Source organism: Anomaloglossus baeobatrachus, chromosome 7 (assembly GCF_048569485.1).
Source record: "Anomaloglossus baeobatrachus isolate aAnoBae1 chromosome 7, aAnoBae1.hap1, whole genome shotgun sequence".
NCBI lineage: Eukaryota > Metazoa > Chordata > Amphibia > Anura > Aromobatidae > Anomaloglossus > Anomaloglossus baeobatrachus.
In genome coordinates this window covers 305,039,751-305,111,839 of record NC_134359.1, presented here as the reverse complement: position 1 = coordinate 305,111,839, position 72,089 = coordinate 305,039,751, and the positions used below count along the sequence as shown (strand labels likewise).

Sequence of the window (72,089 nt, the reverse complement as noted above, 5' to 3'; positions counted from 1 at the left end):
ATTGGACAAATAAACCAAACCCAAACAAAATATTTGTATTTTCAATATTTTGTTGCGAATCCTTTGGAGGCAATCACTGCCTTAAGTCTGGAACCCATGGACATCACCAAACGCTGGGTTTCCTCCTTCTTAATGCTTTGCCAGGCCTTTACAGCCGCAGCCTTCAGGTCTTGCTGGTTTGTGGGTCTTTCCGTCTTAAGTCTGGATTTGAGCAAGTGAAATGCATGCTCAATTGGGTTAAGATCTGGTGATTGACTTGGCCATTGCAGAATGTTCCACTTTTTTGCACTCATGAACTCCTGGGTAGCTTTGGCTGTATGCTTTGGGTCATTGTCCATCTGTACTATGAAGCTATCCAATCAACTTTGCGGCATTTGGCTGAATCTGGGCTGAAAGTATATCCCGGTACACTTCAGAATTCATCCGGCTACTCTTGTCTGCTGGTATGTCATCAATAAACACAAGTGACCCAGTGCCATTGAAAGCCATGCATGCCCATGCCATCACGTTGCCTCCACCATGTTTTACAGAGGATGTGGTGTGCCTTGGATCATGTGCCGTTCCCTTTCTTCTCCACACTTTTTTCTTCCCATCATTCTGGTACAGGTTGATCTTTGTCTCATCTGTCCATAGAATACTTTTCCAGAACTGAGCTGGCTTCATGAGGTGTTTTTCAGCAAATTTAACTCTGGCCTGTCTATTTTTGGAATTGATGAATGGTTTGCATCTAGATGTGAACCCTTTGTATTTACTTTCATGGAGTCTTCTCTTTACTGGTGACTTAGAGACAGATACACCTACTTCACTGACAGTGTTCTGGACTTCAGTTGATGTTGTGAACGGGTTCTTCTTCACCAAAGAAAGTATGCGGCGATCATCCACCACTGTTGTCATCCGTGGACGCCCAGGCCTTTTTGAGTTGAGTTTGAGTTTTTGAGTCAATTCCTTTTTTCTCAGAATGTACCCGACTGTTGATTTTGCTACTCCAAGCATGTCTGCTATCTCTCTGATGGATTTTTTCTTTTTTTTCAGCCTCAGGATGTTCTGCTTCACCTCAATTGAGAGTTCCTTAGACCACATGTTGTCTGGTCACAGCAACAGCTTCCAAATGCAAAACCACACACCTGTAATCAACCCCAGACCTTTTAAGTACTTCATTGATTACAGGTTAACGAGGGAGACGCCTTCAGAGTTAATTGCAGCCCTTAGAGTCCCTTGTCCAATTACTTTTGGTCCCTTGAAAAAGAGGAGGCTATGCATTACAGAGCTATGATTCCTAAACCCTTTCTCCGATTTGGATGTGAAAACTCTCATATTGCAGCTGGGAGTGTGCACTTTCAGCCCATATTATATATAGAATTGTATTTCTGAATATGTTTTTGTAAACAGCTAAAATAAAACTTGTGTCACTGTCCAAATATTTCTGGACCTAACTGTATTACTTGAAAATTCAATTTGCAGCAAAGTTATTTTCTATCAATTCAATGTCTCCTGCTCTGCTCTGGTGGTTGTACAGACATTGCATAAACTACATAAGATGTAAAAAAACAGAAGAAAACTGATACTTACCTGACCGGTCACCCACGCTCATTTCTTGCCTTCATGCCTCTTCTTTCGAATGTTGCAAGCTTCATCTCTAGTATCTTCTCTTGGGACTTCCAGCCAAGAGAAGGCCTCAGATATCTCTCTGCACAGTGCCAGCAAGGTGGATATTGGGATACAAAAATATGAAACTGCTATAACATGATACATCGAGACCTTCAAGGCCCGAATCAGTGAAGACACCCGAGATAATGCACAATGAGTACAAAAGTGTCCTATTGATGAGTGATAACTTATTTCCATTGGACGACCCTTTAATGTCTTGTCTATTTCACTATTTTACCTAAGAAATTTTGACTTATTTCATGAACTGTAGTGAAAACACAAAAATTAATAAAATATTAATAAAAAGTAAAGCTCAGTGCAGTTGCTTTGATTTACTGTGATTTATTAAATGTACGATAAACTGAAAATTCTCAAATTCTTTTAGAATTCAATAAATTATAAGATAAAGTCTAATGTCTTCTGGTATATTATGCACCGGTCAACCAGTCTGCCATTACCATGAGCACAAACCAATGCCAATGGAGGATCCAAAAATATGGATTCGTACTTTATGACAACATTAATAATATGTAACGATCACCCACCCAGTATTTGCACATAAAGTGATGTTTGTGAAGAGAATTCTGATTCTGTGTCTGTGGTTTAAGTCTCCAACCTGGACTACTGCAACCTCCTGCTCTGCGGCTTCCCTTCTAATAGTCTCGCATCCCTACAATCTATTCTAAACTATGCTGCCCGACTAATCCACCTCTCCCCTCGCTACTCCCCGACCTCTCCTCTCTGCCAATCCCTTCACTGGATTCCCATAGCCCAACGACTCCAATTCAAAACATTAACCATGACCTACAAAGCCATCCACAACCTGTCTCCTCCCTAAATCTAAGACCTAGTCTCCCGTCATTTACCTTCATGTAACCTTCGATCCTCACAAGATCTCCTTCTCCACTCCTTTCTCATCTCTTCCCACCATGACATCTTGTATCACACAGGTAGAAGAAAAGACCGGGTTTATGCCGCGCTGAAAACCACTGATGCGTGTAAATTAAAAGATTTCCTTTTTATTGGATAGTTCCTACGCGTTTCAGAGACATCCGTCTCCTTCCTCAGGAAAAGAAATCATATGATTTCTTTTCCTGAGGAAGGAGACGGATGTCTCTGAAACGCGTAGGAACTATCCAATAAAAAGGAAATCTTTTAATTTACACGCATCAGTGGTTTTCAGCGCGGCATAAACCCGGTCTTTTCTTCTACCTGTGTGATACAAAATTCCTCTCCCGGGGCTGCAGCTAAACCACCAGGCACTCACAGGCTATCATAAGGGGTTGTGACTGGCACAACCTCACCAGGTGAGTGCTTCTTTGTCTTGTTTGTCCACCCTCATACCGGGTAAGACCCTATTGCGCTTTTTTCCCCTTTACAGTTTTACAAGCACCATGACATCTAAAATTTCTCCCGTGCCTCCTCCATACTCTGGAATACTCTGCCACAAGGGAAGGAGTCTTGCGGGGATAATTTGCATATTCCCAGTGCCTTCTGGGATAAGTGAAGAGTCACCGCGAGCTCAAGGAGAACCGGGTTTTGGCCGTTACAGCCGGAAGGAAGACTTCTGAAAACCGCGTGCCTACCAGCGCGCGAATTTTAGCCTGTCTTCTTCATTGTGAGCGTGAGTGAGCAAAGTGTGAGCAAAAGTAAGTGTGAGTAGAATTGTTTGTATTTAGTTGTTTAATTACTTAACATTTGTTTAGTGCTATCCCCATTAGAAAATGTGCTCCACTATTGCTAATGCGATCCAGTGTACATCTTGTCTCATGTATGCAGTCCTTGAAAAGCTGTTCGAGGGTGCATACTGTTGTTCGAGATGTGCGCAAGTTGCACAGTTGGAAGCCCAGATACTGGATCTAAATGAGCAGCTGGCAACTCTGAGATGCATTAGCAATATGGAAAGGAGTCTGCTGCTCACTGAGCAGCAGCTTTCTGGGTCAGATGTGGGGGAGGCTCGTAGTAGGGAGCGGCAGGACGGTGAGGTAGGTAGCTGGGTGACAGTTAGAAAGGGGGGTAAAGGGAAAAGTGCTAGGAAGGCTAGTCCTGAACTGACACACCCCAATAGGTTTGCAAACTTGGCAGATGAGGGGGATGTCATTACAGGGGTAGCATTGCTGCAGCAAGGCATGACCTCTGAACGCCAGAAGAGTGTCTGCTCCAGTAAGGGGGGGAATAGGAGTGCAGGGCAGGCAAGACAGGTACTGGTAGTGGGGGACTCAATTATTAGGGGGACAGATAGGGCAATCTGTCACAAAGACAGGGATCGCCGAACAGTGTGTTGTCTTCCTGGCGCTCGAGTTCGGCACATCGCTGATCGGGTTGACAGATTACTGGGAGGGGCTGGGGAGGACCCAGCGGTCATTGTACACATTGGCACAAATGACAAAGTTAGAGGTAGGTGGAAGGTCCTTAAAGATGATTTCAGGGAATTAGGTTGTAAGCTTAAAGCATGGACCTCAAAGGTGGTATTTTCGGAAATACTACCTGTGCCACGAGCCACACCAGAGAGGCAAAGAGAGATCAGGGAGGTTAACAGGTGGCTCAGGAATTGGTGTAGGAAAGAGGGTTTTGGGTTCCTGGAGAATTGGGCCGACTTTTCAGTTGGCTACAGATTCTATGCTAGGGATGGGCTTCATCTTAATGGGAAGGTGCAGCTCTGCTGGGGTAGAAAATGGCTAGAAGGTTGGAGGAGTGTTTAAACTAGGAATGGGGTGCGAGGGTATTCACTTTATAGAAGGGGAATGTAGTGCAGATAGTGACCAGGGCACAAGTAATGAAATTGGGGGTGGTACGGGGGGAAGGGTTAGGACAGTTAATACAGTAAGCAGGAATACAGGTACAGAGTCATACGTAACGTGCATGTACACTAATGCCCGAAGCCTCACAAATAAGGTGGAGGAATTAGAATTAATATTGTTGGAAGAAAATTATGATATAGTGGGGATATCAGAGACATGGCTGGATGAGAGCTATGACTGGGCTGTTAATTTACAGGGTTATAGCCTATTCAGGAATGACCGTACAAATAAGCGAGGGGGAGGTGTGTGTCTATATGTAAAATCATCCTTACAACCCATCCTGCGTGACAACATATGTGAGGGTACTGAGAATGTAGAGTCCCTATGGGTGGAGATAAGGGGGGGGAGAATGAATAATAAAATACTGATAGGAGTGTGTTATAAGATGCCGAATATTATGGAAGAGGTTGAGAATCTCCTCATAAAGCAAATTGATAAAGCAGCGAGTCTCGGAGAGGTAATTATTATGGGGGACTTTAACTATCCTGATATAAATTGGGGAACAGAAACTTGCAGTTCCAGCAAAGGAAATAGATTTTTGATAACAATGAAAGATAATTACCTTTCACAAATGGTACAGGACCCCACAAGAGGGGGAGCACTACTAGACCTTGTACTAACCAATAGGCCAGACCGCATATCAAATATACAAGTTGGGGGTTACTTGGGTAATAGTGATCACAAAATAATAAGTTTTCATGTATTCTTTAGTAAGATGTCTAGTAGAGGGGCTACAAGGACACTAAACTTCAGGAAAGCAAATTTTAAACGGTTGAGAGATGATGTTAGTGCAATAAACTGGGATGATGTACTAAGTAATAAAAGTACACAAAGCAAATGGGAGACTTTTATGAGCATCCTGAATAGGGCTTGTGCAGAAAATATACCCTATGGGAACAAACATGCTAGAAATAGGAGGAAACCCCTATGGCTAAATAGAGCTGTAAGGGAAGCAATAAAAGAAAAACAGAAAGCCTTAAAAGAATTAAAGAGGGTAGGTAGTGATGAGGCATTATATAATTATAGAAAATTAAATAAAATATGTAAAAAGCAAATTAAGTTAGCTAAGTTTGAGACAGAGAGACTCATTGCGAGAGAAAGTAAAAATAATCCTAAAATATTCTTTAACTACATAAACAGTAAAAACTGAAAAGCGATAGTGTTGGCCCCCTTAAAAATAGTCTTGGTGAAATGGTGGAAGGGGATGAGGGTAAGGCCAACCTGCTGAATAACTTTTTTTCTACGGTTTTTATACAAGAAAATGCCATGGCAGATGACATGACCAGTGATACAATAAATTCACCCTTGAATATTACCTGCTTAACCCAGCAGGAAGTACGCCGCCGCCTCGAAATCACTAAGGGTGACAAATCTCCGGGCCCGGATGGCTACACCCCAGAGTACTACAGGAATTGAGTTCTGTGATAGATAGACCATTATTTTTAATCTTCTCAGATTCCTTAATAACAGGGTCGGTACCGCAGGACTGGCGCATAGCAAATGTGGTGCCAATATTCAAAAAGGGGACAAAAACTGAGCCGGGAAATTATAGGCCGGTAAGTTTAACCTCTATGGTTGGTAAAATCCTTGAGGGTTTCTTGAGAGATGCTATACTGGAGTATCTCAAGAAAAATAACCTTATGACAGAGTATCAACATGGGTTTATGAGGGATCGATCCTGTCAAACTAATTTGATCAGCTTCTATGAAGAGGTAAGTTCAAGTCTGGACCAGGGAAATGCAGTGGATGTTGTGTATATGGACTTTTCAAAAGCTTTTGATACGGTGCCACACAAAAGGTTGGTACATAAAATGAGAATAATGGGGATAGGGGAAAATATGTGTAACTGGGTTAAAAACTGGCTCAGTGATAGGAAACAAAGGGTGGTTATTAATGGTACGTACTCGGACTGGGTCTCAGTTCATAGTGGGGTACCACAGGGGTCAGTATTGGGCCCGCTTCTTTTCAACATACTTATAAATGACCTTGTTGGGGGCATGCGGAGTAGAATTTCAATATTTGCAGATGATACTAAACTCTGCAGGGTAATCAATACAGAGGAGGATAATTTTATATTACAGGGAGATTTATGTAAATTGGAGGATTGGGCTGAGAAGTGGCAATTGAAGTTTAATGTAGATAAATGTAAGGTCATGCACTTGGGTAGAGGAAATAACATTTATGATTATGTACTTAATTGTAGAACACTGGGTAAAACAGACACAGAAAAAGACTTGGGTGTATGGGGGGATGGTAAACTTCACTTTAGTGGCCAGTGTCAGGCAGCTGCTGCCAGGGCTAATAAAATAATGGGATGTATTAAAAGAGGTATAAGTGTTCATGAAAAAAATATAGTTCTACCTCTGTACAAGTCACTAGTGCGACCGCACTTATATACTGTGTACAATTCTGCTCACCGATATATAAGAAGGACATAGCTGAACTGGAGAGGGTGCAGAGAAGACCACCAAGATTATTAGAGGAATGGGGGGGCTGCAATACCAAGACAGGAAAAACGAAGGCTTAGGGGGGATCTAATCACAATGTATAAATATATGAGGGGACAGTACAGAGACCTTTCCAAAGATCTCTTTACACCTAGGCCTGCGACTGGAACACGGGGGCATCCGCTACGTCTTGAGGAAAGAAGGTTTAATCATAATCACAGACGAGGATTCTTTACTGTACGAGCAGTGAGACTATGGAGCTCTCTGCCGCATGATGTTGTAATGAGTGATTCACTACTAACATTTAAGCAGAGCCTGGATGCCTTTCTTGAAAAATGTAATATTACCAGTTATGTATATTAGATTTTATGACAGGGTATTGATCCAGGGAAATAGTCTGATTGCCGGATGTGGACGAAGGAAGGAAATGTTTTCCCCATTGGAACTTGTATGCCACATTGTTTTTTTTTTTGCATTCCTCTGGATCAACATGTTAGGCTACGGGTTGAACTAGATGGACTTAGAGTCTCCCTTCAACCTTAAAAACTATGATACAACATATCAGATTCTCGCCTACCTTGACAAGCTTCAAAAGGAACCTGAAGACCCACCTCTTCCGACAAGCCTACAACCTGCCATAACCCTCAGTATGATACAGCACTGCATGACCAGCTCTACCCTCACCTACTGTATCCTCACCTATCCCTTGTAGACTGTGAGCCCTCGCGGGCAGGGACCTCTCTCCTCCTGTACCTGTCTGAGTCTTGCTTTGTTTATAATGATTGTACTTGTCCCTACTATGTGTACCCCTTTCACATGTAAAGTGCCATGGAATAAATGGCGCTATAATAATAATAATAATACTAGTAATAATAACAATACCCCACCAGGAGGAAGACAATACTAATAAGCAAGAGATTGGTGGAAGATAGGAGAATCTCCCGGAGGTAATGGCCAGTATATTACATACCAGTAAACTTTTTTTCATCTCAAACATAGACGTACTTGTCCCGAGTCTAAAAATTGTGGCTCAGATACAACACAGGCGCCTAATACATCAACCATAAAAAAATAATTGTGATTTTAAGATCTGAATAGTAAAAGCTTTTACATCTTATTAGATATTTTCAAAGAACAGAACAAAAATAATTATCAAGTCATCAAATTAGTAGGTTTTAAATGATTCTCCAAGAATGAGGCAAAATAGTGTCTGTGATATAATTCAAACTACAGCCCATCCTAGTCACACATCAGTACAGGCTGTAGATTGAGGAATTATAGCTCCCGAGACCTGGGTTTCAACTTATGAGCTATATCACATATACTTCAGTCAGCTACTAACTTTGACATGCAAAAAAAAAAATGTTTTAACCTATGTTAAGACGAGGAGATCTACAGTTTCATCTTCCTCCATCAGTCTGACAGCTTTATAATAGTGCATGGAGACTGACTGTTCCCAACTGAAAAACAATTAAACGTTTAGGAGGATGAACTTGGACATAATCCTATTATGCTCAGTGAGGAAGAGATATATTCATCACACGACAGCTCTGCTTTCTAATGACTGAAGTATGTGTGATACAGTTCTAGTGAGTTGAATCCCAGGTCTCGGGATCTCTATATTTTCAGCCTGCTGCCCAAACTGACATTGCACTTTGAATGATATCAGGGACACCATTTTATTTCATTCTTGGAGAAACCCCTTTAAGCAAACATATTCAGAGGACTCTTGCCCAACAGCCATGATCATGACCTGTGCTCGTTAGACTCGAATCCCAAGAATCTCATCCTAAGTGACAGCATCCTCGCATCCTTCTTCTGATTAGTAGGCTGTCACAACGTTCCGTATGCTTCAATGGTGATATCGCACCAGGCGTATGAAGGCTCTACCTGACATTCACAGTTGTTATCAATTTTTTATTAATAAAAAGAAAATGAATGAAACTTCACTGATTGCATTTCATAATTGCATAATGTCTTTCCTGAATGTGACAGCCATCATCACATTACATAGGAGCCACTGAGACTGCTGTATACAATACATAGGAGACACAGAGACTGCTGCTTATACATCACATAGGAGACACTGAGACTGCTGTATGTACATCACATAGGAACCACTGAGACTGCTGTATACATTACATAGGGAACACTGAGGCTGCTGTATACATAACATAGGAGACACTGAGACTGCTGTATTAATCACATAGGAGACACTGAGACTGCTGTATACATTACATAGCAGACACTGAGACTGCTGTATACATCAGATAAGAGACACTGATACTGCTGTATATAATCACATAGGAGACACTAATAATAATAATAATAATAATAATAAAGTTTATATAGCACCAACATATTCCGCAGCACTTTACAATCCGGTGGGCGGTTGTATAGACCAATACAAAACAAAATAGTACATAATTCAACAGCTACAGTAGGAATGAGGGCCCTGCTCGAAAGCTTACAATTTACTAGCACTGCTATATAAATGTCATCTAGAATACACTGAGATTCTGCTGTATACATTACAGAGGACATACTGAGAATTCTGCATACATCCCATAGGATACACTGAGATTGCTGTATATCTACTATATAAAGCTGAGTATATGTATGTATGTATGTATGTATGTATGCATGTCCGCTAAAGGATTTCGCACCATCACATGTACAATTGCGAAATTTTGCACAGACACCCCATTTGAGTGAGGGAACGTCATAGACTATGTTTTGAGGGGAAATTTTAACTCCGCGCTTTACAGTTATTCACCAAAAACCTGTCTCCATTAAAGTCAATGGAGCTGGGAGCCACAGTGCAGCCAGAACTTCATAAGAATGCGCAGCCACGCCCTTAAATGGAATGTTGGCGTATCACAATGCAGCCAGGGACAGAGACACAGACAAACAGGGACAGAGACAGGGAAAGAGACAGACAGTGAAAGAGACAGAGAGACACAGACAAACAGAGACAGAGACAGATACACATAGACAGGGAAAGAGACAGACACAGACAGACAGGGAAAGAGACAGACAGACAGGGAAAGAGACAGATAGGGAAGAGACAGAGACAGAAAGGGAAAGAGAGACAAACAAAGAGATAGACAAAGAGACAGACAGACACAGGCAGACAAAGAGACAGACAGACAAAGAGACAGACAGACTAAGAGACAGACAGGGAAAGAGGCAGACAGAGACAGACAGGGAAAGAGATAGAGAGACAAAGGGAAATAGATAGAGAGACAGAGACAGACAACGAAAGAGACAGATAGGGAAAGATGCAGACAGACAGAGAAACAGACAGACACAGATAGACACAGACAAGGAGCCAGACACAGACAAAGAGACAGATATGGAAAGAGACAGGCAGGGAAAGAGATAGACAGGCAGAGACAGACAGACAAATAAACAGACACAGACAAGGAGACAGACACAGACAAAGAGACAGACAGGGAAAGAGACAGACAGGGAAAGAGACAGACAGACAGGGAAAGAGATAGAGAGACAAGGAAACAGATAGAGAAACAGACAGGGAAGGAGATAGACAGAGACAGACAAAGAGACAGACAGACTGGGAAAGAGACAGATAGAGAAAGAGAGAGAGACAGACATAGAGAGAGAGACAGAACGTGAGACAGACGGAGATTGGGAGAGAGACAGAGACAGTACTATTCTGGGCAATGCTGGGTACGACAGCTAGTATATTATATAGGAAACACTTAGACTGCTGTATATACATCACATAGAAGACACAGAGGTTGCTGTTTATACATCACATAGGAGACATTGAGACTGCTGTATGTACATCACATATGATACACTAAAATTGCTGCATAAACTTCAAATAGAATACACTGAACACTGAGACTGCTGTATATACATCACATAGAAGACATAGGGGACACTGAGACTCTACATACATCACATAGGGTATAGTGAAATTGCTGTATATATATCATATATTATACACTGAGATATCCTACTGTATATACATCACATAGGATACACTGAGATTGTTGCATGCATCACTTAGGAGACACTGAAACTGTTATATATACGGTACAGAGGACACAATGATGCTCTGCTCAAAATACTTTACAGAGGATACACTGAGAATTATGCATACATCCCATAGAAGACTCTGAGACTCCTGTACACATAACTTAAGATACACTGAGACTCTACTGTAAATACATGAGATAGTTTATACTGAGATTCTGCTTTATATATCATTTAGGAGACACTGAGACTGCTGTGTATACACAAGATAAAATATACTAATACTCTGTTGTATAACTCACATAGGATACGCCGAGACTGGTGTATATATCATATAGGAGACATTGAGACTGCTGTAAACATCATGGAGGATACACTGAGACTGCTGTATATATATCATATAGGACACACTGGAGACTTTGCACATGGGATTCACAATTACAGGCATTGTGAATTTAAGGGCAGCTGTTCTTTGTAACTGATGATGCCACTTGATGCCCTTATTCTGGACTGATCAGAGTAAGTGTCATATGATGGGACTCTGCCTTTGATGACTGATGAGGTCCGTACACTTGACGTATTTGATGGTCAAACGACTGGCAGAAAGCTATCTCCCAACTTCACCATACACATGAATTCTTCACATGATTTCAACTGATACTACAAATGATTGAATCAATTTATGACAAATAAAAATCACTTTGATTGTTACTAAAAAATGGATTTACCAGAATCCAAATTAGTTTGTGGTTAACTTTGGATAAATCCAACAATATGGTGGTTGGCCAGGCATTAAAAAAAATCTCATAATCACTTTTTGGCTCTTCACATATCTGTCCTGCTGCTGCTGATTCGCTAATAAACGCTTTTATTTCAATCTTTATTCTGCTTTGGTCTTCCATTCAATAGGTCCCACGCCGTCATATGGAAGACACGGATGGGACCTATTGAATCTAAAAAATAGAAATGTAAGAAACAAGCTGATTGGAGGATCGATGGCGGTCAGACCGGTCCGTGCAGAGTCAAGGACAAATGAGTGTAAGAGTTTCTTGATCACTTCCTGACTGATTCAGATCATGTTAAGTTTATTAGATCTGAATCAAATCCCCCCCCCCACTGAAATGAGCGAATTTGCCCAAATCGAATTTCAGGAGATACACTCAACTCTACCAGATGCCTTCGGCTTTGGCTAATCTCCCCGAGAACAAATGATTGTGGTGTTGAAATTCTAACAGTCTGATCCTTTTCTCCACTGACATCATCTATTGGAGAAGAGTCCAAGTAAGATTTTGGCCTCTGTAATTTGGGGACTTGACAGCTTTTATTTATTATATATGGAGGCCTTTGTACTGTATAAAGCTTTCGGGACCGATGATCAGGTAGAACCTCAATAACTCTGCAGTACAATATCAGGGCACATGTCAGGTTGGAATTTTACAAGGGACATAAATTAGTCAATGTCATTCACAAATTTAAGTATTTAACTTTGAGAAAAAAATTCAAATTTTCTCCAAGAAAAGAACCTGAAATCAATTAATTACAGAACAATTTAGGAACATTCAAAACAAACTCAAATTTTCCTTTGCAAATCATTTTCTCTCGAAGAGGACAGCAATGTAATACTTTGTGATTGTTAGCCCATGTCATGGACACCAGCTGAAGGGAAAGCGAGAGCTCGGGGTTTGCATCTCAGCCGAGGATGTGACTTCTGCTACATTAATTGTTCTTTTCATAGAATAAGTCCAAAACAGCTTTTCTTTTACCTTTAACTCGTAAAGTTAATTTTGAAACTTTTTAACTTAATGTATTGTGTATCTATTGTAGCTTGAAGAAGGACTGTTCTGCCTTCCACATTCATTCCGTGTTTTTCATTGTTTGCTTTGCTGTAGACTAGTGTTTCCTTTACTAGGTTGTACTTTAGCTCCCTCTAGCGACCAAACTTTAGAAGCATCAGCCTGGTGTTTCATGTTTCCTTTCTCCTCCCATTTGCGGTGCATTCTGGGTAGGAAGCCTCCATTTCCTGCTGACTCACAAACCAAGGAAATTCTCCATTTTGTCCTCTGTGTGATAAGGAAATATATGTTTTTTGTTGCCATCTGCAGCTCTGAACTCTAACCATGTTAGATAGTTGCATGTATGAAGTTAGGTTTAAGCTACCTTACATCTGTATGTATAGTGTCAGCTCTGTAAGTTTGTACCCTGTTATATTAAACATCTGCTGATTGTACACATCTTATTGTTCCAGTTTCACCAAACAAATACATTTGCTATTGTTCAATAAATACAGACTTCCTTCAAGCAACAGTCTTCTTATTGCTATAGTGGATAAAGGTTTAGCTGCCTGTGAATCTTTATACGCCCCAGGGCCCATGTATGGAGGACAGAACAAGGACCCTCCAATCTCTTGGTCTGTTTTTGACCATGTGTTAAGGTCCAGTCACACTAAGCAACTTACCAGCGATCCCAACAACGATAGGGATCGCTGGTAAGTTGCTAGGAGGTTACTGGTGAGATGTCACACTGCGACGCTCCAGCGATCCCACCAGCAACCTGACCTGGCAGGGATCGCTGGAGCGTCGCTACACGAGTTGCTGGTGAGCTCACCAGCAACCAGTGACCAGCCCCCAGCGCCGCGTGGAAGATGCTGCGCTTGGTAACTAAGGTAAATATCGGGTAACCAACCCGATATTTACCTTGGTTACCAGCGCACGGAGCTACATGTGCAGAGAGCAGGGAGCAGCGCACACTGAGCGCTGGCTCCCTGCTCTCCTAGTTACAGCACACATCGGGTTAATTACCCGATGTGTGCTGCAGCTACATGTGCACAGAGCAGGGAGCAGCGCACACCGCTTAGCGCTGGCTCCTTGCTCTCCTAGTTACAGCACACATCGGGTTAATTACCCGATGTGTGCTGCAGTTAAATGTGCACAGAGCAGGGAGCAGCGCACACTGCTTAGCGCTGGCTCCCTGCTCTCCTAGTTACAGCACACATCGGGTTAATTACCCGATGTGTGCTGCAGCTAAATGTGCACAGAGCAGGGAGCAGCGCACAATGCTTAGCGCTGGCTCCTTGCTCTCCTAGTTACAGCACACATCAGGTTAATTAACCCGATGTGTGCTGCAGCTACATGTGCACAGAGCAGGAGCCAGCACTGACAGTGAGAGCGGCGGAGGCTGGTAACAAAGGTAAATATCGGGTAACCGAGGACAGGGCTTCTTGGTTACCCGATGTTTACTGTGGTTACCAGTCTCCGCAGAAGCCGGCTCCTGCTGCCTGCACATTTAGTTGTTGCTGTCTCGCTGTCACACACAGCGATCTGTGCTTCACAGCGGGACAGCAACAACTAAAAAATGGCCCAGGACATTCAGCAACAATCAACGACCTCACAGCAGGGGCCAGGTTGTTGCTGGATGTCACACACAGCAACATCACTAGCAACATCGCTGCTACGTCACAAAAGTTGTTCGTTAGCAGCGATTTTGCTAAAGGCCCCGTCACACTAAGCAACATCGCTAGCAACATCGCTGGTAACGAACAACTTTTGTGACGTTGCTAGCGATGTTGCTGTGTGTGACATCCAGCAACAACCTGGCCCCTGCTGTGAGGTCGTTGGTTGTTGCTGAATGTCCTGGGCCATTTTTTAGTTGTTGCTGTCCCGCTGTGAAGCACAGATCGCTGTGTGTGACAGAAACAGAGCAACAACTAAATGTGCAGGCAGCAGGAGCCGGCTTCTGCGGAGGCTGGTAACCAATGTAAACATCGGGTAACCAAGAAGCCCTGTCCTTGGTTACCCGATATTTACCTTCGATACCAGCCTCCGCCGCTCTGTCAGTGCCGGCTCCTGCTCTGTGCACATGTAGCTGCAGGACACATCGGGTTAATTAACCCGATGTGTGCTGTAGCTTGGAGAGCAGGGAGCCAGCGCTAAGCAGTGTGCGCTGCTACCTGCTCTGTGCACATGTAGCTGCAGGACACATCGGGTTAATTAACCCGATGTGTGCTGTAGCTTGGAGAGCAGGGAGCCAGCGCTAAGCAGTGTGTGCTGCTCCCTGCTCTGTGCACATGTAGCTGCAGCACACATCGGGTAATTAACCCGATGTGTGCTGTAACTAGGAGAGCAGGGAGCCAGCGCTCAGTGTGCGCTGCTCCCTGCTCTCTGCACGTGTAGCTCCGTGCAGTGGTAACCAAGGTAAATATTGGGTTGGTTACCCGATATTTACCTTAGTTACCAAGCGCAGCATCTTCCATGCGGCGCTGGGGGCTGGTCACTGGTTGCTGGTGAGCTCACCAGCAACTCGTGTAGCGACGCTCCAGCGATCCCTGCCAGGTCAGGTTGCTGGTGGGATCGCTGGAGCGTCGCAGTGTGACATCTCACCAGCAACCTCCTAGCAACTTACCAGCGATCCCTATCGTTGTTGGGATCGCTGGTAAGTTGCTTAGTGTGACGGTACCTTTAGTGTGACGGGGCCTTTACTCTGTAACATCTTATCTTGTTTACACAAGTTCTCTCTAATGTGTAAAGTGCTGTGGAATATGTTGTAGTTAAATAATTATTATTATCAGTTGTATCAGGAAATCATAGAAAGTTTTCTGAGCATTACCATTTTGGCCTAAGACTTGTATCCATTTTGAAGACAATTAACCATCTCATATATTTATGCCTCCGGCTCTGATTACTATTTAGTTCTGTCTTTGTACCTTAAGATAATTCTGTATACAGTCCCTCCCCTGTTTCCTAAATATAAGAGATTTTACAGGTTTTGTGAGGGAGAGCTGTCGAGGAGCGGGGGTGCTCAATATCATATTTCAGGGGGCCAACCTCCATGGATAGGTAGAGCTAGACAATCAGGGTCCATGTTATGACCAGATCTAGGTCTATTTCTGTAGCCCTTTATTTATGGACATTCCCTGAGTATAACCCTATTCTATCGTCTTTATATAGTCACATGCATTATATCATTGGGGTTTGTGAAGTGATTTTAACTTTTATAAATAAAAACATTGTTAACGTTATAAATAGTGATGGGCGATCCCGATCTGTAAAGATCAGGGATCGTACTGATCACATAGTGATCGTGTACACGATCCCAATCACAAGCTTTCCTGGGAAGGTTGTGTTACAGATCTGGTCCAGATCGGGTCCAGATCAAGTCCAGAGGCTGTAAAATAAAAGCACATTTTTACAAAACATTATGATCATACTTACAGGTCCCGCAACATGTCCTGTAGACTGTGTCTCCTGGCAGCTTGTGCTTCCGTGTCCGTCCGATCATTGCTGTGCCCCCCGGTAATCACCTCTGACTAACAGGACCTTTCGTGATGTCATAGACATGTGACCAATCAGGTGTGAATGTTGTATTATCTAGAGGGCTACAGACTGGTCACATGACTATGACATCAACAAAGGTCCTGGTAACTGAATTTTCATTGTCAGTGTCCAAGTGTCGCATCGCATCGTGGCGCACAATCTCTCGACAGGAGCAGTCAGCTGCATGTAGTTCTATGCAGATGATGCGCTCCTGTCCTGAGAGTGTCAGGTGCGGGGTGATGAAATGCGACACACAAGTGCAATCATCCTATCACTGTCAGCCTGCTTCTTGCACTGTACAGAGCAATGTAGCAGAGCTAACATGGCTCTCCCTGTTTCACACTTTGTATAGACACTATCTATATAGAGTGATGAAGCTGACATTGCTCTCCCTGTGAACTACATCGGACTAAGGATTATTTATATAATAAAGATGGAGTCTCTAAATGTTTTTTTTGTTTTATTTATAATAAAAAAATGTTCTATGTGTTGTTGTTTTTGACTGTTTACTTTTAATTCATTGTGACCATGTCTAATTTGGCGTGACACCATGAAGTTTGGGCTTAATACCATTTGAGAATACAAAACTGATATTAACCCTTTTATTACCCTGCAAACCACCCGGCACCAGGGCCGCTGTATGAGCCGGGTAAAATGCTAAGAAACAATGCACCATTTCCATTGGCGGCTGCGGGCTGCAGAGAATGCCAGCGACCAGTTGCCTTGCTTTACCTGACTGGCGATTGAAATACGGCAGGAGCCCACGCATTTTTTCTTTAATTATTTTTTTAAATAATTAAAAAAAATAATGGGCTTCCCAGTATTTTGATCGCCAGTCAGGTAAAGCTAGGCAACTGGGGGTGGCAGCCCATAGCCATCCACTTTATTTGCGTTGAGAGTCAAAAATACAACTAAATATTAAGTACATTATATATGTGTATAATATATATATACAGAACCAACCAAAAGTTTGGACACACCTCCTCATTCAAAGAGTTTTCTTTTTTTTCTTTATTTTCATGACTCTAAAAATTGAAGATTCACATTGAAGGCATCAAAACTATGAATTAAAACATGTGGAATGAAATACTTAAAAAAGTGTGAAACAACTGAAAATATGTCTCATATTCTAGGTTCTTCAAAGTAGCCACCTTTTGCTTTGATTACTGCTTTGCACACTCTTGGCATTCTCTTGATGAGCTTCAAGAGGCAGTCACCGGAAATGGTCTTCCAACAGTCTTGAAGGAGTTCCCAGAGATGCTTAGCACTTGTTGGCCCTTTTGCCTTCACTCTGCGGTCCAGCTCACCCCAAACCATCTCGATTGGGTTCAGGTCTGGTGACTGAGGAGGCCAGGTCATCTGGCGTAGCACCCCATCACTCTCCTTCTTAGTCACATAGCCCTTACACAGCCTGGAGGTGTGTTTGGGGTCAATGTCCTGTTGAAAAATAAATGATGGTCCAACTAAACGCAAACCAGATGGAATAGCACGCCGCTGCAAGATGCTGTGGTAGCCATGCTGGTTCTGTATGCCTTCAATTTTGAATAAATCCCCAACAGTGTCATCAGCAAAGCCCCCCCACACCATCACACCTCCTCCTCCATGCTTCATGGTGGGAACCAGCCATGTAGAGTCCATCCATTCTCCTTTTCTACAAAGACACGGTGGTTGGATCCAAAGATCTCTAATTTGGACTCATCAGACCAAAGCACAGATTTCCACTGGTCTAATGTCCATTCCTTGTGTTGTTTAGCCCAAACAAGTCTCTTCTGCTTGTTGCCTGTCCTTAGCAGTGGTTTCCTAGCAGCTATTTTACCATGAAGGCTGCTGCACAAAGTCTCTTAGTAGTTCTTCTAGAGATGAGAAGGTGTATCCAAACTTTTGGTCTGTACTGTATATATACATATATATATATATATATATATATATATATATATATATATATATATATATATATATATATACACAGCTCTGGCAAAAATTAAGAGACCACTGCAAAAGTTTATAGAATAAAAGAACAATTTACATTGTACTCAAATATATAAAGAGGAAAATCAGAAAAACTAAATTTTGCAGTGGTCTCTTAATTTTTGCCAGTGCTGTATATATATATATATATATATATATATATATATATATATATATATATATATATATATGCATACAATATATAGTTATATAAGAGTAAATAAATAATTTTAAAAAATTACGCAGCGCTCCGCTGTATTTTTGATTCTCAGAGCACATAAAGCAGACAGCTAGGGGCTGCCACTCCCATCTGCCTGGCTTTATCTTGGCTGGGAATCAAAATACAGGGAAGCCCATTTTTTTAATTTATTTTTATTTTTTTAGTTATTTAAAAAAATAATAAAAATAAATGCGTGGGCTTACGCTGCATTTTCTATTGCTAGCTGAGGGAAATCCAAGTAGCTACTGGCTGCTAACCCCAATTGCATGCTGTTACCTTCACTGGCAATGGAAAATCCAGGTAATCCCTTTTTTTTTTTTCAAGTTTTTTTGCGGAAGGAAAAAAAAAATGATGTGGGCTTTGCCATATTTTTGTATGCTAGCCAGGTACAGCAGGCAGGTACGGGCTGCTCCCAACCCACAGCTGCCTATTTGTACCTGGCTGGGAACCAAAAATATAGGGAAACCCTTTTTTTGAATTATTTCATGACTTTCAGCAATGACTACAAGTCTAACTCATTGCCCAGGCAACTTTTCATATGCCAGAGTTGCCTTAAATACCTGTGACCTCTCAGCTGACCTGGGAGGTACTTCTGGGTTACATGACGCTGGCCCTTTAAGAAAAGGGGCATGACCATGATCCTGCCCTACGGCTGGAAGCCGGGAGCCTGCCAGGTGCACAGATGCTCCGTGGAGCTGCAGCATGGGATGGAGAAGGGACAGCAGCAACAGGACACCTGGAAGAGTGAGGAGAGCGTCGTCCTTGCTGGTGTATGGAAGCAGGGGAATGCGAGGAAACTGGCATGGGCGTTACACTTCCTCTTTATTCCTTACTTCCTATTTCCTTTTTTCTTTCTTTTCTTTTCCTTCCTTTTTTCCTCCCTTCGTATTCCTTCCTTCCTCTTTATTCCTTACTTCCTATTTCCCATCCTTCCTATTTTCCATTTTTCCTTCCTTTCTCTTGCTTCCTTCCTTGCTATTTTCCTGCTTGCCTTCTTCCTTTCTTCCTATTTTCGTTCCTTCTTTCTTTTCTTCCTCCATTCGGTAAAATCCATCTATCTTAGTCGTAGAAGAGTTTTGCTATGGAAAGATCTCGGTTTCTTCCCGCAGATTGGGTGTTTGCATATTCAAAGCCTCTTTACTCCTAGCTGCATCATTGACCACAGTAACCCACTGTCTCATTGTGTCTGTGTTTTCAGGATATCTTGGCTTAAGAAAGGAATTTCAGAAACGTTTTTCGTCATGGGTGTTGACATGAAAAGCCCCACATTCATAGTGGGTGTGTTTATTTTGTCACTTGAAGTACTTTTTTCAATAATTATCAATCTCCTCATCCTGTTTGTGATCTTATGTGACTGGAGGAGAAAGAAACACCAAAAACCCAGAGATCAAATCCAGGTGACCCTAAATGTCTCCGGTGTCCTTTTCACCATTGTGTCAGCTTTCAACTTATTCCCTGACATCCTACAGACTAGTTTCTTTAAATCCTGGTGTGAGGCAAATCCCGGGATATGAAGATGAATTATGACTTCCAGTCATAATCTCTCATCACTCCATGGCAGTGCCCCCTCCCTTCTTGTTCTCAATGTCCACCATCTGGGAAGGTGTCACATCCCACTTACACCTCCAACAGCCATCTCCTGTGATATGGAAATGAGATGATGTGGGAACAATGGACACAGGATGACTCCCTGCCGTGACCCTGTAGTAGGGGCTGCTATCTAATTAGCAAGGCTATGGAAGTATCCAGACAGAACGACTCCAGTAAAAAATGGCTCATATCTCGCAAGCCATATTTCCGATAAATATGGCAACCATAAAAATGGTGTCTCCGCATGCGGACGATGCTGGCACACCCTTTTTATGGGAGCGGGAGCTTGGGAAATACCCCAGGCGTGATATCAGCCAATGGGGAACTAGTAGACAAGTCATGAAACCTCTCATTCTGTAGCTAAATTCATAACTGTCACAATGAGAGCATTGGCGTCCGCCTACGACGCTCCCAGGCCAAGTTATGGCCATATTCCATGTTGTGGATTTTGTCCATAACTCCAGCCAGGGGTGGAGCAGTGCTCCCTCTGAGGTCACTAAGGTAGGAGGGGACCTGGATTTGCCCAGGTTGATAACCCTACTTCGGCCATTTTCCAGGGTTCTTTCGCTGGGGGTCACGTGTAGGAAACATCTGTGGGAGTTCCTGGAAACCTGGTCTACAGCGCCCCCCTGTGGCCAGACGCACAAGGTAACTGATTGAATTGCATACCTGTTTGTAAACCATGCTTTATCTGTAACTGTACTCTGACATATGTATATTCTGTAGATTCCCTATTGTATATATTGTAGTTCTAGTGTGCTTTAGGCTGATTAAATTATATAATTAATCTTGGGCTGTTCTGTTATCTCGATCTTGAATCCCACGTCTGTGTGTTCGGCTAATAGTTACCGTGAAGCGGTTGGTGGCAGCGAGTTGTGCCAAGGATTATTGTGGGGAGGCCAGTGAGATTCGGGGAGGTTTTATATATTCCGCCCGCGGAGGTCGGGGGAATATATACCCTACTCTCACCGGGGACCCTTCAATAATCGGCATAAGTAGTATAGCGGCCTCCTTGCTTATTGTCGGGCAATTCCATAATTGGCCTGACTATAAGAGGGGCGCTAGAGAGCGCGTCACGTGCTCTGTCTGTCGGTCGGGAGGTATAAAGGAGGGGTGACCCCCACTTGTTACCCCCCGATTGTGACGTACTGGTAGCCAGCGCGGGGGATTTCTGAGTGACCCCCCCGGTGGTTTGTGACACCTGGTATTCCAAAAACATTGGCAACTTCTTCTCCATCTACTTCATGTGCTCCAGCTCATGGCTCACGGCCATCCTCTGCTTCTTCTACTTCATTAAGGTTGTCCATGTCCAGCAGGGCTTTCTAATCTGGGTGAAGGCGAACATCGGCTCTATTATCCACAGGCAGATTGTGGTGGTGAAGTTGTTGTCTTTTGCGACTTGCCTTCTCAGCTTGTTTTTCTACACACCTCCACAAATCCTTCCCATGAATCACTCAATGTCCCAATTTGGCGACTCTATAGAGATACCTCATTACAATTCTTTTGTGGGTGGTTTTATTTTTGCGTTGATCTGTGTGCCCTTTGTGCTTTCTTTTATTCCTACCATCCTTACTGTTGGATTCTTGGAGCTTCATATCAAGAAGATGAAGGACACAATGACTTCTGGTGATATTAACTTGACATTGTATAAAAGTGTTGTCCATAAAATGGTGCGCTTTTTAGCTCTGTATTCTGCATTTTATTTGTCCATGCTTCTCAATCAATACTCGATTTTTGCGCATTACAGTCTCGGGTACTGGATAGTTGTAAATTTGATTTTTTTGTTTAATCCGGCTCAAGCTCTTTTACACATTTTGGATAATCCCAAATTAAGAAGCTCCTTGAAAGCGATGTTGGGTTGCGTCACCTCTACCACAACTATCAAGGTCCAGAAACCATGAAGATTCTGTCAATACTTTTTCAGAACTAAAGTAATAATACAGATGTAGGTGTAAATGTAGGTCATAACTAGTGATGAGTGAGCACTTCAATGCGCGAATGCTCAGTACTCGAATCAAGCAAGTTGGATGCTCGGATGACCTCGATTCATGTGCCAACTGTAACGGAAGTCAATGGAAAACTTAAGCATTTTTCCAGAAGACTCTTGAGTTTCCCATTGACTTACATTATACTTGGTACATGAGTCAAGCCCGTCCTAAAGTCTGACCTGCTCGATTTGAAAACTGAGCACTCAAGGATTGAACTACTCGCTCATCACTAGTCATCAATCACTAAAGACAATGCAAAAAACCCTTTCAACTTCAAGCATAGCATGTCACTCCTTCCAGTTGTTATATGTCAATGATAACATTCCTACATTCTGTATTTCTCAAAAGTATATAGAAAATTCTAGAAATATTTCTGTATAACAATTACTGAAAGCAAAGAACATTAGAAAGGAAAGAACATTGATATAAAGAGGTGATAAATTACTAATCTGAGGTGACAACAACCACCGATGATGTCTGAGAATCTTAAAACATTATTAATTATGACGTATGTAGCTTTGAATGATAAAATGGCTCTGAGATCTCTTACCTTATGAGACCATGAAGGGTCAGAGCTGTCCCATCATCATCTGTGATAACTTCACAAAGTTACAAAATATCATAAGATTAAAAACAAACTCTTAAAAAATAATATGAGATTTTGAGAAATGAGCAATGATGTAAATTATAAATTAGTTTCCCAAAATTTTACTTAATTGCTTTCGTTCTTCACTGGATGCTAATTTGCGTGGTGAACACTGATTCTGCTCTGTCCTGAGGTTTGCATATATTCAAAGTCTAGGCTTATACCCTTAATAGCAGAATCTAAGGATCACGGCACGGCAGATGGAACCTAACTACGTCTAAGAAGCATCTTTTGCGCTGATGTTTGAGCAGTAGAAGAAATACTTGGACATCCATCATCATGAGTGTTGCCACCAGCAGCCCGGTCACTGTATTGTGTATGCTATTGATCTCATTGGAAGCATTGGTTTCAATTCTCATCAATATATTCATTGAATTTGTCATTCTACGTGATTACTATTTCAAGAGAAGCTTAACGCCTATCCAGCAGATCCTGGCAACACTTAACATCTCCAGTGTCTTCTTCATCATTGTGTCCTCCTTTAATGTTTTCTGTAACATCCAGATGCTTGACTTCTCCAAAACAATGTCCTACAATGTCATCTTCACCTTACTCTTCATATACTGCATGTGCTCCAGCTCATTACTCACGGCCGTCCTCTGCTTCTACTACTTCATTAAGGTTGTTCATGTCCAAAGGGGCTTCCTCGGTTTGGTCAAGAAGAAGATAAGTTGTATTGTCCCCTGGCTGATCACACTGGTGAAGTTCTTTTCCTTTACCAATTGTTTGATTGGTTTGGTGCTTTTTAATAACCAACAGTCGGCGTCTACGAATAACTCATCGATCTCCTCCACCTCTGGGACTTTACAAACTTATGAATATTATAATTATCAAATTGCAAAAATCCTCTCATTTATGACTTGGTTGCCCCTCCTCTCTTCGGTGTTAACCACCCTACTGACTGTTGGTTTCCTAAAGCTTCATAGTCGTATGATGAAGACCACGCAAACTTCTGGAGAAGGTGGCCTGGCACTGTATAATAGCGTCATCTATAAGATGGTGCGCTTCTTACTGCTATACCTTGTATTTTATCTGGTCACACTTCTCTATTATTTCTCAGCTTTTGTGCTTTATAGTCCTGGATACTATATAAACCTGACCATGATGTTCTTGATTACTCCGACACAGTCTGTTCTGCACATTCTGGACAACCAAGACCTGAGGAAGAGTTGGATGGGGATGGTTGGCCGGATAATGCAAGGCCGTGCCAACTAGGTATCTGTACCATAGATAAAGGCTAAATCCCGGGCATCCATACAGAGATGGCCGTGACTCTGATAACACAGGACATGAAAGTGTAATATTGCAAATACTTTTTTAAACTCATTTTGTTAAAGAGTAAAATTTTTATACTTTATTGATTGATTTAAAATTCCAAAATCCATATGAATAAAATGTAATATGGAATCAAACAAAGTCCATAGTTCAAAACTCGGTAATGAAACCGATGTGACGGCAATCAATGCGTTTCTGGTGCATTTCACCATTAATCATGAACATGTGAAGATACAGAGACTTGTTCTGATGGACAGTTTTCCACAATGGATATTGTTTGACTCCATATTCCATTTTATTCCTTTGGATTTTGGAATTTTAAAGTAATCAATAAAAGATTAACATCTTATCCATGCAGCTGGAGCTTTTTCCTTTTTGTCTAAGTAACTGAGCACCTCAACCAAAAAGAGTTATCTAAAATAGTAACTCCATGCTGTGTCCAGATGTCCAGCCTCATTAGGGAAATACATGACAACAATACGGTTTGCCCCATAGCTCAGCCTCACCAGGCAGATCATTACATTTCTCCAGTGACTTACATGCCTTACCCGCCTATAACATTACTTTATATAGGGGTAAAAATATATATACTCTGATGCTACTCACTACTCACAGATAGTATAGACAGAAGAGTAGTCAGACAAACCGGGGCAGGAAACAGGAGGACACGTCAGGACACAGGAAGTAAACAGAAGCATGGTCAAGTCACAGGTCGATGGTCAGAATTTCAGGAGAGTACGTATAGATTCAAGGAGCAGAAAGAGACATGGTCAAGCAGTGGTCCATGGTCCAAAGCCAGGATGTAAAAAAAAAAAACAGGGAGTGGGCAGAGACGTGGTCAAATTATGGTCCGGAGTCAAGAAACTCAGATCAGAATAAGCACAACACAAGCCAATAGCACAACTGCAGAACAAGGAAGTATGACTGGTGAGGTTATTGGAGCGTAGTCAAGTCACAGGTCGATGGTCAGAATTTCAGGAGAGTACATAAAGATTCATGGAGCAGACAGAGACATGGTCAAGGAGTGGTCCAATGTCCAAAGCCAGGAGGTAACTACAAAAACAGGGAGCGGGCAGAGATGTGCTCAGATAACGGTCCGGGGTCAAGAAACTCAGATCAGAACAAGCACAAAACAAGCCAATAGCTCAACTGCAGAACAAGGAAGTATGACTGTCGAGGTTCTGTGAGAGCATGCTCAGTAATGAAACAGCGCAATTACCAGGAAGGTGGAACACCTGAGTAATCAGCACCTCCCAGAACCTGCATGGAATCCTGTGCTGTCAAACAACCAGACATCAAGTACTCTGGGAAACACAGCAGAGGATGTCCAAATATGCAAAATGCTCTGCACAGAGGAATTATATCACCGCCGCCTGTGTAGTGCAGCAGAGCATCACCTGAGTGCAAGATGCTCTGCACAAAAGAATTGTGATATGTACCTTCTCTTAAGGCCCAGGACGATTTACTATTCAGGAAGTGACAACTCTGCTCCTCAATTGGACCTATCCTTTTCCAAAACCCAAGATTAAAAATATCTAAAAATACAAGTTAGGTAAAGCATTCGTGGAAAGGTCTCTGTAGATTCTCTAATCCTAATTTATCCATGAAATGTCTGAGAATTCTGTGGTTGGGCATCAATTATGATTATTTCTTGGTCGGGGACTTGACTTCTCTTCTTTTGGTTTGAGTACATAAGAACCTTTAGACTACAAGACCCTGGTTAGGATTATGACTCTTGGTTTTTCTTTCACCACATTTTCCTGGATCCCAAGGAAGCCAATAGACTACCTCATTAGTTGCAGAGAAACAAGACTCCTGTAGGAATGATGAGTGTTTTGTTGACTTGTCTTCTTCTATTGGCTTTTCTGTTACCATATAACACGTTCATGGACCACAGAAGAACCATCAGACTATTCCTTCATCTGCACAACCATATGATTCTGTAAGAACGATCTCTGTTATGATTGCATTGGCGTCTTTTCTTTAATTTGTGATTTGTGACTTACCTCCCTCTGTTTTTTAACCTTTACACTATAAGAAATTCTAAAAAACCAGGGGCAACCCCTTCACCCCCGGCCTGTTTTCATCTTCATGACCCTGCCAAATTTTTCACTTCTGACCGGTCTCACTTTACGATGTAATAAATCTATTGCCAATGTATGTAAAGCGCTGTGGAATTAATAGTGCTATATAAATGAATAAAATTATTATTACAATTATTATTATCTAGAACTCTTCAATGTATCTCGGTGACATTGAACTTCATGAGAATGGTAAATATACATTTAGTACAAAACGTTTTTTGTTTCTTTGTGCAAATATTAGAATTTTGGCAAAAAATTTTGAAAATTTTTCATATTTAAAACTTTGAATTTTTATGCTTTTATACCAGAGAGTTCTGTCACACAAAATAGTCAATAAGGCTAGTTTCACACTTGCGTTGGATGGCATCCGTTGCATTGCGTTGTGTGATGGATGCAACGGATGCGTTGCATATAGTGGCACAACGGATGCTACGGATCGTACAAAACAAGCTTTTTTTTTTTTTTTTTTTTTTATTCTTTACAGTTGAGCACTGTCACTTGCCGGCGGCCGGGCATGCCGGCGGGTGGGTGCTCAGCTGAACAATCAGCCACCGCGAGACAAAATAAAGTTTGATTTTAATAAAAAAAAAAAGAGCATGCGCAGTGAAATCCTACGGATTGCGCTACTTAAAAAAAGTTACATGCTGCGTTTCTTCCACCCGACGCAGCGTCAAAATAACGACGCTGCGTCGTCCAGTGGATGCAACGCAGACACTTGCGTTACAGTGCGTTGTCCATACAAGTCTTTGGAGAATAGCGCAGTGCGTTAACGGACTGCGCTATTCTCCATAGTGAAGGACTCTGCTGAACACAAGTGTGAAAGTAGCCTGAATCACATTTCCCACATCTCTACTTTACATCAGCACAATTTTTCAAGACTTTTTTTGTTAGGAAGTTAGAAGGGGTCAAAGTTTCTCAGTAATTTTTCATTTTTCCAGCAAAATTTACAAAATCATTTTTTAGGGACCACTTCACATTTGAAGTGACTTTGAGAGGCCGAGGAGACAGAAAATACCCAAAAGTGACCCCATTCTAAAATCTACGCCCCTCACACTGCTCAAAAACACATCCAAAAAGTTTATTAAGCCTTTAGGAATTAAAACAAAAATCTAAAACAACATAAAGATATGAAGCTGTAAAAAATGTCATCGCTCCATGATTTATTTACAAAAAACTAGACCAAGTCCAAGTGTGTAAAAATAAGTACTAAGTTATTAATTCCATAGAAGTTAAAAGGGTCAGATGCCATTGATAAACTGTTCATCAGGAAGTGTGACCATCCCTATAAAAGCAGAAGTTTGGCGTTGTTTGCAAATATCCTTAAAACCTTTCTTAGTTTTATGGGAAGCAACAATTCCTTCTCTAAGATCATTGCTGATGTCTTTCCTCCTTACGATGGTGTTAATGTGCAACTTCAAACAATCTTCCAGCAAATTGCTAAAACTTCTGCTTTTATAGAGGTGGTCACACTTGCTGAAAAACAATTAATCAGGAGAATTTAATGAGCAGGAACTGGCTACTGCTGTTCACTTTCTTAATTTCTATAGAAATAATAAGGATGTGCTTCATTTTTGAGAAACTGCTTCTGCGTTTTGGCCTACCTTTTAAGAAATGAATAATTACCCTATGTAATTTGTCTTCATCTGAGGTTGTATTTAAGTAATTTTAACATTTTCCAAGCACCTGATTCTTTTTTATCAAGTCCATTTATGTAAAACCATAGAATCTAAAGGGGGTGTACTTTTTTTTTCTCATGACTATAACTACCTACATGTAATTGTTCCTCTTGATGTCAGCAGTTCAGGATTTCTTTATTCCATTCCTAATTATTTTTTTACCACTACCCAATGAGGAAACAAATTCTATTTCCCATAAAACAAAAACCCAAACATCAATTATCTTTGCAGGTAGAATTCGAGACCATGGTTCAGATATAACTTCTCTTGTGGTGCCCTAGGCCTCATTTGCATTCATGACAATCACACTCCATTTATATGAGCATTTCAGAGAACTATGTAAATAGCCAGAGGTAATGCAATCGAGTCACCTCCGAGGCACCATCTGGAGACACATGAGGACTAGAGACCTGGTGACCCGAGGAGAAATGTTCATAGGCTCATACTTCTAATAAAGTACAATAATGGTGTCTAACAAGACGGCCATATTACCTACAAGTATTCTCAGCTACTTTTTTGAGATCTTCTTCAATGTCCTCATCATGGTCACCAGTTTTCATCATGGTATAAAGAAGACAAGTCCTCTGGATCTCATCTGCACTGTTCTGAGGCTGTTGAAAGTCACCCACAGTGTTTTAGTAATGGGTCCATTTTGCAGCAGTTCTTCTCTGTTGGGTATCAGGGTCTTCTATGACCTGTACATCATTCTATCTGATATTACTTTCTTCGGCCCTTGCATGGTGGGTTGCTTGTCTCCTTATTACTGTTTCAAATTGTTCCTTTGATGAGGGAGATTTCTTGTTTACTAAATCTGTTACTTCTCTCTATTATTAGACTTTTATTGCTGGAAATTGAAGAACAATTAGTAGGAATGGGGTCCAATACAAGAGTCTAAGCCAATAAGTCACTGTTATTATTTTTACCTTGTACATGAAGGCAATGAACTTTACAGTTTCACTGGTCTCCACATTCATCACTCTTGCTCTACATGAAAATGAAATGTCTGCACTAGATTTCAGCACCAAATTTGCACCTCCTGGCAGAAAACTGCACTGAAACGGCGTCAAACCCATTTTTGTGCACTTTTTGGCCAAGAGATGCAGAGGTGCTGACATTTTTACACAATATTCCTGCACCCAATCTAAATCTCCTGGCAAAAAATTGCATCCCTATTGCATCAAAACCACATAGTGTTTTGATGCAATTTTTGCCAGGAGGTGTAGATTGGGTGCAGGAGCATGGTGTAGAAATTTCAGCACCAATTCTGCATCTCTTAGCAAAAAAACACCACAGTTTTCTGCCAAGACATGCAGGTCTGGGAACTCAGTGACCTCACCTGAGGTGCAGTAACTCAGTTCAATGAGGTCACCTGTGGTCAGGTTACCTGCGGTCACAGGTGGTGGACTGTGGGAACCTACAGCTGTGAGCGCAAATAACCTCCTGAGTGATGTCAATCACTGCTCAATGCTGTGGCTCAGTGTCTACGTGAAGCCAACAGTGGGCGGTCATGTTCAGTGCTCACGTGCTGTCACTTCAGACATAGCAGAGCCAAAATCATCATGGGACCTCATGCAGATGACATCGGACCTGGATGTTTTGGGGTTAGTAAAGGGGTTAAAGAGGGTGTGTGTATTTTAATTCAAATAAAGGATTTTTCAGTGTTTGTGATTTACTTTCCCTTACAGATTAGTAATGAGGGTTTCTCATAGACATCTCCCCTTTACTAAACTAGAGCTTAGCGGCAGCTGTGAGCTGTTATTGACCTCTTATTACCCATCTTATTTTTAGGCTGGGGGCCCAATAAGCATGGGTCTCCCAAGCCTGAGAATACCAGCCCCCAGATGTCGGCTTAATTATGGCTGAGTATCAAAATTGAGGGGGATCACATCACATTATTTATTTAAATAATTAAAAAAAACAAAAATGCATGCAGTCACTCTTATTTTGATACACGGCCAAGATAAGTGCATAGTTGGGGCTGAAGCCTGTAAATGTATGCCTTATCTGTGCTGGGTATCATAATATTCCAATTTACTGCCTATGCTGATATTTCTATTTATTAATTATTTAAGCAGTCAGATACGCTGTCACACAGGGTGGGGGCTCGTCTGACTGCAACCAACCAGAGATGCGAGGACTGCCGGTTGGCAAGGAAAGCAGTGCATATACATGAAGGATAATGAGCTAACCCAGAAGTAGTGTTACAGCCATGCAGAGACTGGTAAGTATAAAGCGCTTGCTCTTATCCCCCTATCCCTTCTACCAAACTTTTTAAGCACCTGATTCATGTCCCCATAGACTTATATCCAGACAGATATTTGGGATCAATTCCTGGGCCTGAATCAGAGTTTTTTCGCTTTTTAAACCCGGTTTGATCCCCGATCCTGAGTATCTGCGAGTCCACCCACCACTATTCATCTGCTGCTTCAGTTAAACCAACAATTCCTCATTTCAACCAATAGTTATCGTTCAAACTGCCAATTAGGAATGTTGGTCCAAAATCTCAATGTGTAAGACTGCATCCCTCCCCCCGAGCTGGTAGGAGGTCGACAGTCTGCAGATCAGTGCACTCTTAAGGAAACATGCCAACATCTACAAGCTGCAGTATATAGTCACAACGTAGGATGAACGTAGGTAGTATCTATAAAAGCTTCTATAAATCATTTACGCCTATATTGTACCATACAATATGGATGCTACCTATTTAAAACACAAGCTGTGTGTCCTCTAAGACCAAGATGGTAGACGCTAAGGCCAAGAGGCTGCCACAAAACCTGATCCAGGGGGTATTTCCGGCTTCTACAGGAGATTGGGTGGAAAGTTCAAATTTTCCAGCCAGGTTCTGGCCATTGATTGTAGAGGACACATCATTGGTCGTCTCGCCGCTATTGTGGCTAAGCAGTTGTTGCTTGGATGCAAAGTGGTGGTTGTAAGATATGAAGGCATCAACATTTCCGGCAATGTTTACCATAACAAACTTAAGTACCTTGCTTTCTTGTGGAAATGAATGAACACAAACCTGTTACGAGGGGGACCCGGGGAAGCGTGCCAAGATGGGGAATGGACAGCTTCCGCCGGTCAAGGTCCACTGTGCGGTGTAAGGGACCGCTGCTATGGTGGGTGAAGAGTGAGCGGGTTGCTGCTAGCGATCGTCTGGAATGTCACAGACGATCTATGTACACCGGTCTGCCCTAACCCGTGTGGGTTGTATGGCAGGGATCACACGGCTCGGTGTACCTGTTGCACGGGGAAGCACAGAGGTGCCCACGCACGTGTGCCAGTGGAAGTCACGAGAATATGGCACGAGGGTAGCACAGAGGTGCCCACGCACGTGTGCTTTCAATAACCAGGTGAGTCCAGTGGAGACTCGAGGAGCTCACCTGGGACAGGAACACGGCCTGTAGAAGGAGCTACTGCCGGAGCAGCAAGGCAGGGACACGGCCTGCAAACCAGGTGCTGCCTAAGCAGCAAGGGCCAAGCCCACAGAAGAAGATAATGCCTGAGCAGTGGCGTGGCAGCACGCTGCCAGACATCCAAACATAGAAGGACGGTCGCGCGCCGCCATGATGGCAGGAGGAGCTTTTAAGGAGGTGTAGCTCCAGCCAAGGGCGGGCGCGAGGCGGAGATGACGGACTTGACCCAATCAGGATCCACGACATCCCAGCCTGGCCAGTCAGCATTCACCACGTCACCAGCCTTGTCATCAAGCCGTGTGACGTCAGTGGGCGAATCAGGATCCACCAAGCATAGCACATGCTCACCCTCCTGCCTCTGGGAAATAGAGGCGGGATCCTCGGTCTCACAATGTGTAGAGATAACGGGAGTCTCACTGCTTCCCTGAGCAGCAAATCTCTGCACATTGCGCAACCTCACAGACCTTTGAGGCTGCTGAGCAGGAGGAGCTGTGGCAGGCAAGGAATGGGAGACCGCCTCATTTCTTGCAACAGGAGTACCACTAGGTGTCACCCTTGTGCTGCCTCTCTGAGGAGGTTTCTCCTGCACTCTGCGCAGTCTGGCAGACCTTCGGCGCTGCGGAGCAGGAGCGCTCGTGGCAGGCAAGGAGACTGTCTCATTCCTTGCCACAGGAGAGCCACGAGGTGTAACACAAACCCTTCCTGTGGGCCGTACCATTTAAGAGCACCAAGCCTCATCTTCTGGAGGTCTGTAAGAGGAATGCTCCTGCACAAGACCAAGAGAGGACAGGGTGCTTTAGAAAGACTTAAGGTTTTTGATGGAATGATTCCTTATGACAAGAGGAAGTGTATGGTAGTCCCTGCTACCCTGAAGATCATGCGCTTGGAGCCAACAAGAAAGTTTGCCTACCTTGATCGCCTTGCCTATGAAGTTGGTTGGAATTACCGTGACTGCCACTCTTGAGGAGAAAAGGAAGCAAAAGTCGAAGCTTCACTATGACAAAGAGATGCTGGTCATGAAACGGAAGAAACAGGCAGAAAAAAATGTGGAAAGCAAAATCATCAAGCACACAAATGTCCTAAGCAGTACGGCGTCCTCGTCTAAATATCCACCGATCTAGTATCAGAAAGGTCTCATAACTACAAGATTATATTTTGTTTCTTTTACTGAGAGCAATCAATCATTCCTCTAAAGCCTGCTTTACACGTTGCAACGCCCCCATCGTATGTGCAGCCTGTTCAATTTGTTGAACGTGCCGCACAAATGATTAACCCCCGTCACACATACTTACCCGTCCATACGACCTCAATGTGGGAGGCGAACGTCCACTTCCTGGAGTGGGAGGAACGTTCGGCATCACATCGACGTCACACGGCAGCCGGCCAAAAACATCCCGCCCACCTCCTTTCTTCCGCATAGCTGGCTGGGAGCCGTGGGACGCAGGTAAGCTGCAGTTCATCGTTCCCGGGGTGTCACACGCTGCGATTTGTGCTACCTCGGGTACGATGAACAACCTGACATTCAATCCATGAGGAATGAATGACGTGCATGCGATGAACGTTTAAACGTTCAATCGCAATCGCACGTAGCAGTCACACGCTACAATGTACCTTACGATGCCGGATGTGCGTCACTTACGAAGTGACCCCACCAACACATCGTAAGATATATTGTAGCGTGTAAAGCGGGCTTTAGACAGTAACATGCGATATCATCACCAGATATTACCTCTCGTAAGCCATATTCCGCTGCGTCTCCCTCGTCACACATCACTGCATCTGTTCTTTGCTGCCAAATAAACTGATGGAAAGATTCCTGATTTGCAAAACTGAATAAAAGCAAACTCAGGGTTTAACATTTTTGCATAACTCTTTCATCAAACATAAGGTCTTTTTATAACTCACCCAGCACATTACTGATTCAAACATAGACTCGTCCACAAGAGAATCATGATGCTGCTCTCAGGATCGATCCTTCTCATAATCCTTGGCATCTTGGACAGCGGGACAACATTTCTTCTGAACGTTTGCATCTTGGTGGTTGGTGCCGAAAGCCTGAAGACTGGACAGAAGATGAATCCTCCTGATCTAATCTACCTTCTCATAGCAGTGGTGAACATCGCTCTCCAGTGTTTGCTCAGCTTTCAGGGTCTATTATCAATTTACTTCATTACCCTACTCTTTATTAGGGAGGTCCATATCCCAACCATTGTGTGCACCCTGTCTCTCCTGTACCTCACCTACTGGCTCACCGCCTGGCTCTGCATCTATTACTGTGTCACCATCTCTAACTTCAATCATCCGTTCTTTCTCTGGTCAAAGAAGAACATCTCAATGTATCTACCACATCTCCTTCTTCTGTCAGCAGCCGGATGTTTCTTTATTAGTCTTCCTGCCATCTGGATGGCAAGTGTTGAAGTCACTCTACAATCTGCTGTGAATGGCACCATTGACCCTGTATTTATCAGTGGGACTTTCAATCTTGACCCCTTTTACATACAAACAGCACCACTCATAGGATGTTGCGCTCCATTTCTACTTATCCTGGTGTCTGTAATGTTGACCAACTCTTCACTAATAAGACATGTACGTAGGATGAGGCAGAAGGATTCGGGATTATCCCAAACCAAAGACCAGGCTCACATTAATGCTGTAAAAACCATGTGGCGTTTCCTTATCATTTCCATCATATTCTACATAAATATTATGTTGTTTTTTTCAATGAACCCTAACCCTGAGGACCCTCACACATTTGTCTGCTGGTTGATATTTATGACTTTTCCAACAGCCGAGTCTCTCATCATGCTGATTTCCAATCCGAAGCTAAGACGGCAAATCGCGGTGAAGGTCCTGCGCTTTTACAGAAAGTTCTAGAAGAAGGAAATGAAGTATCAGTCTGCTACAATATAAATACAAGATTATTTCTAAATGTTTTTTATTTTCTGGAAAATCCAATAGCTAAAAACATGATTTACCTACTACGCTAGAGTTCATGAAATATTCCCTTTAGAGACTTGTATGGCTTGGTGACATTTACATTTTAGATTTCCTCTGTGAAATATTTCATCATGTTCGAAAATTATTTATCTAATTGGCTTTATATTTATCAGCGGATTCTATCAGAAATACAATATCAACCAGAGACTATTGAACACAGGGACATTGGGTGGATCGCTACAACTCCCGGCACTATGGCTTCACCACAACCGGTTGGGCTGACAATTGCTCTATTCATTTAATTTGTGTTGAGAATAAACTAAGAGAGGCAAATCCTGCAGTTTCATTAAGTAAAAAATAGACTGGGTGCACCAATCGCAAAAATGATCTGGCCCCAATTCACGCATAGATGTTGTAAAATGTTTAGAGCATAATCTAGCAAAAGGACCAATTACAATAAACTGAATAAATAAGATATAAGACAGAGGTAATAAAAAGAATACGAAAGGTCTGTGTTCACTTAGACCATATGTGATTTACGTGCTTGGAAGAAGCACTTTGCTTGCGCTCCTGGACGAAAGCACTTTGATTGCGAAATGTACGTCGAGTGCATGGGGATACCACACTATTACCCTGGCTCTGGACTCTATATCCTGGTAACATGTTCTAGGTTTTATTTTACATTGTGATATAGTTATATAGTCTCACACTTGTGATTATACAATTTAGGCACTTAGATCACATATAGTCTAAGTGAACATAGATCTTGTGTATTTTTTTATTATCTGTGCCGTATATCCAATTTATGCAGTTCATTATAATAGGTCCTTTATATCTGTCGGGGTTAGTGCCGGGTCCCCCATATGAATACCATCCATCTGTCTTGGGTTGGTCCATCCTGTTTTGAGTATTGTGTGTTATATTTTTGGCTAATAAAGAGTATTACTGTATATTGTACACTGGCTTGCATTACTTTTCTATGTGTTATACTGTGGTATTATGCCTTAAGCCTTTATATTGGTTATGCATTGGTGTTCAATTCTGACCAGTGTCACTTTATGAGGTTATAACACTGGCGCTTCAGTGGATCCCGGTGATTCTGACATTGTTTTTTCATGACATATTGGACTTCATGATAGTAATTAATTTAGGATGATAGTTTTTTGCTTTTATTTGAGAAAAAATCAGAAATTTGCCGAAAATGTTAAACATTTTGCAATTTTCAAACTTTTAATTCTTGTGCCCTTAAACCAGAGTAATGTCACACAAAATAGTTAATGAATAACATTTCCCACATGTCTACTTTAATCAACGCAATTTTTGAAGCAAAATTTTTGGGGGTTATTAAGTTAGAAGGGTCAAAGTTCATCTGCAATTTGCCATTTTTTCAACAAAATGTACAAAACCATTTTTTTAGGGACCACATCACATTTTAAGTGACTTTGAGGGGCCTAAAGGCGGCTTTGCACACTATGACATCGCAGGTGCGATGTCGGTGGGGTCAAATCGAAAGTGACACACATCCGGCGTCACTTGCGATGTCGTAGTGTGTAAAACCTTTTTGATACGATGAACAAGCGCAAAAGCGTCGTTATCGTATCATCGGTGTAGTCTCCGACATTTCCATAATGCCGGTGCAGAGACAGGTGCGATGTTGTTCCTCGTTCCTGCGGCAGCACACATCGCTGTGTGTAAAGCCGCAGGAGCGAGGAACATCTCCTACCTGCGTCCCGGCTGCAATGAGAAGGAAGGATGTGGGCGGGATGTTTACGTTCCGCTCATCTCCGCCCCTCCGCTTCTATTGGCCGCCTGCCGTGTGACGTCGCTGTGACGCCGCACGACCCGCTTCCTTAGGAAGGAGGCGGGTCGCTGGCCAGAGCGACGGTCGCATGGCATGTGAGTGCTTGTGAAGCTGGCGTAGCGATAATGTTCGCTATGCCAGCTATCACAAGATATCGTACCTGCGACGGGGGCGGGGACTATCGCTTGCGACATCGCAGCATCGGCTTGCGATGTCGCAACGTGCAAAGCCCACCTAAGGGTCAGAAAAACCCAAAAGTGACATCATTCTAAAAACTGCCCCCCTCACACTGCTCAACACCAAATTCAAGAAGTTTATTAACTCTTCAGGTGCTTCACAGGAACTAAAGAGATGCAGAATGAAAAAAAAAAATTATCATTTTACATAAAAATGTTGCTCTAGCCCCAATTTATTCACTTTTAGAAGAAATAACAACAAAATGGCCCCCAAAATGTTGTTACCCAATTTCTTCTGAGCACGGTGAAACCCCACATGTGGTAAGAAAACACTGTTTGGACAAATGGGAGGACTCGGAACAGAAGGAGCAATATTTGAATTTGGAACAGAAATTTGGCTGAAATAGATAACGGGCACCATGTTGCATTTGCAGAGCCCCTGAGTTACCTAAACAGCAGAAACCCCCCACAAGTGATCCCATTCTTGAAAATAGACCCCTCAAGGATTTTATTGCCTTAAGTGCTTGCTTTCTGGGTGAGCGCTGATGCGGAGGTGGAGGTGATGTATCCCTCCTATGCTCACTGTGCACCTGGGTTCCCTGATGTGCGATCGCTGGGCAACACGCACATTCCCCAGCTGGGTGTTTCTCCACCTATTTACATCCTGACAGCAGCACAGTCACATGATATGGTCATGCGATCATCTTGCAGGTCCTTAAGCGGTCCTGTCAGTTTGGCATAGTATCCACTCCCCACAAAGGAGAAGTGGGGTCTTCCTGCAAAACATGCGTCGGGACAAGGGGTTTTACTCTGCACCTGTGACTGCTAGACTACTTGGTAAGCATTATTGACCAATTTAATGTTATTCTTTGTACTTTCTTGGTATTTTATTCAGAGCCGTTAGTGATGTTTTCCACTTACTGTGGTTGTGCTGGGATATTCATTATGTTATTTTCGGCATCTCTGGACAGGTTTTTTACTATATTTTGCACTATGCCAGGCTCTCTATTTAGTATTACCAGTGATGCTTTCCATCCATTGTGATATCACCGGATTACCTATCCTATTTTGATATCTCTCACAGGTGCGGTTTCACTTCTCACTTTATGTCCTTTGGCTAATATATGGATTATCTTCTTTTGTTATTTAATAATAAACTAATTTAATTGCACAATGTTGTCCTCTATTTCTCTTTTTCTTAATGCTTCATGGAGAGGTGTGCTGCCCCTGTATTTGTGGTGTGTGCCTTTCTCCATCTAGCACCCCTTTTTTTAGTGTTCAGGTTTTGACACTATGACTTAAGATGGGCTTATCTTTATTTTCTATGGGTCATGTGTACACCTTATACCCTTAAGGCCCAGTCACACACAACGACTTACCAGTGATCCCGACAATGACACGACCTGATAGGGGTCACTGGTAAATCGTTGGGAGGTCGCTGGTGAGATGTCACACAGTTATACCTTAACAACGACGCAGTAACGATCCGCGACTTGTATAATGATCTCGGCGGGCGTTGGGACCTTGTTAGGAGGTCGTTGGTAGGCATCAAACATAGCAATGCGTCCTGCCCAGCAGGACAACGCCTTTGAAGAAAATGGTCCGGACCATTCGTCAACGACCGGCGATCTCACAGCAGGGGCCTGATCGCTGGTAGGTGTCCCACATAACGAGATCGCTGCTGCGTCACAGAAACGGTGACTCAGCAACGATCTCGTTAGCGATCTCGTTGTGTGTGATGGGACCTTTATGCTGGATTTTTCATCTTTACCCGTTTTCTTCACTTCACTGTGAGATTTATACGCTGTGTCTTTAATGGATGAGCTGACAATTTTTTGGTTTCTTTTTGTTTTCATCTTTTTTTCTGTACTTTTTTTCCAGGAATATTCTTTGGATACTGTTATTAATATTGTGGTTATGCCTTTCTAATTTTGGACTGATGGTCTTGTTCTGCATCTAAATGAAATCCAGTAAAATAATCAATAGCGCTATTATAATCTATAATCATTGGTCTGAAAGGATCATTTTATGCTGGATAGATGAACTTTCTGTTCTCGTACTGATAGCCAAGTCTCCTTGAGCTCTCTGAAATGACCAGACAAGAAGATTGCTTCTTTTTCAAAAAAATGTGTTGGAGTACCTTTGGCTCGAATTCAAGCCATGGCAACTTGATGGATGAACGCCCTGTAGGGAAGATCGATCTTGTGCAGCTTTGATTGTATCAAGCCATGGAATTGCTGGTCTTCCTCTTCGCCTTGTTCCCTTTATTCTTCTTCTTAGATTTTAGGTCATTCGTATGGAAACACTTATTAAATATTGGGTCTCTACGTGCACCTATTTTTTTTATCTCTTATCTTTCTATTTTTTAATTGTAACTCTTACTCAAAATATTAAAAATAAATGTATTTTCATTCAAACCACCTCTGAAGACCTCAATTTGCTTTTGAGTGCAAATTTTCATATCAGAACTAATTTGGGAAATGGCAATACTGCTGTGACAATGACTGCCCAGCTCTTATGCTAGGAAATGCCTGGATTCATGGTGGTTTTAACAGTCTACAGTACATTGTCACCAAGTCTGACACTCCACAACACATAGTGCAAGAAGAATTCTCTCTCGCATCACTTACATCTCATTAATGCCAGGATTGGACATGCATTATTTAACCTACTAAGGTCTGCAGCTCTCTGTAATGAAGCAAAAGTACAGTAGGTGTAAGAAGTCTACACAACCATGTGAGACACGAGGATCAGGAGAGCTGTCGTCCACTAGCCTAGCTGTCTTTAGAAGGATCACATGAACTTGGTCTCATTCTACTGAACACCCATACTTCAATTCCTATGGGCAGAACACTATTTAGACAACACAAGGTGAGGGTACTACACTCCAATAAGACTTTATTGGTTCACCAACAGTCAACAGCATATAGTGCATTTCAAGCAAGAACACAAGATGGTACATGATAGTAAATGTTCATGTGACAGAGCCTCACCAGTGATGACTCAGCGTCTGGCCACTTGTGTGGTGAGGGAACTGTTTTAATTAGGCCAGACATATGGTTCCTTTGTTTGGTAAATCAAGCTAGCAGTTGTCTCATGTCAAACTGATTGGAGCCATATTGTCTGTTAAATGTATATTGCCTCAGTCTTTTTAACTATATAATTCAGGGGAAAATTATGCAGTCAGATTAAATTAGCAACTTATGAAAAAACAGACCTCTCATCAATCCTGTAAGACCCAATACCCTGAAATGAAAATTGAGGGGTATTAAATGGGCTTTTATCCTGTCACTAGATGGATATTCTACAGGACTTTAGCATAGGATCCATAGTTCCAGGTGAAGGATCACAGAACTGCTTCAAGATTCTTGTCATATTCTACAGAACTTCAGCCTAGGATCCACAGTTCCAGGTGAAGGATCACAAAAATGCTTCATTTCTCAATGCTGAGCCCATGAATTTGCTTGAAGAAGCCAAGTTGGAACAATTCAGTCGCCTGGCTACATATCTTGCTGTGCTCGGTCAGTTTCCTAAGCTTGTCATTATGTCCTCTAAGTGGGTGCCCACCAAAAGCGGCATGTTTCTGGCTGGGATAGTTGGCCCTGGAAGCCCAGGAGTCACAAATATTTTAATCCTTAGTGGACCAGTGAGACTTTGTCACTTGTATAATCTTGTGTTGTTGCTGAGAATGTGTGGTATGTTTTCACCTTTTGGTGAACCAATAAAGTCTTTACATTGTGTGGTTCCCTCACCGTGTATTGTCCGGTGAAACATGACAGAGCTGGCCAAGGAATGTGACTTCAACCTCCAGAAAATTATGAAAACCCAATCTCAAAGATATCTTGGCCCCTGGGTGTCACGAGCGGGAAATATTACTGTCATATTTCCTATCATGAATATACCTATTCATAGCTAGGAAACATGATATCTTAATTTGGGGATAATGCTCTGAGCTTACAATTATGAGAAAATATTCATGTTCCTCTTCTGGTTATTGTGGTGCCAGAGATGTACCTCCAGTTACTGTAAGACCCTTGCACACCCCAATATTTATAATTTTCTACTTGTGCCAAACTGTCTGACAAGATCCTTTGATGACAGTGGACTGCTATATCAGGATAGGCAAATCTCTGCTTTTTTGTACACAAAATTCAGACTCCCTTACCATCTGTAATTACTGTAATGAAGAGTTATTTTTCTCACCTCACCATTTACAACCGATGCCATATCCCATGTTTTCAGTGTGTAAGGGGGAATGGATATATGGCCCTTCAGAGCGATATCTCAAGCATTTATGATTCTTTTTTTCCATGACAGACAGATTAGACTTTACCAAAAATCCTCTAAAGAAGCCATCCAGTTCTGAAAAAGCAGCAGAGGACGGATGAGACTAAGGTCAACCTGGACCAGAATGATTGGAAGAAAAAAGTCTGGAGAAGGCTTGGAGCGGCTCCTGATCCAGGGCACAGAACGCCCTCTGTAGCACATGGCGGAGGCGGTGTGATGGCCAGGCATGCAGGGCTTCCAATGGCCCTGGGGCACTAGTGGATATTGATGACGTGACTGAAGACTGAAGCAGCCTATTGAAATCTGAAGTGCACAAGACAAGACTTTCTAATCAGATTTAACCAAATTCAGCAACATTGATTGGAGGACACTTCAGAGACAGATGGACAAGACCCAAAACATCCTGAGAAAGCAAACAAGTGGAATATTCTGCATTGTCTGAGTCCTCACCAGATCTCAACCCCATCATGCTGCATTTCATAGGATTAAAACTAAACTTAAGGAGAAAGAAACACAAACAAAAAACAACTGAAGTCACTGTGGCAAAGCCTCACAGTGGAAGAGACCAGCGATGGAGATGTCCATGGTGTGAAGCCTCACACCGGAGACCAGAGATGGCGACATCTATGGCCAAAAGACTTCAGTTATTGCTGCAAAGGATGATCTACAAAGGATTAAAAATGAATATTTTCTTTACGGTAAATTTGTCCAATAATTTTGGACCACCTGAAATGAGGAGGCTTTGTAGAAAAGTGTTTGCAATCCCTAAACATTTCCAAAGACATTTTGGTTCAAACCCTTTAATTAAACATGAAAGTCTCCACTTACACTTCAATTGCATCTCAGAAATCCAAAGTAGTTTCCTGCAGAGCTGAAATCATGAAGATTTGGTCACTGCTCAAATATTTCTGGACCTCACTGTATGTATACAGTTTTAGAATAATCTAGACTATTTTGGGACTGGTGTATGAAGAACCAGCCATTTAAATTAATTCTGGGGTCCATGCTTCAGTTACAAGTACTGTATTTTTTCAGATTATAAGTAGTGATGAGCGAGCATGCTTGTTACTACTCGGTACTCGCACGAGTATCACTGTACTCGGGCTACTCGGCGGGTACCGAGTAATTTTGCAATATTCGTGCTTTACTCGTGGTCTTCATTTCTGCATGTTGGCGCTCTTTTGAGAGCCAGCCCTCATGCAGGGATTGGCTGGCAGACCACTGCAATGCCACAGCCCTGTTAGTTGTGGAATTGCAGTGATTGGCTGGCCTGCACAGCGTGACCGAGCCTTTATACCGGCCGGCGCGCTGTGGTCTGTACACAGCCATCTCATATTCCCTGCTTTCCACGCCCACAGGCGCCTATGATTGGTTGCAGTGAGACACGCCCCCACGCTGAGTGACAGGTGTCACACTGCACCCAATCACAGCAGCCGGTGGGCGGGTCTATACTGTGCAGTAAAATAAATAAATAAATAATTAAAAAAAACGGCGTGCGGTCCCCCCAATTTTAATACCAGCCAGATAAAGCCATACAGCTGAAGGCTGGTATTCTCAGGATGGGGAGCTCCACGTTATGGGGAGCCCCCCACCCTAACAATATCAGTCAGCAGCCGCCCAGAATTGCCGCATACATTATATGCGACAGTTCTGGGGCTGTACCCGGCTCTTCCCGATTTACCCTAGTGCGTTGGCAAATCGGGGTAATAAGGAGTTATTGGCAGCCCATAGCTGCCACTAAATCCTAGATTAATCATGTCAGGCGTCTCCCCGAGATTCCTTCCATGATTAATCTGTAAATTACAGTTAAAAAACACACACACCCGAAAAATCCTTTATTAGAAATAAAAAACACTAACAAAGTCCCTCATTACCAATTTATTAACCCCGACAAACCCTCCATGTCCGGCGTACTCCACGGACTCCGGCGTCGCGTCCAGCTCTGCTGCATGGAAGTGACAGGAGCTGCAGAAGACACCGCCGCTCCGGTCACCTCCACGCAGCTAATGAAGGGAATAGCGCGATCAGCTGCTGTCAGTCAGGTAACTCCCGGCCACCGCTGGATCCAGCGGTGGCCGCGATTAACCTCAGTGACAGCAGCTGATCGCTATACTCACCTCAGTTGGTGCATGGAGCTGACTGGAGCGGCGGTGAGTAGCGCGATCAGCTGAGCTGTCACTGAGGTTACCCGCGGCCACCGCTGCATCCACCGCTGGATCCAGGTAACCTCAGTGACAGCTCAGCTGATCGCTATACTCATCTCATTAGCTGCGTGGAGGTGACCGGAGCGGCGGTGTATTCTGCAGCTCCTGTCACTTCCATGCAGCAGAGCTGGACGCGACGCTGGAGGACTGTGGAGTACGCCGGACATGGAGGGTTTGTCGGGGTTAATAAATTGGTAATGAGGGACTTTGTTAGTGTTTTTTATTTCTAATAAAGGATTTTTCGGGTGTATGTGTTTTTTAACTGTAATTTACAGATTAATCATGGAAGGAATCTCGGGGAGACGCCTGACATGATTAATCTAGGATTTAGTGGCAGCTATGGGCTGCCATTAACTCCTTATTACCCCGATTTGCCAACGCACCAGGGCAAATCGGGAAGAGCCGGGTACAGCCCCAGAACTGTCGCATCTAATGTATGCGGCAATTCTGGGCGGCTGCTGACTAATATTGTTAGGGTGGGGGGCTCCCCATAACGTGGAGCTCCCCATCCTGAGAATACCAGCCTTCAGCCGTATGGCTTTATCTGGCTGGTATTAAAATTGGGGGGACCGCACGCCGTTTTTTTAAATTATTTAATTATTTATTTCACTGCACAGTATACACACACCGGCTGCTGTGATTGGGTGCAGTGAGACAGCTGTCACTCAGCGTGGGGGCGTGTCTCACTGCAACCAATCATAGGCGCCGAAAAGCAGGAAAGCAGGGAATACGAGATTGATTAATGAGCGGCCGGCTTTTTCAAAAGAGGAAAAGCCACCGGAGTTTGAACAGCCGTGCAGCGCCGCGGCAGTGATCGGGGAACGGTAAGTAAGAGAGAGGGGGGGGGAACTGACCGACAGACTGTGAGAGGGGGACAGACAAGACAGAGAGAGACAGACCGACGGACTGAGGGAGATAGAATAAAAAAAAAAAAATGACCGACATCGCTAGTAAAAAGCACAAAACGTGCGTTTTGGACATCGGAGTGCCACACAAGGTTTTCATGTAAAATCTTTCATGTATTAATCTCAAAAAGTAACATACACCAGCTCTATCTCACTATTGGGTATGTGCCCTTAACATTTCCGCCATGAAAATTCATTTTGGTGTCATTTTGGAAGGTTTTCTGGTGAGTCCGTAAAAATGGCGTAAAACTTGGACAAAATTGTTCACAGCTGTGACTTTTGAGTGATAAATGCTTCAAGGGGTCTTCCCCATGCTGTTGCCATGTCATTTGAGCACTCTTCTGAGACTTTTGTGACATTTTTAGGGTTTCTACATGCTGCCGGGGGGTCATTTCACAAAAATACTCGGGTCTCCCATAGGATAACATTGGGCTCGGTGCTCGGGCCGAGTACACGAGTATCTTGGGAGGCTCGGCCCGAGCTTCGAGCACCCGAGCTTTTTAGTACTCGCTCATCACTAATTATAAGACGTACTTTTCCTCCCAAAAATTTAGGAGAAAAATGAGGGGTGTGTCTTAAAATCTGAATATAGCTTACCGGGGGGGCCTGTCTGTGCAGTGACCGGGTGCGTTCGGGCGGCCGGGTGGCCGCGTGCGGGTGGTCAGGTGCCTGTGGCTGCATGCGGGCAGCCAGGTGCCTATCGGTGCCAGCTGCCTCTCTATCCTGGAGGCCAGCTGCCTCTCTGGGCAGGTGGGTGGGCGGCCTGCTGGCTGCCATTCTGTGCGGGCGGGTGGCTTGAGGACTGCGGTGGCTGTGCAGCAGGTGTCCCAGTGTGTCAACAGTTCCATTTTCAATGATGGTGATGGGAGTCAGCGCGTGCGCAGATGGAGCTCTTGGATGAGAGCTCCATCTGTGCACGCGCCACTCAAGGCACCATCATTTGAACCAGGACCGCAAACAGACTGGGATGCTCACCGCACCGGCCTGCTCCACCACTGAGCCGCCGCTGCTGACACCACTGAGCCGCCGCTGCTGACGCCACTGAGCCACCGCTGATGACTCCACTGAGCCGCCGCCGCTGCTGACGCCACTGAGCCGCCGCTGATGACGCCACTCAGCCGCCGCCGCTGATGACGCCACTGAGCCGCCGCCGCTGATGATGACACTTTTACCTTTTTTATTGTCTAAATTTGGGGTGCGTCTTATAATCCGGTGCGTCTTATAAAATGAAAAATCCGGTAAATATTATCGCCCACTGATGGAGTGTAATATGTGGATTTTTGCTTCTCATTTATGGAATTTCAGCCTGTGCGTCTAAAACGTAATCGGGATCTAAGGGGTAAGGTTTCTCCTTGTGAAGGGTGGCATACCAGTATGAGGAGACTAAGGGTGGCTTTACATGCTACGAGATCGCTAGCCGATGCTAGCGATGGCGAGCGTGATAGCACCCACCCCTATCGTTATGCCGATATGTGAATATTGCTGCCGTAGCGAACATTATCACTACGGCAGCATCACACGTACTTACCTGCTCGGCGACGTCGCTGTGACCGGCGAACCGCCTCCTTTCTAAGGGGGCGGTTCGCTCGGCGTCACAGCAACATCACTAAGCGGCCGCTCAATCAAAGCGGAGGGGCGGAGATGAGCGGGACGAACATCCCGCCCAGCTCCTTCCTTCCTCATTGCTGGCGTGTGGCAGGTAAGGAGAGGTTCCTCGTTCCTGCGGTGTCACACGTAGCGATATGTGCTGCCTCAGGGACGTGGATCAACTTCGCTCCAGCGACAGCAGCGATAATTGGGTGAGGACCCCCATGTCAACGAGGAGCGATTTTGGACGTTTTTGCAACGATCCAAAATCGCTCCTAGGAGTCACACACAACGAGATCGCTACAGCGGCCGGATGTGCATCAGAAAATCCGTGACCCCAATGAGATCGCTGTAGTGATCTCGTAGCGTGTAAAGCCCGCTTTAAACACCTGCAATTTTCCTCTAGGTCATTAAATGTGCAAATTGTCTCTTCAGAGAGGAAGAAGAGTTGAAAGTGTTCTGCCTCTCTGAAGAAACATTTTGCATATATATAAAAAAAACAATAAAATTGGCAGTAGATTGTTAAATAAATGAGAAGCTGCCTTTGTGTCGTACAGTGCACCAAGTGTACTGAGCCCAGCACAGCTCATGTTGTGGGTCGGTCCCCCAGGGGATTCACCGTTCCCCCTGTGGGCCAGTCTATGCCTGAGTTAGACCCATATAATACTACACCGTGTGCAGAATTATTAGGCAAGTTGTATTTTAGAGGATTTTTCTTTTATTGATCAACAGCAATGTTCTCAATCAACGTAAAAGACTCATAAATATCAAAGCTTAATATTTTTGGCAGTTGGAGGGGTTTTTAGATTTGATATCTTAGGAGGATCTGTTTGTGCAGGTGACTATTACTGTGCAGAATTATTAGGCAACTTAATAAAAACCAAATCTATTCCCATCTTACTTGTTTATTGTCACCAGGTAACCAATATAACTGCACAAAATATAGAAATAAACATTTCTGATATGCAAAAACAAACTCAAAAATGAGTGCACAATATATATATATATATATATATATCGCCCCCTTTCTTTCTGATGACACTCAGCAGCCGACCATCCATAGATTCTGTCATTGCTTGATCTGTTTACCATCAACATTGCGTGCAGCAGCCACCACAGCCTCCAGCCACCACAGCCTCCAGACACCACAGCCTCCAGACACCACAGCCTCCAGACTCCACAGCCTCCAGACACCACAGCCTCCAGACACTGTTCCCAGAGGTGCACTGTTTTCCCTCCCTGTAGATCTCACATTTTATGAGGGACCACAGGTTCTCTATGGAGTTCAGATCAGGTGACAAGGGTGCCATGTCATTATTTTTTCATCTTTTAGACCTTTACTGGCCGGCCACGCTGTGGAGTAGTTGGATGCATGTGATGGAGCATTGTCCTGCATGACAATCATGTTTTTCTTGATCGATAGCGACTTCTTCCTGTACCACTGCTTGAAGAAGTTGTCTTCCAGAAACTGGCAGTAGGTCTTTGAGTTGAGCTTCACTCCATCCTCAACCTGAAAAGTCCCACAAGTTGATCTTTGCTGATCCCAGCCCATACCAGTGCCCACCTCCACCTTGCTGGCGTCTGAGTCGGAGTGGAGCTCTCTGTCCTTTACTGATCCAGCCTCTGGCCCATCCATCTGCCCATCAAGAGTCACTCTCATCTCATCAGTCCATAAAACCTGTGAAGAATCAGTCTTCAGATATTTCTTGGCCCAGTCTTGAGGTTTTATCTTCTGTTTCTTGGTCAGAGGTGGTGGTTTTTCAGCCTTCCTTACCTTGGCCTGTCCCTGAGTATGGCACACCTTGTGCTTTTTGATACTCCAGTAACGTTGGAGCTCTGAAATATGGCCAAACTGGTGGCAAATGGCATCTTGGCAGCTTCACGCTTGATTTTCCTCAATTCATGGGCAGTTATTTTGCGCCTTTTGTGCCCAACACGCTTATTGCGACCCTATTGGCTATTTGCCATGAAACGCTTGATTGTTCGGTGATCACGCTTCAAAAGTTTGGCAATTTCAAGACTGCTGCATCCCTTTGCAAGACATCGCACAATTTTGGACTTTTCAGAGCCTGTCATATCTTTCTTCTGACCCATTTTGCCAAAGGAAAGGAAGTTGCCTAATAATGAAGCCCCCATTATATAGGGTGTTGATGTCATTACACCGCACCCCTCCTCATTACAGAGAGGCACATCACCGGATTTACTTCATTGGTAGTTGGCTCTCAGCCTATACAGCTTGGAGTACGACAACATGTATAACAAGTATCATGTGATCACAATACGCATCTGCCTAATAATTCTGCCCACAGTGTATATGACTCTGAGAATGTGATCTTTCATACATTGACTGATAGGTTAATAATGTTAAGGTTAACCTTTTCTTGAGAAACAACATATGGATTGGAAAAGAGTCATTACCTACACATAAAGGAAACGTACTCCTGAGAGTCTGGTTACCTGATTTGCAAACTGGACAAAAAAAAACCAAATTAAAGTAAAGCAGTTTTTGCATAGCTCATAAATCGAACATGGACTTATTTTCACCAAACACAAGTGACAGATTTGAACACAGGCGCATCCACAGGAGGCTCATGATGCCGTTTACAGGATGGGTCCATCTTATCATTCTTGCCATCTTTGGCAGCGGGACGGCATTGATTTTGAACATTTACATCTTGGTGGCCAGTGCCCAAAGCCTGAAGAATGGACAGAGGTTTAATCCTCCCGATCTAATCCACCTTCTCATTGCAGTGGTGAACATCGGGCTCCAGGGTTTGCTCAGCTTTCAGGGTCTATTATCTATTTATTCCATTACATTAATCTTTATTAGGGAGTTCTTTGTCCCAACCATTGTGGGCATCTTGACACTATTGTATCTCACCTACTGGCTCACCGCCTGGCTCTGCATCTATTACTGTGTCACCATCTCCAATGTCAATCATCAGTTCTTTATTTGGTCAAAGAGGAACCTCTCAATGTATCTACCACGTCTCCTTCTTCTGTCAGCAGCCGGATGTTTCTTTATAAGTCTTCCCTCCATCTGGATGACAACTTCGCAGGTCACTCTACAGTACCCTGTGAATAGAACCATTGACCCCATATTTGTCAGTGGGTCTTACCATCTCCAGCCTTTTTACATACTTACCGCCTCATTTCTGGGATGTTGCGTGCCATTTTTACTTATCCTGGTCTCTATCATGGTGACCAACTTTTCACTTATAAGGCATCTTTGGAAGATGAGGCAGAAGGATTCTGGATTATCCCAAACCAAAGACCAGGCTCACGTTAATGCTATAAGAACCATGTGCTGTTTCCTTACAATTTCCATCGTATTTTATATCAGTACAGTTTTATTTTTTTCAATAAGCCTCAACTCTGAAAATCCGTCTGTGATTATCAGCTGGATGTTATTCATGTCATTCCTGACAGCAGAGGCTCTCACCATTATCTTTGCCAAACCCAAGCTGAAGAGGCAAATCATGGCGAAGGTCCTGTGGTTATTCCGAAAGATATAGATGGAATAAATCATATCTAAGAGTCTTTGGTCCCGAATCCCGATTCATCATTTGAATTTTTTTGTTTTGACCTATGTTTTTTCTTGACTTTTTTTTGTGCAAAAAATATAGCAAAATGAGGCAAGAGTTTCATCAAGTTTGTGCAAAGCCTAAAACTGTGTGTTTGGGGGGTTCGGATGTAAATACTTTTGTGAATTTTTGCCTGGCATACATAGAATCACTATGAGAGGGAATGGCGTAGAACTGCACCAAATTTGTGACTTTTTAAAAAAAGTTGCGTTTCATGAATCTGTGCAAAATATCTGGAAAAGCCACACTGACAAAAAATCAGAAAACTAACAAAAGCAAAAAACAACGTAAAGACACAAATCTCTAAATTTGCTGCAAATCACAGTCAATAAGTGATCCTTTGTCTTCTTCAGTGTAAATACTGACATTTTTTAATGTTTTTTTTCTTGATAGTTTCATTTTGGCATTTTTTAAACTTACTTTGTGATTTGAATAGCTGTAAACATGAGTTGCTGATGTATGTAAAGCATTATGGAATTTATAGCACAATATAAGTGAATAAATATTATTATTATTATTATTATTATATTCTTCTTGTTTATATCTTGGGTCCATAAAGTCATCTCTTCTACAAGGATCTGGGCAAAGTTTCTCTGCAGGTTATGATTGTACAAATGATATAATTTATTTTTTGGATGCATAAGTTTCTTTAGGACCTATGTTTTTTTCAGGATTTAAAAGTATCTATTGTTCTTATCCTTTATAACTATTGTCTTGAGTCTACTACTGGAACGAAATCAGTGACGCTTTCTTTGGTGTCTGGAGTTACAGTAGGCAATGGCAGTAAAATGATACATCAGCTCTTACACTGCACATTAAAAAGTGCCCGGACTGAGGGAGATTATAAGCGTCTATAGCACAACATGACCCCGGCCTACCCTGCACAAAGTTCTAGAGGAGATTGCTCTCAAGCCACTACGGTAACAGCCCATCATTCTCCAGCTCTGACTTTCATTACCTTGATCAAGTGGTCTCTGGTTCCTTGCCGGTTTCCTTTCCTACTGAGCCACAGCCTGGTCGGTCTCTGTCAAGATGCTGATGGGTCTTTTATCTTTGCTTCTTCCTTTGGTTTGCAGTTAGTCAGGTGTTCTCACTTGCTTATTTTGTCTCTGTCCTATCACATCCCGGGTGGGGCTATTTATTTTCTCCTTTCTCCAGCCTGCTGCACTGGCTATATTTCTATATGGATTTCTGTTAATGAATTTGAACCCTGCAGCTAAAGGATTTTGCCTTTTTGGCAGAGACCAGTGTTATATTTTTTATGTGTATTTCTCATTGGCCTTTTTTACACCTATCTACTGTTTTCTGTTTTTGTAGGTTTGTAGGAGGTTACCGTTGTTTTCATTTACTATTTCTCCTTTCTCCACTTGTTCACATGTTTTATGTTTGTGTGCCCTTTGTTTTTATCTACCCTGTACACTTTCCTTATCCTGGTTAGTTGTGGGTAGCAACTCCCCTCTATTTCCTCAGGAGGAATGAGAAACATCTCAATCGCCTTTTAGGAAGCCAGGTTCTAACTGTAGTTTCTAGTTGGGAGGCTAAGGATATTCTAGTCAGTGCAGGAACCAGTAGATTGTAGGTGTTGCAACAAGGTGGACGGCTTTATTTCTCCCTGTACCTGTGTGTGAGTTGGTATGTGTATAACATATTACTTACAACTATAGACTACATATGCAGACCTCTAACCCAACTATGCATAGCAGATGCACTGCATTCAATCACTATCACTGACTGGTTATGGGAAAATACGTATCAACCCACCCAAAGCAATCTGTCTTTTTGTCACAAACTTACAAAGTACATAAAAATAGTCTCACATTCTGCAAACATCCTCCTGAGAAACAACATGTAGAAAGAAAAAGAAACATTGCTTAGAGTCTGACCTACTGTAGAGCTGACGAGTCTTCCTAAGTGCCCGGTTACACTCTGCTCCATTATTTGGTTGTTATAAACATAGAAGAACAACTGATTTGCAAAACTCAACCAAAAACAAATCTATGCTGAACACACTTTACATAACTCACACATCAAATATGGATTTTTCTACTGTCAACCAACACAAATGACTGATTTGAACATAGATACATCCACAGAAGGCTCGCAATGCCGTTTACAGGATGGATGCTTCTTCTAGTCTTCGGCATGTTGGACAGTTTGACTACATTTGTTTTGAACATTCACATCTTGGTGGCTAGTGCCAAAAGCTTGAGGGCCAGACAGAAGATGAATCCTCCCGACCTAATCTACCTTGTCATAGGAGCGGTGAACATCTCTCTCCAGTGTTTGCTCGGCTACCAGGGTCTATTAAGTGTTTTCTCACTTCCTTCACTGTTCAATAAGAAGGTCTTTTTCACCAATATTGTGGGCAACATGACTCTCTTGTATCTCACCAACTGGCTCAGCGCCTGGCTCTGCATCTATTACTGTGTCACCATCTCTAACTTCAATAATCCGTTATTTCTCTGGTCAAAGAGGAACATCTCAATGTATCTACCACGTCTCCTTCTTCTGTCAGCAGCCGGATGTTTCTTCATTAGTCTTCCTGCCATCTGGAAGGCAAGTGTGCAAATGAATCTCCAATCTCCAGAAAATAGCACTATTGGCCTCATATTTATCAGTGGGGCTTTCCATCTTCAGGCCATTTACATACAATCTGCTCTATTTATGGGGTGCTGCATGCCATTTCTACTTATCCTGGTCTCTATCATGGTGACCAACACTTCACTTTTAAGACATCTATGTAAGATGAGGCAGAAGGATTCTGGATTATCGCAAACCAAGGACAAAGCTCACATTAATGCTATGAGAACCATGTGGAGATTCCTTACAATTTCCATCATATTCTACATAAGTGAGATTGTGTTCTTTTCAATGAACCCCAACCCTGAAGATCCTTACACAATTTTAAGCTGGTTGATATTTATGTCTTTTCCAACAGCCGAGTCTCTCGTGATTATCTTTGCCAACACCAAGTTAAGGAGGCAAATCATGGAGAAGGTCCTGTGGTTTTCTAGAAAGCCATAGCTAAAAGAAATCAATTCTTAGGAAGACTCAGTCTTCTGTCTACTTTAGTGATCAGGGAAAGTTTTTTTTGTCTATCAGCCATCCCAATATCTTCCCCTTTTACCAAACCTTCCCCTGCAGAAACATATCCATTTGAAGTTTCACGGACACAGTTGTGGAAAGATCACAAAATAATGCACTTTCCAAACTCTTGGAAACTGATAGTACTAATAAGTTGAGAAAGAAAACTATCTTCATAAACTGCATTTAGTATAAATCCTGGAAACAACCTTTCGTAAGCCTACTGATGCCTCAGTCCTCCTTATCATTCACGCAGTGAATTTGCCAAAATCAAATTTGGCATTTGCTCAAATTTTACCATGAAACTTGATTCCCATCAAACTTAAATTGAATGTTACATATTATGCTCTCAGCCCCACCTGGCCCCAGAACATAATAATTGTAGAGTGAAAACAAAAATTACTCATCTCTCTGCTCACTTGTCCCGCTACAGACTACTATTCCATGCTCCACGTGTCCTCACATCTCCTTCTGTGATCTTCACTTGTGGCTGGGGTTTCGGCACCAAGTATGCCTCTAATACCACAATAGCAAGCATTGTTGACCTTAGGGAGATCAACATATCCACTGCGGAGACACCATCACGTGTTTCTCAACGCAGTGATTCTAGAGCATTGCCCCCTGGGAAGTATGCAAATAAGAAAGCCGCGGAGACACCATCACGTGTTTCTCAACGCTGGCAGGAAACTAGCCAGGTCTTTCACCGGGAAGGAACAACCACGGGAAGGGCAGTCTCCAGTCAAGGAGACCACCTATACCAAACATGGTATCCATCCACAGACAGCCGTTTCGGGGTATTTGCCCCTCATCAGTGTGGAGTAGGAATCTGGCTAGTGGGGGCAATGCCTAGTATAAGACTACTTAAGCAAGCATTGTTGACCTTAGGGAGATCAACATATCCACTGCGGAGACACCATCACGTGTTTCTCAACGCAGTGATTCTAGAGCATTGCCCCCTGGGAAGTATGCAAATAAGAAAGCCGCGGAGACACCATCACGTGTTTCTCAACGCTGGCAGGAAACTAGCCAGGTCTTTCACCGGGAAGGAACAACCACGGGAAGGGCAGTCTCCAGTCAAGGAGACCACCTATACCAAACATGGTATCCATCCACAGACAGCCGTTTCGGGGTATTTGCCCCTCATCAGTGTGGAGTAGGAATCTGGCTAGTGGGGGCAATGCCTAGTATAAGACTACTTAAGCAAGCATTGTTGACCTTAGGGAGATCAACATATCCACTGCGGAGACACCATCACGTGTTTCTCAACGCAGTGATTCTAGAGCATTGCCCCCTGGGAAGTATGCAAATAAGAAAGCCGCGGAGACACCATCACGTGTTTCTCAACGCTGGCAGGAAACTAGCCAGGTCTTTCACCGGGAAGGAACAACCACGGGAAGGGCAGTCTCCAGTCAAGGAGACCACCTATACCAAACATGGTATCCATCCACAGACAGCCGTTTCGGGGTATTTGCCCCTCATCAGTGTGGAGTAGGAATCTGGCTAGTGGGGGCAATGCCTAGTATAAGACTACTTAAGCAAGCATTGTTGACCTTAGGGAGATCAACATATCCACTGCGGAGACACCATCACGTGTTTCTCAACGCAGTGATTCTAGAGCATTGCCCCCTGGGAAGTATGCAAATAAGAAAGCCGCGGAGACACCATCACGTGTTTCTCAACGCTGGCAGGAAACTAGCCAGGTCTTTCACCGGGAAGGAACAACCACGGGAAGGGCAGTCTCCAGTCAAGGAGACCACCTATACCAAACATGGTATCCATCCACAGACAGCCGTTTCGGGGTATTTGCCCCTCATCAGTGTGGAGTAGGAATCTGGCTAGTGGGGGCAATGCCTAGTATAAGACTACTTAAGCAAGCATTGTTGACCTTAGGGAGATCAACATATCCACTGCGGAGACACCATCACGTGTTTCTCAACGCAGTGATTCTAGAGCATTGCCCCCTGGGAAGTATGCAAATAAGAAAGCCGCGGAGACACCATCACGTGTTTCTCAACGCTGGCAGGAAACTAGCCAGGTCTTTCACTGGGAAGGAACAACCACGGGAAGGGCAGTCTCCAGTCAAGGAGACCACCTATACCAAACATGGTATCCATCCACAGACAGCCGTTTCGGGGTATTTGCCCCTCATCAGTGTGGAGTAGGAATCTGGCTAGTGGGGGCAATGCCTAGTATAAGACTACTTAAGCAAGCATTGTTGACCTTAGGGAGATCAACATATCCACTGCGGAGACACCATCACGTGTTTCTCAACGCAGTGATTCTAGAGCATTGCCCCCTGGGAAGTATGCAAATAAGAAAGCCGCGGAGACACCATCACGTGTTTCTCAACGCTGGCAGGAAACTAGCCAGGTCTTTCACCGGGAAGGAACAACCACGGGAAGGGCAGTCTCCAGTCAAGGAGACCACCTATACCAAACATGGTATTTATCCACAGACAGCCGTTTTGGGGTATTTGCCCCTCATCAGTGTGGAGTAGGAATCTGGCTAGTGGGGGCAATGCCTAGTATAAGACTACTTAAGCAAGCATTGTTGACCTTAGGGAGATCAACATATCCACTGCGGAGACACCATCACGTGTTTCTCAACGCAGTGATTCTAGAGCATTGCCCCCTGGGAAGTATGCAAATAAGAAAGCCGCGGAGACACCATCACGTGTTTCTCAACGCTGGCAGGAAACTAGCCAGGTCTTTCACCGGGAAGGAACAACCACGGGAAGGGCAGTCTCCAGTCAAGGAGACCACCTATACCAAACATGGTATCCATCCACAGACAGCCGTTTCGGGGTATTTGCCCCTCATCAGTGTGGAGTAGGAATCTGGCTAGTGGGGGCAATGCCTAGTATAAGACTACTTAAGCAAGCATTGTTGACCTTAGGGAGATCAACATATTAGTAGTCTTATACTAGGCATTGCCCCCACTAGCCAGGGGGCAATGCTCTAGAATCACTGCGTTGAGAAACACGTGATGGTGTCTCCGCAGTGGATATGTTGATCTCCCTAAGGTCAACAATGCTTGCTTAAGTAGTCTTATACTAGGCATTGCCCCCACTAGCCAGATTCCTACTCCACACTGATGAGGGGCAAATACCCCGAAACGGCTGTCTGTGGATGGATACCATGTTTGGTATAGGTGGTCTCCTTGACTGGAGACTGCCCTTCCCGTGGTTGTTCCTTCCCGGTGAAAGACCTGGCTAGTTTCCTGCCAGCGTTGAGAAACACGTGATGGTGTCTCCGCGGCTTTCTTATTTGCATACTTCCCAGGGGGCAATGCTCTAGAATCACTGCGTTGAGAAACACGTGATGGTGTCTCCGCAGTGGATATGTTGATCTCCCTAAGGTCAACAATGCTTGCTTAAGTAGCCTTATACTAGGCATTGCCCCCACTAGCTAGATTCCTACTCCACACTGATGAGGGGCAAATACCCCGAAACGGCTGTCTGTGGATGGATACCATGTTTGGTATAGGTGGTCTCCTTGACTGGAGACTGCCCTTCCCGTGGTTGTTCCTTCCCGGTGAAAGACCTGGCTAGTTTCCTGCCAGCGTTGAGAAACACGTGATGGTGTCTCCGCGGCTTTCTTATTTGCATACTTCCCAGGGGGCAATGCTCTAGAATCACTGCGTTGAGAAACACGTGATGGTGTCTCCGCAGTGGATATGTTGATCTCCCTAAGGTCAACAATGCTTGCTTAAGTAGTCTTATACTAGGCATTGCCCCCACTAGCCAGATTCCTACTCCACACTGATGAGGGGCAAATACCCCGAAACGGCTGTCTGTGGATGGATACCATGTTTGGTATAGGTGGTCTCCTTGACTGGAGACTGCCCTTCCCGTGGTTGTTCCTTCCCGGTGAAAGACCTGGCTAGTTTCCTGCCAGCGTTGAGAAACACGTGATGGTGTCTCCGCGGCTTTCTTATTTGCATACTTCCCAGGGGGCAATGCTCTAGAATCACTGCGTTGAGAAACACGTGATGGTGTCTCCGCAGTGGATATGTTGATCTCCCTAAGGTCAACAATGCTTGCTTAAGTAATCTTATACTAGGCATTGCCCCCACTAGCCAGATTCCTACTCCACACTGATGAGGGGCAAATACCCCGAAACGGCTGTCTGTGGATGGATACCATGTTTGGTATAGGTGGTCTCCTTGACTGGAGACTGCCCTTCCCGTGGTTGTTCCTTCCCGGTGAAAGACCTGGCTAGTTTCCTGCCAGCGTTGAGAAACACGTGATGGTGTCTCCGCGGCTTTCTTATTTGCATACTTCCCAGGGGGCAATGCTCTAGAATCACTGCGTTGAGAAACACGTGATGGTGTCTCCGCAGTGGATATGTTGATCTCCCTAAGGTCAACAATGCTTGCTTAAGTAGTCTTATACTAGGCATTGCCCCCACTAGCCAGATTCCTACTCCACACTGATGAGGGGCAAATACCCCGAAACGGCTGTCTGTGGATGGATACCATGTTTGGTATAGGTGGTCTCCTTGACTGGAGACTGCCCTTCCCGTGGTTGTTCCTTCCCGGTGAAAGACCTGGCTAGTTTCCTGCCAGCGTTGAGAAACACGTGATGGTGTCTCCGCGGCTTTCTTATTTGCATACTTCCCAGGGGGCAATGCTCTAGAATCACTGCGTTGAGAAACACGTGATGGTGTCTCCGCAGTGGATATGTTGATCTCCCTAAGGTCAACAATGCTTGCTTAAGTAGTCTTATACTAGGCATTGCCCCCACTAGCCAGATTCCTACTCCACACTGATGAGGGGCAAATACCCCGAAACGGCTGTCTGTGGATGGATACCATGTTTGGTATAGGTGGTCTCCTTGACTGGAGACTGCCCTTCCCGTGGTTGTTCCTTCCCGGTGAAAGACCTGGCTAGTTTCCTGCCAGCGTTGAGAAACACGTGATGGTGTCTCCGCGGCTTTCTTATTTGCATACTTCCCAGGGGGCAATGCTCTAGAATCACTGCGTTGAGAAACACGTGATGGTGTCTCCGCAGTGGATATGTTGATCTCCCTAAGGTCAACAATGCTTGCTTAAGTAGTCTTATACTAGGCATTGCCCCCACTAGCCAGATTCCTACTCCACACTGATGAGGGGCAAATACCCCGAAACGGCTGTCTGTGGATGGATACCATGTTTGGTATAGGTGGTCTCCTTGACTGGAGACTGCCCTTCCCGTGGTTGTTCCTTCCCGGTGAAAGACCTGGCTAGTTTCCTGCCAGCGTTGAGAAACACGTGATGGTGTCTCCGCGGCTTTCTTATTTGCATACTTCCCAGGGGGCAATGCTCTAGAATCACTGCGTTGAGAAACACGTGATGGTGTCTCCGCAGTGGATATGTTGATCTCCCTAAGGTCAACAATGCTTGCTTAAGTAGTCTTATACTAGGCATTGCCCCCACTAGCCAGATTCCTACTCCACACTGATGAGGGGCAAATACCCCGAAACGGCTGTCTGTGGATGGATACCATGTTTGGTATAGGTGGTCTCCTTGACTGGAGACTGCCCTTCCCGTGGTTGTTCCTTCCCGGTGAAAGACCTGGCTAGTTTCCTGCCAGCGTTGAGAAACACGTGATGGTGTCTCCGCGGCTTTCTTATTTGCATACTTCCCAGGGGGCAATGCTCTAGAATCACTGCGTTGAGAAACACGTGATGGTGTCTCCGCAGTGGATATGTTGATCTCCCTAAGGTCAACAATGCTTGCTTAAGTAGTCTTATACTAGGCATTGCCCCCACTAGCCAGATTCCTACTCCACACTGATGAGGGGCAAATACCCCGAAACGGCTGTCTGTGGATGGATACCATGTTTGGTATAGGTGGTCTCCTTGACTGGAGACTGCCCTTCCCGTGGTTGTTCCTTCCCGGTGAAAGACCTGGCTAGTTTCCTGCCAGCGTTGAGAAACACGTGATGGTGTCTCCGCGGCTTTCTTATTTGCATTCTAATACCACAATGTCATAGCTCCTAAAGGCAGTAAGTAAGCCTAGTCCATCACATGTAAAGCCTAGTTGGCAAAGAAGAAGACCTCAAAGACACGTAGAGCCCCATACAGCAGGCTGCAGCGAGGGGCAAATGATCAGAAAGGGGAAAAAAATCCTCATAAAATATCATCAACTTACCACGATTTTGATGAATTTGTTTGCAGGAATCAAAAGAGATTCAGATTCAGGAGAATTTTTATTTATTTATTTATTTTAATTAAATTCAATTAGCCTTGAACAAATTTACTGATCTCTAGACTCTGTATTTGGAACATAAAGCCCTGATATATGTAAAATACCACAAAAAGATAAATCATCTGGTTTCCTAAAAACATAAAATCCAAAAGCAGGAGATACACATTAGATGGCTGTTAGTCGAGCAATGCCTTGGCCATCAATGCCATACACAAGAGCGCTCATTTCGCCAAGTGCTCCTTTATTCTATGTGAGAAAGCCCCTAACAGACATCTCTGCTGATGACTTATGTCTGAGAGAACAAAGCTGTTTTGGTGAGCTGAATTTCACTGCTTTTTAATAGACGTTTCTTGACTGCCGGTCTATTAGTTTTTTTATTTTTAATATTGTTTTACACCAGAGGTATTGGAGAAAATCACAGCACTTGTTATCTCTGCTCAAGTGATAGTATAATTATTTCAGCTGAATGCTATTTTTTGTTTTCCAGAATTGAAGCCCTTGTTTCAGGTATATAATTTGCTTTTTGCACCTTACACTTTATTTACATTAATAAAAATTAAAATTGAATAAAAATAGTAATATTTGAGGATGAGTACAGTAACTATGGGAGTAAACCTAAGAATGATGCAATAGTCGCCTCCGAGGCATCATCTGGAGATATCTATGAGGTTGAGGACTGGAGACCTGATTATCACGGACGCTTCAAATTCTAATGGAATAATGTAGAGTTCGTCACTAGACCTTTTACATTAAAACAAATGGATTTGTGATCATACATAACTGGGAGTCGTATTGGATAGATCTTACAATTTAGGAGGACAAGAGAACCTATCGACTGTTAAGCCCTGTGGCCAACTCTGACTTACAACTATTTAATCTTTTATCCCTAAGAGTTCAAATGAGGGTAAATCATTCTCCAGAACTAAGCATTCATTTATTTCCCCAGGAAGCCATGATTCTCTATCACGTTCATTCATAAGTTTGTTAAGATAATTGCTCTAAAAATAATCTAGATTGCAATATATCTGCTTGTGTCTTAAAATCTGAATCCTGGGAGCAGTTTTTTTGCATTCTTTTAAATTGATTGTGTGGTATATTAATTAGCCATTTAGAGTAATGGCCACTGTTGAAATGAACAAAGCCTTTGGCAACCACTTTATTAAAGAATATTTTAGTCAGGATTTAATTGTTGTCATGAAAACGGTGAGGTTGAAAAAGTCAATACTCAGTTCACTCATAAAAGGTGTGAAATTAAAACGCCAAATAGTGGAAGGGATCCTGGTAATAAAGATCAGAATATTACTCTCTACGTTATTCCATATAAAATATAAATAATCAATATACTGTTTAAAAATGACAATGTAGTTTTTAAAAGGAGTGCCTGAAATATAAAATGTTTCCAATAGAGCCATCAGTAGATTTCTATACCCAGGTGCATTTCTCGAGCCCATTGCTGTGCACGGACATGTTTTACATACACCGGGTTATCTCAGGGACTAACCCAATTAATAGGACTTGTCAATCAAATACCCTGACATGATATATACATGTTCCTTACTGTAGATGTGTGTTCATTATATTCAAATATTTCACATGATTTGAGTCTCGCCTGTTTTAAATACACTGACAAGCAAAAGGGTAACAATATTTTGCACTTGTGATTTTCATGCTCCATATCTCACCGTCCTCTACAGTTCTGAGCATGAGACGACCTTCATTTTATAGACAATAATCTTGGCTTCTCATACAGAAATGTGACTTACAGCTATTTAGCATATCAGTAGTTAAGCAGGTTCTTGTAATTTCACTGCATTGTTACTGTTTCAATTCTAAAAATCTAAATTTTACTTTTTATTATTTTGTTAGTATTTTATAAACCCACCTTTCGCTTTCAACACTGCCTGTATCCTTCTGGCTTCTTGATCAGATTCAAGCATGTCTCGACTAAAATCTAATCCCTGTTCTCTTCTCTACGTTCCCAGTGTTGGTGTATACTGGTCAGGTCTCTTCTCCACATTCCCAGTGGAGAATCCCAGCCCCCAGCTGCCTGGTTTTACCTGACTAGCGATTAAAATACGGTGGGAATAATTAAAAAAATATGAATTGGCTTCCCTGTATTTTGATTACCAGCCAAGATAAAGGCAGGAAGATGGGGGTGGCAGCCCAGCCCGCTGGGATTCTCCGCAACCCGCAGCTGCCCCTGGAAATGGTGCATTGTTTTTTAGCACCATTTCCAGGCGATTTACCCAGCTCAACCAGCGGCCCTGATGGCGGAGGCAGGCTGGGTAATAAAGGGGTTAATACCAGCTTTGTATTCTCAACTGGTACTAAGCCCGAAATTCATGGTGTCACGCCAAATTAGACATGGCCACCATGAATTTCTAGTAAACAGTAAAAAGAAAAACACAACACATAGAAACATTATTTTATTAGAAATAAAACAAAACAAATTGAGACTCCATCTTTATTATTAAAAAAATCCTTTGTCTGACGTAGTCCACAGGTAGAGCAATGTCAGCTCTGCTTCATCGCTCTGTATAGACAAGTGTCTTTACAGAGCGAGACGCAGGGTGACACTGAGGGTATGATATGACTCGTGCAGTCTCGCATCGGTATCACCCGGCGCGGTGCACACTCTCCTGACAGGAGCACCTCAGCTGCATGGAAATACATGCAGTCGAACTGCTCCTGTCGGGAGAGTGTGCACCATGCCGGGTGATGCGATGCGAGACTCACACAGTGACAGTTAAAGTTCAATCAAGTCCATGTCGAACACGGCCGAGTAACAAGCAGTGCAGTGAATTCTCCCGGAAGTTAACAGGACCTTCCATGTCATCATAGCCATGTGACCAGTCTGTAAACCAATGTCTGTACAACATTCACACCAGACTAGTCACATGGCTATGACGTCATAGAAGCTCCTGGAGTCAGTGATGGTTACTTAGGGGCACAGCAATGATTGGGCGTGGAAGCAGAAGCGGCCGGGGGACAGAGTCTGCAGGACGTGTCGTGGGACCTGTAAGTATAATCATAATGGTTTTTTAATAATGTGCTTTTTTTTACAGCCCCTGGACCCGAACTGGATCCAAAGTGTGACACAAGCTTCCCAGGAAAGCTCATGTTCGGGAACATGTGCACAAATACTATGTGTTTGGTACAGACCCCAAGCTTTACAATTCGGGTTCGCCCATCACTAATGAGGAACAGTGCTTAGAGTCTGACCTAGAGCTGACGAGCCTTCCTAAGTGCCCGGTTACACTCTACACCATTATTTGGTTGTTATAAACATAAAAAACACCTGATTTGCAAAACTCAGCAAAAAAACAAATTTACACTAAACACTATTTGCATACCTCACACATCAAATATGGATTTTTCTACTGTCAACCAACACAAGTTCCTGAATTGAACATAGATACATCCACAGAAGGTTAGCGATGCCGTTTACAGGATGGATGCTTCTTCTAGTCTTCGGCACGCTGGACAGTTTAACTACATTTGTTTTGAACATGCACATCTTGGTAGCTAGTGCTAAAAGCTTGAGGGCCAGACAGAAGATGAATCCTCCCGACCTAATCTACCTTGTCATAGGAGTGGTGAACATCGCTCTCCAGTGTTTGCTCGGCTACCAGGGTCTATTAATTATTTTCTCACTTCCTTCACTGTACATTCAGAAGGTCTTTTACCCCACCGTTTTGGGCAACCTAACACTCCTATATTTTACCAACTGGCTCACCGCCTGGCTCTGCATCTGTTACTGTGTCTCCATCTCTAACTTCAATCATCCGTTCTTTCGCTGGTCAAAGAGGAACATCTCAATGTATTTACCACGTCTCCTTCTTCTGTCTGCAGCCGGATGTTTCTTCATTAGTCTTCCTGCCATCTGGATGGCAAGTGTGCAAATCACTTTACAATCTCCAGCAAATAGCACCATCGGTCTCATATTTATCAGGGGGACGTTCCATTTTCAGCCCCTTTACATACAAACTGCTCTATTTATGGGATGCTTCATACCATTTCTACTTATTTTGGTCTCTATCATGGTGACCAACACTTCACTTTTAAGACATCTATGTAAAATGAGGCAGAAGGATTCTGGATTATCCCAAACCAAAGACCAAGCTCACATTAATGCTATAAGAACCATGTGGAGATTCCTTACAATTTCCATTCTATTCTACATAAGTGAGATTGTGTTCTTTTCAATGAGCCCCAACCCTGAAGATCCCTACACAATTTTAAGCTGGTTGGTATTTATGTCTTTTCCAACAGCCGAGTCTCTCATCATTATCTTTGCCAATACCAAGTTAAGGAGGCAAATCATGGAGAAGGTCCTGTGGTTTTCTAGAAATCCATAGCTAAAGAAATCAATTCTTAGAAAGACTCAGTCTTCTGTCTACTTTAGTGACCAGGGAAAGTTGGAATATCTCAATGTTTTCTTTGCTTTTCGTAGTATTGCAGTAATAGTTTCACCACATTATTAAATAGTAAAATTATAAATAATGTAGAACTATTAACAATCATAGAAAGATATTTTTTTTTTTTGCTAGGTCCGAGCCAAGAGAATTTCAATATCAACATGCAAAACCAAAAATTCTTCAGTCTACACAGAAAATCTAAAGACTGACAGTGGGAACAGCGAGACCTCATTCAATAATGTCCATTTCAATTTGTCTCCCGAGTCTAAACTTCAGATGATACTAATTAATATCACACATACCTGTGGGTTCTTTATTTATTTATACTGTTGTTAAAGTTTAAAAAGTTCCCCCTTAAAGATATCATCACAACAGTTATCAATGCGGAAAGTTACGGTGATTACGTCAACCATCCCATTACCTTTCTCCGAGTCCTTACCAAATCTTCTCCTGCAGAAAAATACCCATTTGAAGTATCACGGACACAATTGTGGAAAGATCACAAAAACATGCACTTTCCAAAGTCTTGGAGACTGCTAAAACTAATAAATTCAGTAAGAGAAAGAAAACTATCTTCATAAACTGCATTTAGTATAAATCCTGGGAAACAACCATTTGTAAGCCTAATGACACCTCAATCTCTCAATCTTCCATATCATTCACATAATGTTTCTGATAGTGTTGAGTGAATCTGCCAAAATCTGCCAAAATTCAAATTCAGCAATTTGCTCAAATTTTATGGAGAAATTTGATTCTCGTCAAAAACTAATTGAATGTTAGATATTATGCTCTCAGCCCCTCCTGGCCTCAAAACATAATGATCATAGAACGAAAACAAAAAATACCCATCTCGCTGCTCACTTGTCCCGCTATAGACTAATGTTTCATGCTCTGTGCGTTCTCGCATCTCCTTCTGTGATCTTCACTTGTCGCTGCGGCTTTCAGCACAGAGTATGCCTCTAATGCCACAAAGGCATTAACTAAGCCTCGGACATCGCATGTAAAGCCTACTTGGCAAAGAAGAAGACCTCAAGGATATCAAAAGCACCATATGGCAGGCTGCAGCAGAGAGACAGATGAGCAGAGAAGCGATTGTCAGCTAAACCATCGATTGATTTTTATGATTCTGTCATGACTTACTTCCAATCCCTTTGCACGCTGATTGACTGTTATTGGCATGGATTGCAAGATAGAACAGTGGAGGTGAATTTGTCAGTATCGTGGAATCACAGTTCTACATTGGTGCAAGTATTTTAGTCAATCGGATTGTGTCAGATATTGGAGGAGATGTTGATGAGAAGGTCCTGCAATAACAGCCAAAATTATTGGAGAGGTGAGCGTCATATGAAAGTCATTGTCTATACTTCTGTTTCCCCTGGTGGGGAATAAGTGCTAACATATAGCCAATTGCTGCCAAATTTCAAGTATATGTCTAAGCAATCCCTCATTACACTGTTAGTACTAAGGACATTGGCACAACTATGAGTTTTCTATCTGTAACAAAATACAAAAGTCCATCTCTATTAACACTTTCACTTTTCCTGTCTCAATCTTCACATACTCATATATGAGAATTTTTATTTACTACAATGTATCAACTGTATAACATTTTGCATAATTTACTTTGGAATGATTGTTCACTTTTCTTGGAAAATCAATAAAACATTGAATGAGGAAAAAAAAAACAAAAAAACCCCCAAAATACATCGTCTATATACCAACCACAGATGCCGATCTCTTTATAAATGTCTTCTTATAGTTAATGCATTAAACATTATGAGATTTTACCTAAAAAAATCTAGAAATTCACATTCATACTACCTAGGAGATCCAGGCATTTAAAAACTATATTTCCTTATAAAACACAATAAACGCCATTGCAATTTTTACAACTGTCTATTAGTTGTCAGCAATTCTTTTAATGAAGTACACTATAAAAATATTTTATTTTTGCAATACTTAATCTACATATGGTAATTATTTCATGTTACTCCTGTATTTCTAGGAATAGGCTTTTAAATAGGCTTTTTTTTAAATGTTATTTCGTTGTATTTGTCTAACATTTTATTTAAATAAATTATTATACTCATTCATAGACGTTTCTTGACTGCTGGTATATTATTTTTTTTATTTTTGATATTGTTTCACACCAGAGGTATTGGAGAATACTGCAGCACTCGTTATCTCTGCTCAAGTGATAATATAATTATTTGAGCTGCCTGATATTTTGTGTTTTCCAGAATTGAAGCTGTTGTTACAGGTATAAAATTTGCTTACGTCACTTTACGCTTTATTTACAGTAATGAAAATCAAAATCTATTTACATGTGAATTTCAGAGAACAGTAACTGTGGAAATAAACCTATCAAACTGATGGTGCAATAGTCTCCTCCGAGGCATCATCTAGAGATATGTATAAGGCGGGAGGACTGGAGACCTGAATATCACAGATTCTTTAAATTCTAAAAAATAATGCTGTAGAGTTCATCATTACACCTTTTACATGAAACTAATGGATTTGTGATCATACATAACTGGGACTCATATTGGAAAAATGTTACATGTAGGGGGCTATAGAACCTATCAATTGTCAAGCCCTGTGGCTCAGACTGACTGTCTGATTGATGGACTGATTGATTTGCTGTCATAGGTGGAGGACTCCAGCTGTGGCTGCAGCTAACCTAATTGATGTCATTGCTGATCGCGTGGCTCACTTCAGTTGCTGTGTAGACCTCACAGCAGGCAGTCATGTTCTATGGTGCTCACCGTGATCTTCAGATGTAGCAGTGTTGGAAGTGTCATGGGACCTTGTGTGGATTATATCGGACCTGCAAGGGTGTATTTGGGGTTAAAAAAGTGGTGAAAGAGGGTGACTTTTTGTCTTTTATTTCAAATAAAGGATTTTTTGGGTGTTTGTATTTATATACTTTTACTAACAGATTAGTGATGGGGAGTCTCATAGACACCTGCCATCACTAATCTAGGACTTAGTGGCAGCTGTGGGCTGCCATTAACTCCTTATTACTCCGATTGCCACCGCACCAGGGCAATTGAAAGAGCCGGGTCCAGAGCCAAAATTGGCACATTTAATGGATGCGCCACTTCTGGGGCGGCTGTGAGCTGCTATTTTTAGGCTGGAAAGTAATGTTAACCAAATAACCATGGCCCTTCCCATCCCAATAATATCAGCTTCCAGTTGTCTGCTGTACCTTGGCTGGAGTTAGGAAATTGGGGGGACCCCAGTTAATTATTTTTTTTTTTTTAAATAAATCAAACAATTTAAAAAAGCGTGGGATACCCTCTATTTTTCGTAACCAGACAAGGTACAGCACACAGCTATGGGTTGCACCTCAAAGCTGCTGCTGTTCCTGTGCTGGATATGAAAAATATGGGGGACCCCACGTCATTATTTTCAGAAATAAATCAAAAGATTTTTTTTAAAAAAAAGTGTGGGATCTCCTATATTTTTTATAACGTCATATTTTTATCAAAAAATAATTAAAAAACAGCTGTCCAAGCTAGCTATTGCTCTATTTATCGAGCTATTCTGTTATTTCTTTCTATCTATTTTATCTGTTCCTTATTATTATATATTCTATATGTTATTTCTATCTATTCTTTCTATCTAGCAATACTTTTGACCTAAAAAATGCATTGGGCAAAAATGCGGTAAAAAAACAAGAAAAAACAAATGCGTTTTTGGATGCATTTTTGCCTTGGGTGCATTTTTTGGGGGGGCCAAAAATGTGCATCTTTGTAGTCACCATAAAGATGCAGCATGCACACATAGCCTAAGGGGTACTTTACACATTGCGACATCGCTAGCATCGGCTAGCGATGCCGAGCGCGATAGTACCTGCCACCATCGCACATGCGATATATGGTGATTGCTGCCATAGCGAACATTATCGCTACGTCAACTTCACACGCACATACCTGCTCGGCGACGTCGCTGTGACTGGCGAACTATCCCTCCTTCAAGGTAGAGGTGCGTTCGGCGTCATAGTGACGTCACCGCGACGTCACTAATCAGCCAGCCAATAGAAGCAGAGGGGCGGAGATGAGCGGGACATAACATCCCGCCCACCTTCTCCCTTCCGCATTGCCGTCGGGACGCAAGTAAGGAGATGTTTGTCCCTCCTGCGGGATGTGTGCTGCTGCAGGTGCGACAAACAACATAGTACCTGCGGTCGACCCAACATTATGAAAATGAACGACGCCACACAGATCACTGATTTTCGACGCTTTTGCAATCGTTTATCGGCGCATCTAGGATTTACACGTTGCAATTTCGTTACCGGCGCCAGATGTGCGTCACTAACGACGTGAACCAGACGATATTTTGGAAGTGATGTCGCAACATGTAAAGCCCCCCTAAGTGTCTATAGCACAACATGACCCCGTCCTAGGCCATCATTCCCCGGTTCTGACTTTCATTATGTCTTGTGTTGGGACTCGATCCGGGGGCTGGTTAACCTTCCTTGTTGAGCCACAGCCTAGTCTGTCTGTGTCCAGATGCTGATGGATCTTTTATCTTTGCTTCTTTCTTAGCTTTGCTGCTGGTCAGATGTTCTCATTGCTCCTTGTCTCTGTCCTATCACATCCCGGGTGGGGCTATTTATACTCTCCTTTCACTAGCCTTCTCTGCTGGCTATATTTCTATATGGATTTCTGCTAAGGAGTTCCAGCCTTGCAGCTAGGGGATATTGCCTTTTCGTCAGGGGCCAGTTTTCTGTTTGAAGAAGGTTACTCTTGTTTATATTTATTATTGCTCCTTTCTCCACTTGTGCACATGTTTTGTATTTGCCTGCCTTTGGTCTTTATCTACCCTCCACACTTTCCTTATCCTGGTTAGTTGTGGGTAGCGACCTCCACTCTAGTTCCTCAGGAGGAAAGAGGTACATCTTAATGGTGTTATAAGAGCCAAGACCGGGCTGTGGTATCTAGTTGTGCGGCCAATGACATTCTAGTCAGTACAGGAACCAGTGGGATCTGGGTGCTGTAACAGGGTGCAAGGTTTTATTTTTCCCTGTACCCGTGTGTGAGTTGATATGTGCATAACAAATTATTTACACCTACGGACTAGGTATGCAGACCTCTAACCCAACTACACATAGCAGATGCATTGCTTTCAATCACTGTCACATTATGTACAGTTATGGGAAAATACGTAATGGACCCCGAGCAATCTGTCTTTTTGTCACAATCTTTACAAAGTACATACAACTAGTCTCACATCCTACAAACACTTTTCTCATCGATGCTGTCCTCTTCCATTATGCTCTTCGTCTCCACAATTACTCCATGTATTTTATTTCTCTACAGCTGCATCTTTTTATTGCTGGATCTCACATATGTCCATTTTTATTAGACCCTGAAGAGCTATAAATTACAGATTTCAGCCTTTCCTATAGTCTCTGCCACAGATGGACTCACTTCCTGCATAACAGCCTTTTTATAGTCTACGATGCCACAGAAACAATTGCTGCCAGCAGATAATAGAGACATTCAAACAATATGCCCTGATTCTTGCAAATACTTTTTTTTCTTTTTTTTCTCTCTGATCATTGACTTTCTTTTTAGATATTGGATAGGATAATGAGATAAAGCATTAGTAGAATCTTCATCCCAGCCAGGAAATCTTTAATGTCGAAATCTTTTGGGCTCTATTGATTTGCAGATAGGAGTCAGACGATAGAGGAGAATGAGATGAGACCAGAACTCGGGGTTTATAGCAGATACATTGTAGCTTCAGTATACTTTATATTCATGAATAGACTTATGTCCTGCGGTATACACACATCACATTGGATGAATAGGGGTTTATATCTGGATACAGTTTTAGAATCATCAGCAGTGACATAATACTACTGCTGTACACTACTAGGATGATGGTAATATTCACACATTGATAAGTAAGTTAAATTTGTGAACTTAAAGAAGTTGTCCAGTTACCAAAACTGATTTTTTTTTTCTGATAAATCTTGCTAATATCTGCCCCTCAACACATCTATTATGTTTTTTCAGCAAAATTACCTTTTATTGTGCACCAGCAGCACATGCTCATTGCTGGCTCCAGCTCTGATGGGGTTAATCTCTCCTCTGACTTCCTGTGTTCAGTTCCTACAAGTCCCAGAATTCTTTGTGGCTCTAGGGCGGTGTCTAGCTTATCTAACACACCCATTGTGTCTAATACACCCACTCTGCTCCCACCCAAACCCTCCTCCCTGCCTCTTCCCAGTTGATGCCCATTGCCCAGAGAGAAATCACAGATACAGCAGCTCTGCACAGCCAGGGGAAGAAAGTGTGTGTGTGCGTATATACAGTGTGTGTGTGTGTGTGTGTGTATAGTGTGAGTGTGTTTGTGAGTGTTTGTGCGTGAGTGTGTGTGTGTGTGTGTGTGTGTGTTTTTGTGTGTGTGAGTGTGTGTGTATAATGTGTGTGTGTGTGAGTGTGTGTGTGTGTGTATGTGTACAGAAATTATGATTATTAGTCTGCGCAACATGTGAAAAAAATAATTGGGGAAAAAAAAGTGCCGGGTTGATGAGATTGCTTTTTTCCCTCTTGCCTAGTCTGTGTGTCGTCCGTATCATCCGCAAACCGCATATGACCGGATCCTGTGGATTAAATGTGCAGCGCATGCAACCGTTATTTTACCAGATCCTTCTGCAGCGGGACACAGAATTTATCGTCCGGCGCTGGAGTCAGCTGACTCCTGATCTCACAGTCCGCACACGCTGCAATGGCTACAGGTGGGCTCATTCACATGACCGTTCCGTTTGTCATGGTCAGTTCCTGTTTTTTTGCGGCCCCACAGACAGAACCATCTTTTCAATGTCTTTTGTGTAGGATCGGATGGTACACGGTAGCACTTCCATGTGCATCCGATCCTACAAAAAAAAACACATCGGATGCCGTATGTCCGCTCCGTTATTATGGAACATGTCCTATTCTGTTCCGTAATAAAGAACCATGACTCAATACAAGTCAATGGGTCCGCAAAATTCAAGGAAGCAACACGGAAGCACTTCCATGTGACTTCCGTCGGGTGCCCGTATAGTCAGTGTCACGCTCCAGCCCCAGCCCCGCGGCTCCCCGCTCAGCAGTGTCAGCAGCGGCCCGCACTGCAGTGTCAGCAGCCGCGGGGATGACCAGCACTACCGTCAAGAGGTTAGTAATTTCATTACCTACGGTGATGAAGTCCTGCCCTCCTGACGTCAGCGGTCGTCACTGCCTTCTATGCCCGCCGCTTGTCACATCACCTCTCGCTGTCGACCCGATACTGTGACTAGTGGTGACGTCATGGGCCGCTTGCGATACTTGGTTTGTGAAGGCGGCGGTCATTGAACTCAGTGACAGCGCTGCTGTCAGGAGTTCAGCGATCATCGCAGGTAATATACCTCGCTAACCTCCTGATAGCAGCACTCGTCATGCCCTGCAGTGACCTGGGCTGACCTATTGATGTTAGCTCAGGTCACTGCACGGCTCTCCCAGCAAATAGGGAACATTCTGTTCTTCATTGACTGGGACATTGACTATGGTATGGATCATCGTGGGACCCCCTTGGATTACACCAGACCTGGATTTGTTTTTCTTTCTAATAAATTGGTGAAAGAGGGAATGTGTTGGGGAGTGTTTTTTCAAATAAAAATGTGTTTGTTGTCTTTTTTTTTTTATTACTGCCTGGGTTGGTGATGTCGGGTATCTGATACACGCCTGACATCACTAACTCCAGGGCTTGATGCCAGGTGACATTACACATCTGGTATATTACCCAGGGCAACGGGATGAGATGGCGCGAAGCACCAGGACTGGCACATTTAATGGATGCGCTAGTTCTGGGGCGGCTGCAGCCTGCTATTTTTAGGCTGGGGAGTGTCCAATAACTGTGAACCTCCCTAGTCTGAGAATACCAGACCACAGCTGTCCGCTTTACCTTGGCTGGTGATCCAATTTTGGGGGACCCCGTGTTTTTTGTTTTAAATTATTTATTTAATTTAAAATAACAGCGTGGGGTGCCCTCTGTTTTGGATTACCAGCCAAGGTGAAGCTGCCAGCTGTGGTTTGCAGGCTGCAGCCGTTTGCTTTACCCTAGCTGGCTACAAAAGATAGGGGGACCGCATGTCATTTTTTTTATTATTTATTTATTTTTTGGCTAAATACAAGGCTAAGCACCCCTTAGTGCCACATGAAAGTCACAAAAGGGTGTCAGCTTAGAATATGCAGGGGGTAAGACATTATATATGTATTTCTTATCTATCTATCTATCTATCTATCTATCTATCTATCCATTCATTCATTCATTCATTCATCCCTCTATCCCTCTGTCTCTATATCTATCTATTCATCTCTATATCTACTCATCTATTTATCTTTCTTGCTGCTTCCGTTTTTTGCGGTCCACAAAAAAAACGGAAGGCACGCAGATGTCACACGGATGCCACTAGGATGCATCCATGAAAAAAAGGACCGTTTTTTGTGGCCCGCAAAAACGGAACGGTCATGTGAATGTAGCCTTAACAGCAGTCGCTGCCTGCTGCCGGTCACATGTGACCGTGTGCGGGCTGTGTGTACAGGACTTCAGCTGAGTTCAGATCAGCTGACTCAAGTGTCGGACGATTAGGCTGGGGCCACACGGGGATTACTGCGATCCCCTCGCATTAAACTCGGCTCACGCTCAGTACAGCAGAGCTGAGTGTCATGTGTGTATCCCTGCGACTGAGGTCCGACTCTACGAGCAGACCTCAGCTGCGGGGGCGGACCGGCACTCGAGGGGTGGGCCAGCACTGAGGAGGGGTGGGAGGGATTTCTCTCCCTCTCTCCTCCGTAGTCCACCGATGTACCGCAAGTGCAGTGCGATTTTTCTCTCACCACATACACTTGAATGGGTAAAAGAGAGAGTCTTGCATTACAGTTGTAGCATGCTGCGATTGTTTTCTCGGTCCAATTAGGGTGGAGAAAATAATCGCTCATGTGTGCTGACACACAGGCTAATATTGGTCCGAGTGGAATGCGATGTTTGATCGCACTCCACTCGCACTGTTTTTCTCGCCGTGTGGCTTAGACCTTACTTGTTCTATGTCCCCCTGCATCCATCGCAGCGTGTGCAGGCTGGAGTTCAGCTGAGTTCAGATCAGCTGACTCCAGTGCTGGAGTGAACTCCGCTGACCTCACAGCCCGTACACGCTGCAATGGATGCAGGGGGACACAGAACAAGTAATTGGCAGACACTGCAGTCATCTGATTACTTGGGATGAATTGAGCAGTAAAATGCTCTGGTGCTCGATGGGCGAAGCCCATGTCGATTTTTTTTTTTTTTAAATTCATTAAAAATAAAAAATAAAAAAAAAATCACATTGTTTGTGGGCTCCCACTGCATTTTCTATTGTTAAGGGTAACCCAAGCAGCTACTGGCTGCTAACCCCAGCTGCTTGGTGTTACTTTCACTGGCAATAGAAATCCAGGGAAGCATTTTTTTTTATATAAAGGTTTGTGCCTGAAAACTTTTTTAAAAAAATGAAGTGGGCTTCGCCATATTTATGTATGCTAGCCAGGTATAGCAGGCAGCTACGGGCTGCCCCCAACCCCCAGCTGCCTATTTGTACCCGGCTGGAAACCAAAAATATAGAGAAGCCCTTTTTTTTTTTTTATTTCATGAATTTCATGAAATAATTAAAAAAAAAAAAATGACATGGGCTTCGCCGAATTTTTGAGTCCAGCCAGGTACAACTATGCAGCTGGGGATTGGAATCCGCAGTGAAGGGTGCCCAAACTTTCTGGGCCCCCCGCTACGAATTGCAGTCCACAGCCGCCCCAGAAAATGGCGCTTTCATAGAAGCGCCATCTTCTGGCG

The 72,089-nt window shown here is 43.2% G+C and overlaps 4 protein-coding genes and 1 pseudogene across 4 annotated transcripts; all 5 read left to right on the top strand.

The window, feature by feature from the left end:
* The first annotated feature begins 30,391 nt into the window (after positions 1-30,391).
* Positions 30,392-32,171, top strand: LOC142246572 (large ribosomal subunit protein uL13-like; annotated as a pseudogene).
* An 845-nt stretch (positions 32,172-33,016) lies between these two features.
* Positions 33,017-33,940, top strand: LOC142246821 (taste receptor type 2 member 9-like). The gene has a single exon (XM_075319870.1). It carries the CDS (start codon positions 33,017-33,019, stop codon positions 33,938-33,940), a length of 924 nt encoding a protein of 307 aa, XP_075175985.1.
* Positions 33,941-47,491: 13,551 nt separating this feature from the next.
* On the top strand, positions 47,492-48,478 carry LOC142246819 (taste receptor type 2 member 143-like). The gene has a single exon (XM_075319869.1). It carries the CDS (start codon positions 47,492-47,494, stop codon positions 48,476-48,478), a length of 987 nt encoding a protein of 328 aa, XP_075175984.1.
* Positions 48,479-50,650: 2,172 nt separating this feature from the next.
* LOC142246818 (taste receptor type 2 member 143-like) lies at positions 50,651-51,571 on the top strand. Its single transcript, XM_075319868.1, has one exon. It carries the CDS (start codon positions 50,651-50,653, stop codon positions 51,569-51,571), a length of 921 nt encoding a protein of 306 aa, XP_075175983.1.
* A 9,685-nt stretch (positions 51,572-61,256) lies between these two features.
* LOC142246817 (taste receptor type 2 member 40-like) lies at positions 61,257-62,177 on the top strand. The gene has a single exon (XM_075319867.1). The coding sequence runs from the start codon at positions 61,257-61,259 to the stop codon at positions 62,175-62,177; it is 921 nt and encodes a 306-aa protein (XP_075175982.1).
* Positions 62,178-72,089: the final 9,912 nt, after the last annotated feature.

What these genes read in the sequence shown, in the direction of transcription:
- LOC142246821 (XM_075319870.1), top strand. Translation starts at nt 33,017, where the DNA reads ATGATGCTGCTCTCAGGATCGATCCTTCTCATAATCCTTGGCATCTTG.
- LOC142246819 (XM_075319869.1), top strand. Translation starts at nt 47,492, where the DNA reads ATGGACTTATTTTCACCAAACACAAGTGACAGATTTGAACACAGGCGC.
- LOC142246818 (XM_075319868.1), top strand. Translation starts at nt 50,651, where the DNA reads ATGCCGTTTACAGGATGGATGCTTCTTCTAGTCTTCGGCATGTTGGAC.
- LOC142246817 (XM_075319867.1), top strand. Translation starts at nt 61,257, where the DNA reads ATGCCGTTTACAGGATGGATGCTTCTTCTAGTCTTCGGCACGCTGGAC.